Source organism: Elephas maximus, chromosome 7, assembly GCF_024166365.1.
Source record: "Elephas maximus indicus isolate mEleMax1 chromosome 7, mEleMax1 primary haplotype, whole genome shotgun sequence".
In the NCBI taxonomy this organism is placed as follows: Eukaryota; Metazoa; Chordata; class Mammalia; order Proboscidea; family Elephantidae; genus Elephas; species Elephas maximus.
This window is the reverse complement of record NC_064825.1, coordinates 77,568,554-77,640,642: the sequence shown is the minus strand read 5'-3', so window position 1 is coordinate 77,640,642 and position 72,089 is coordinate 77,568,554. Positions and strand designations below refer to the sequence as shown.

The window sequence follows — 72,089 nt, the reverse complement described above, 5'->3', positions numbered from 1 at the left end:
ACCATCTCAAGAATAGATTTGATGTGTTGAACACTGATGACCTAAGACCAGACGAGTTGTGGAATGACATCAAGGACATCATCCATGAAGAATGCAAGACGTCATTGAAAAGACAAGATAGAAAGAAAAGACCAAAATGGATGTCAGAAGAGACTGAAACTTGCTCTTGATTGTCAAGCAGCTAAAGCAAAATGAAGAAATGATGAAGTGAAAGAACTGAAGATATCAAAGGATGGCTTCAGAAGACAAAGTAAAGTATTATAATGACATGTGCAAACAGCTGGAGATAGAAAACCAAGAGGGAAGAACACATCTGGCATTTCTCAAGCTGAAAGAGCTGAAGAAAAAATTCAAGGCTCGAGTTGCACTAGTGAAGGATTCCATGGGGAAAATATTAAACAATGCAGGAAGCATCAAAAGAAGATGGAAGGAATACAGAGAGTCATTACACCAAAAAGAGTTGGTCAACGTTTAACCATTTCAAAAGGTAGCATATGATGATACAGAATGAAGAAGTCCAAGTTGCATTGAAGGCACTGGCTAAAAACAAGGCTCCAGGAATTGACAGAATACCCATTGAGATGTTTCAAGAAATGGGTGCAATGCTGGAAGCACTCACTCTTCTACGCCAAGAAATTTGGAAGACAGCTACCTGGCCACTTGACTGGAAGAGATCCATATTTATGCCAATTCCCAAGAAAGGTGATCCAACCAAATGTGGAAATTATCAAACAATATCATTAATATCACAGGCTAGTAAAATTTTGCTGAAGATCATCCAAACGTGGCTACAGCAGTACATCAACAGGGAACTGCCAGAAATTCAAGTCTCATTCAGAAGAGGATGTGGAACCAGGGACATCATTGCTGATGTCAGATGGATCCTGGCTGAAAACGGAGACTATCGGAAAGATGTTTACCTGTATTTCATTGACTATGCAAAGGCATTCGATTGTGTGGATCATAACAAATTATGAATAACATTGCAAAGGATGGGAATTCCAGAACACTTAATTGTGCCCATGAGGAACCTGTGTATAGATCAGGAGGCAGTTGTTTGAACAAAACAAGAGGATATTGCGTGGTTTAAAGTCAGGAGTGGTGTGTTTTAGGGTTATATCCTTTCATCCTACTTACTCAATTGGAGCAAATAATTCAAGAATCTGGACTATATGAAGAAGAAAAGGGCATCAGGATTGGAGGAAGACTCATTAACAACCTGCATTATGCAAATGAAACAACCTTGCTTGCTGCAAGTGAAGAGGACTTGAAGCACTTACTCCTGAAGATCAAAGACCACAGCCTTCAGGGTGGATTACACCTCAACATAAAGAAAAAAAAAAAAATACTCGCAACTGGACCAATGATAAGCAATATCATGACAAATGGAGAAAATATTGAAGTTGTAAAGGATTTCATTTTACTTGAATCCACGATCAACACCCATAGAAGCAGCATTCAGGAAATCAAAAGATGCATTTTGTTGGGCAAATCTGCTATGAAAGACCTCTTTAAAGTGTTGAAAAGAAAAGATGTCACCTTGAAGACTAAGGTGCACCTGACCCAAGCCATGGTATTTTCAGTTGAATCATATGCATGTGAAAGCTGGACAATGAATAAGGAAGAAGAAGAATCGACACCTTTGAATTGTGGTGCTGGCAAAGAATGTTGAATATACCATGGACTGCCAAAAGAACAAACAAATCTGTTTTGGAAGAAGTATAACCAGAATGCCTCTTAGAATCAAGGATGGCGAGGCTGTGTCTTACATACTTTGGACACGTTATCAGGAGGGATCGGTCCCTAGAGAAGGACATCATGGTTGGTAAAGTACAGGGTCAGCGAAGAAAAGGAAAACCCTCAACCAGATGGATTGGCACAGTAGCTTCAACAATTGGCTTAAGCACAACGATTGTGAACATGCACAGGTTAGGCAGTGTTTCGTTCTGTAGTACATAGGGTCACTATGAGTCAAAACCGACTGGATGGCACCTAACAATAACAAAAACTCATGGAAAAAAGAAAAAAAAACCTACAATGAGATATCATATCACCCCAATAATACTGGTACTAATCCAAAAAACACAAAATAACAAATGTTGAAGAGGTTGTGAGGAGATTGGAACTCTTATGCACTGCTGGTAGGAATGTAAAATGGTACAACCACTTTGGAAATTGATATGGTGCTTCCTTAAAAAGCTAGAAATAGAAATACCAAAAAATCCAGCAATCCCAGTCCTAGGAATATACTTTAGAAAAATAAGAGCTGTCACATGAATAGACATCTGTACACCCATGTCCATTGGAGCACTATTCACAATAGCAAAAAGATGGAAACAATCTAAATGGCCATCAACATGTTAATGGATAAACAAACTTTGGTCCATACACACAATAGAATAATACCCAACAATAAAGAACAATGATGAATCTGCAAAACATCTCACAACATGGATTAACCTGAAGGGCATTATGCTGAGTGAAATAAGTCAGTCACAAAAAGACAAATATTGTATGAGACCAGTATTATAAGAACTCAAGAAAATGTTTACACACAGTAAAAAAAAAAAGTTCTTTGACAGTTACAATGATGGGAAGGGAGAAGAAATCTCCAACTAGATAGTAGACAGTGTCAACTTTGGTAAAGGGAAAGACAACACACAATGTAGGGGAAGTTAGTACAACTAGTCGAAAGCAAAGGCATGGAAGTTTTCTAGATGCATCCAAACACCTTGACGGACTGAGTTGCTGGGGCTGGGGGCTAGAGACCATAGTCTCGGGGGACATCTTGATCAATTGGCATAACATAGTTCACAAAGAAAATGTCCTACATTCCACTAAGCTTGTGAGCAGCCACCTAAGATACATCTATTGGTCCCATCTTAGGAGCAAAGGAAAATGAAGAAAACCAAAGACACAAGGAAAATATTAGCCCCCCAAAACTAAACAACTATATGAACCATAGCCTCCACCAGCCTAAGCCCAGAAGAACTAGATGGTGACTAGCTACCACCACTGACCACTCTGACAGTGTTCACAACAGAGTCCCAGACAGAATGGCTGAAAAATATACAACAGAATTCGAATTTAGGAAAAAAGACCAGACTTATTGGTCTGACAGAGACTGGAGGAAATTCTCGAGACTACAGCCCCTAGACACTCTCCTAACTCAGAACTGCAGCCACTCTCAAAGCCCATTTTTTGACAAAAATTAGACAGGCGTATAAAAAAAAAAAAAAAATTTTTTTTTTTTTTTTATAAAACAAACAATAACACATGTGAGGAATGAGCTTTTTATTTCAATCAAATATATGAGACGAGAAGGCAGGAAGGGACAGGAACTGGACAAATGGACACAGGGAACCTGGGGTGGAAAGAGTGAGTGTGCTGTCACATTGTGGGGATTGCAACCAATGTCACAAAAAAATATGTGTACAAATTTTTGAACGAGAAATTAACTTGAGCTGTAATCTTTCACCTAAAGCAGACACAAAAAACTAATAAGCAAACACACAAACAAACAACAACAACAAAAACTAATCCGTTCTTTATTTACAACCAGGAAGAAAAGATAGCTTTTTTTCTTACTGTGGAGAAATAAAATCCTGAGCTTCATATTGAATAGCATTTTTTAGTCAAGGGAATGGCAGGTACTACTTGACTTAAGGCAATTACTGAGCAAGAGGAATGATATTATCTTGACTGGTTCATATAATCAGAGCCCTTTCTGGAAGTGGGGTGAGGTCAGCTCACCCTAACTCCACACATACTGCAGCATAAACAATGCATGAAATGGATGATGGCTAGTCAAACATAAGATTCATCAAAGCTTTTGTAAATCCCAAGTCTTGTTTTTCCACACATCTCCTTCTTAGTGTTCATTACTGGTTCCTCTCCTCTGCCCCAGCTGTAAATGTTGAATGCTCCTGGGCCTGACCCTAGGCTGTCTTCTGCTCTCTATACTCTGTCCCTGCTGATCTCACTTTCTTCTATGACGTTAAATATTATCTTTAGTAAATAACTCTCAATTTTATCCCTTACCTCACCTTTGATCTCTAGACTTATTCATTCAAATTTTTATTTAACAGCTGCACTTGAATGTCTGATAGACATCTCATATTTGGCATATACAAAATTGAAATTATTCATTTCCCCAGTTTAAACCTACTCTTCCTCTTACCTAGCCTATTTTAGTTAGTAGCAATATCATCTCCCCAAATACAAAAAATTCTGGAGGTCATCTCTGATTCTTTTTCCCTCACCACACAATCCAACCCATGGGGAAATTTTCTCAGCATTTTCTCTAAAGAGTTTACAACTCTGTCCAATTCCCACCTTTGCTAGGCTACTGTCCTAGTCCAAACCCCACCATTTGTCAACTGGACACTGCAGTAACCTAACTGGTCTCTCTGTCTGTTCTTGCTTCCCCTACAATCTACTCCCCACAAAGGAGCCTCAAATCTTTTTCTAAAATTTATATCATATTATATCACTGCCTGTATAAAACCTTATAATGGCTTCCCATCACACAAGAAAATCATACAGGTATTCCTTCCCCACCTACTTCACCTATATTTCATCCCATTCCCACAGATCCAGAAGCATGGGCCAAGCTCATTCCTGTTGTGGGAGGGAAACTTGCCATTCTTTCTGCCTGAAGCCTTATTCCTCCAGATACTGGTATGGCTGTCTCTTTCATATCTTCTGGATTCCAGACCAAATATCACTTTCTATAGTGGATATGGGGGACATTGGTGGTTCCAGTGATAAAATACTTGCCTCCCATGTGGGGAACTCATGAACAACCATCACCTATCTGTCAGTGGAGGGTTGCGTGTTGGTATGATGCTGAATAGATTTCAGCAGAGCTTCCAGACCAAGAGGTACTAGGAATAAAGGCCCAGTGATATTTTTTCTGAAAATCAGCCAGTGAAAACCCTATGGATATCAATGGTTAGATCTGCAAACAATCATGGAGTGGCCAGGAGTCTGGGCTGACTAGAGAGCAGCCAACAACAACTGCCATCTAGTTACCATTCATACCCCCTTTGCTAGGCTGGTGCACCCATCTCCCAACATAAGGGAAGACTGGGTGTTAGCAGCTCAGAGCTGCCCCCTTTTCCTAAGACTTGACCTCAGCCATCTTGCCTAGGACACTGTCCCTCCTCCCCTGCCCCCAGTCCAAAACCTGTAGCCAATGACTGACTGACAGGAGGACCCAAAAAGGTCTCCCTCTTGCTCCATGTTGAAACCGACTCTGTGGTGAATTCATGCTCTAGAGCTTTTGGTGGGACCAGGATGAAGCAAACCATAGCTGAGACCATACACCTGCTTAGCTTTCTTCCCCTGTTTCCCTAGTTCCCCCTCTCCTGAGAGCACACCTCCATAAATCACTCACAGGAATCCCCATCTCAGGATCTGCTCTTAAGAAATCTTATGATTCTTCCTCAGAGAGATTTTATTGACCATTTATTCTAAGACAGCGCCCTGCCTTTCTACTATCCTTAGTATCCCAGTACCCTTTTTTATGTTTGCCTCAATATATATGATTCAGAAATTATATTTTTCATTTCTTTACTTTTTAAAAGATCTTTTCTCTTAAACATGTAAAAAGCTCCATGACATAAATAAAAATATATATACTTGGAACAGTATCTGGCCATGCGTGGTCACATTGTCAATATCTGGTGAGTGAATAGAGGGCAGGCCTTAACTGGATAAGGGAGGAAATGTTTTCTCTATCTGGACTTCGTTCCCTTGTGCCAGGCCTCTGAGACGGATAGGTGTTTTTGAGCTCAGACGCTTGTTGTTAGTTACTGTCAAGTACAGGTGGAGGGAAAAAGCTTGTTTTTGCCACAGGGACATAAGCCAGGAGTGAGGCAGAAAGTTAGCCCTAGAGTTTGCCAGGAAATCAGACCTGTAATGAGTGTAGGGTCATCCTGAACAGACACCTGAGGAAGGGCCAAGTCATGCAGCCTCTAAAACTGCCAGCCCAGAGGCTTCCAAGTGTAAGCCTGTGCACCGAATTGGCCGAGAGATATTTTGCTCAGCTCACGTTGATTTTTAAGATGCCTTTAGGTTTCCAACATTCAAAATATTGTGGACTATTACATAAACACCTGTATTTTCGGACTCTCTCAAAGAAAGTAGTATCCTTCCCACCTGGCCACAATCTACTGCAACTGAGTATCTGCTGCCCTCTTTAGGCTGGGTGTGAGTTCTGTGTTACCACACCCCACTAAGATTCCTCATTCCTTTGCATAATATGCATCATCCCTGGAGGCCTTTAAGTGTGTAATCCCAGTATGATTAGTAGAAAATCTTTGCATTGAAATCTTCAATAATTCTGGGCCCTTTCTCCAATTAAAAAAAAAAAAAACTTGCTTTCAAATTGGTTCCAGCTCATGGTGGCCCCATGTGTTAAAAAACAGAACAGCTCCATAGTGTTTTCTTGGTTGTAATCTTCACAGAAGCAGTTCAACAGGTCTTTTTTTTCCGCAAAACTGCTGGGTGAGTTCAAACCACCAGCCTTTGGGTTAGCAACCTATGTGCCACCCAGGGACCTTAATAAGCCTTTGTTAAAATCTTTGGCTTGCCTTCAGTTGTGCTGTGAATAATCAAAGAAAGGACTCAAGTAGTGAAGGAAAGAGAACAAGACTGCCCCATAACTTTGCATAAGATGTGCCCTACACACAGGGGCCAGGCTGAGGGATCCATGGGGACTGAAACCCAGCCAGAATTCTGTGTGCCAAGCGTTGTGCCCTGGCATGAGGCAGCCTCAACCGGAAAGAAGGGATGTCCCTTTCAAAACTCATCTGCCTCTGCTGAGTGAAATGTCAGTCACAAAACGGCAATATTGTATAATCCTTATTAAACAAAATATTTAGAATAGGCAAGTGTATAAAGACCAAAGTGTATTGTGGGTGGGGAGTGGAAAGAAGACACAATGTTGAGCTTCTGTTAGGAGTGATGGAAAATTTCAGGAAGAGTTAATGGTGATGGTTAAACAACACGATGAATATAATTCATGTCACTGGACTGTACATGTGAAGATTATAAAAGTGGCAAATGTTCTGTGACCTTACCACAATAAAAAAAAAAAAAACTTCATCTATTTATGATTCATTGGCCAAGGGCAGTTCACATCTAGAAGCAGGCACTGTGAGAGAGCAATCTCCCCTCAGCCAGCATGGTGGTAGCCGGAATAGTCCCAGGGACTGGAAGCCCTCAGTAAGTAGCACAGTAGTAACACTTGGGGACTCATTTGCTTACCAGTGCCCAGTACGGCAGAGGCCCTGTCAGTGACTCAGGTGGATTTGGGAGCTTCCCAAAAGGGAAGCTGGACATTAAGCCAGGAGTAGACTTCAGTTTTACCTGTGAAGTGACTTCATCAGGACCCAGAAGCAGAGTTCCACAGAGGGATTCTAGTTTTATTTGATTTTCAGGCAATTTCTCAGAATTTCATATACTCTGCAGTTCGAATCCACCAACCTCTCCTTGGAAACCCTATAGGGGAGTTCTACTCTGTCCTATAGGGTCGCTATGAGTCGGAATGGACTCAACGGCAATGGGTTTGTTTGTTTTTCCTGAACATCTTATATTGAGGTATACAAAGTCGTTGATTCTTAAACAAATGTATTACACCAAGTAAGAGCTCTATCTCCTTCAGTGACTGATGTTGATATTATCCTGAATGGCTTCACTGAGTTTTCTGAGTGAGGTTAAGCATAGACTAAGACACAAACTGCCAAGTAGAAGACATCAGACTCTTGAGTGATTTGAGATACCAGTCACACAGCCAAGTACACTTGTTTTATGCCCTTGTCTCCAGTGCTCATTTTATTTCTTGCCCTTTGATATAGGGCTTCTGCCATCTGATCCTTGAGGGAATCAACAACGTGTCTTGTCAGACTGCCTCCTTGTCAGCAGAATGGCAGCACAGCGTCTCTCTGATGTCTTCCTCACCATTCGCAATGCATGTTCACTCTTACCATTGCTGCCCTTGTTAGTGGTGGGATCAGAGGAGCACATTTCTGCATGTCTTGGAGAAAATTCTGGGAACCAATGCCTACAGGTAGCCATGTCTAACAATAATTTTCAAGATTCTGATTCCTCACAAAAGAACTCAGAAAGGAAGGAGAAACCAATAAAAATAGCTGCTTTGTGGTCACTAGCCGAACATTATCTTAAAAACTTGATAGGCTCTTCTAATAGTTAGAAGGTGTTCTGAACAAGCAGATTCGGGGTTGGGCACTGTTCCCCTCAACTCAATTAACAGTTAGGTGAGAGGTACAATTTTGGGCACTATGGGAAAATACAGAGAGAAGTAAGATAGGATCCCCACATTCAGTGAGTTTACTGGAGAGCACAAATTTAAACACCATGAATAAGGCAATAATAAACAAAGGCTAACAACAACAAAAAAAAAACCAAACCCACTGCCGTCGAGTCAATTCTGACTCGTAGCCACACAGGCTACACAGAAATAAAAGTACCTAGTTGTCAGTAAGCAGAGAAAAGCATGATGTCCCAGATTTCCACACTCATTCCCTTCCTTTTCAGGGTTCTCTTTCTCCCCACCCTTACACAGGGCTGCTGTGCAGTCATGTGGGTGCTCCTTTGCCCCCACTAGAATGTACCCACCAGCCTACATTTCCTGGGGAGGAGCTCCATTCCAATTAACGCTCCTCTTGGATCTCATTTCACGTGGGTCTATCCTATCCAAGGAGTACTAGCCCTGAGTTCTGGCACAAACAGAGAAGATCAAAGAATCTTCCTGAGTCTTGTATTTTTCACTTAAAAAAATTAGAGTAATGGCCCTTCTCCATTCTCCTTACATAATGGTAGTAAGAATCAAATAAAGAAGAATGTCTCAAGATATTTTGAAAACCTGTGACACATCATAAAATATTCATAATACTAACGGTCTAATGTGTTTACATCCAGTTCAATATTTCCCTTTTACTAGTAACCTCTGAGAGACCTACTGCCTTCACCCCAATGGAGGAACCCTACGTGCCTACATTTGTTTGGTACTTCATAAAATTTACAAAGCTTGCAAATCAAATCATTTCATTTCATTTTTACCACAATTCAGTGAGTTATGCATCATGACTGTTGTGCAGATAAGGATATTGAGACTTGGAAAAATGAAGCAGTTTGCTTTTAATTGATTAGAGGTGTGATGTGAAGCCAAATCCAATGTTCTTCCCATTGGATTAGGCAACCTCTTATGAGGGTGTAGTATTTTTGGATCACCTACAACTTTGTGTGCTTTTAACATACTGTCAATCATCACTGATAAAAAGGTAAGATATTGACCTTGAAAACCCTCATATTACACATCGAGTTTTTATATGTTTCCAGAACATGCTCTGCTAAGAAAAAGGAAGAATCAAAAGAAAGAAAGGCAATGGAAAAAAGCACAGAATAAATGACGAGGATATGTTCAGAAGCTTAAATTGAATCTACATTTAAGATAAGTCTATTATTCCCTGAGTGGAGTGCATTGGCTTTCTGGAGGAAAGAGACTAACTTGGCAATACCTTTGGAATAAATATGCTCCTACCTATGAGAAAGAAAACAAAACCAAAATTGAGACACTTTCTCTTCTCCTTGTGTATAACCTTGATGTTTCAGACAGGATTTTGAAACAGAGGAAAGGAAAAGAGAGAAGAACATTATTTTCATCTGGTAGATATTGTGTGTGGTTCGTTCTGTACTGAGTTTTGGAAGTCAGGGGCAAGTGGGTCACTTGCCTCGAAATTGTTATACAAGGCGCAGAAAGCATGAATCATGTATTTGTCAATCTGTGTTGATTGTCTACATCCTGCTCTGGGCTTTGAGTTGGGAGTGGGTGGACTTGGAAGGAATGAATTTGCCAAGCTTTTATCTTGACATCTGCAAAGATACCATAGGCTCCAGGGCGCAGTCATCTCCTCCCCAGCACCCCACCCTGAGTCTTCCTTGGTACTCTTGTACAGAACCTATTTCCAGTCTCTCCCTACCCCTATGCATCAATCTACAAGACAGGTCTGATCATTTCTATCCCCCTCTGTTAAAGTCCCTTCAATTACAGGAGAAATTCTGCACACCTTAGTCTGGTATATTAGGCATTATACAGCTACCTCAATTGTCCTTTCCAGCCTCTTATCTGCTCTCAAGCACACTTGAGACTCAAACAATTCTATTCCACTCTCTCTCCCCCAAATACACCATCCTTGACACACCTGCATTATTTGTTAATGATATGCTCCTGACTCTGTACTTTTCCTCCGCTTATTTGGTGGATAAACGTCTATTCTTGTTTCCAAGTCTGGCTTGGTATCTTCTCTCTATCTTTCTATGACTCCCTTCTGTTCAGAAGAATTAATTTAATAGGAAGGATAATATTCTTTTGCCTATGCTGTGCATATGAAATGTAAGTATTAATTTTTCCATTCAGTTGATAAGTTTTTGTTGAGCTCCTAATTTATACCAGTCCGTAGTTACAGCATGGAAAGCAAAAGATATGGTTCCTGCCCCTCTTGGCACTGTGGTTTAGTGGAACAAACAGATATTTAGTATCTAAACATGCAATAAATACTTAATTTCAAACTGGGATAAATAACATTTAAAAGTGCTCTGAAAACTAGTAAGTGGTATACTTACACAAGGAATGATATGGGTATCTTTTGACATGCAGAATCTGATGCCCCAGTGGGATACTCTGTATACTTGAAGTTCTTTTTGCTTTGATGACTTGCTATTGCTATCTCTGTTTAGATGTCCTTCTTCACTAAAAGGTGAGCTCTTCAATTCTTAAGGGCAAAATCCATGCTTCATTCATTTTTGTATCACCAGAGTACAGTAACATACCATCACATGGCTCAATAGATGTTGAATGAAGTAATGAATGGACAAATAATGTTCCTTCTGAAAAAAAATTTTTAGCATGCTAGATTTATGCTTCAGAGATTAGTATTTCTATATATTAACTAAATTCTGCTTTATATATATATGTACTTAAACTAACATTTGTGAAATGCTAACACTGAAATACTGAAATAATTACTTACCAAGCTCTTTCCTACCTTGGGGTATTTTTACATGCTGTTTCCTCTTCTTGAAATTCCCTTTCTGTCATTCTACCAGAATAACCTATATTCACCTTTTAGTGCTCATATCCCTGAGGAAATCTTCCAGAGGAAATAATCCTCAATCCATACACTAGGTCAGGCCCCAATTGAACTTCCGAACGTATCTATTCTTCTCTTTCATAGAATCCATCACTATTATAATTAGTTTTTTTCTTTCATTTCTTTACTATTTGTCACCCCCAATGTATTGAGACCTCTACGAAGACAGGATCCATTTAGTCTTTTTTCCCCACTGTATTCCCAGTACCTGTCACGTACAGGTTCTTAATAAATATTTTTTGCTTGACGAACTAACCTACTGAAGGAAAGAGTGTTTTTTTATAATTATCTCAGAAGCACTGATTGCAAGTCCCAAGATGTGGGTTCTAGCCACCTATCTGTGACTGACCAGATGGGAAGCTTAGGCCAGTTACTTCACCATTCTGACCTCATCCTACCCATCTATATAATGAAGGGGTCTGAACATGTATTTCTATGGTCCTTTCCACTGCCAGGACTCTATAATATACTCTATTAAACTACTAAAAGTTGAGTATGACCTATGGTTAATTTCCACAAAAGTATTCCAACTCACTGCAGGGCCTTTAGTTGGTAAACAGCTTCACGAAACTCTCAAATCCTGAGTTCTTTAAGAATGTGTAAGGTGTTTCCCTGAAGAGTCAGGATACAAGCAGCATCATAGAAAGGAGCCCACCAAGATGGAGGGAGGGGGGGTCTCTCCAATAATGTCCACTCTATTAGCTATCAAAATGGGTGGTTAATATATAAATGTTAACAGGAATGTAGGCAGGAAGTAAAACATTTAGTCTGGGTTCTGGGAAAAATTATAATACTTGCTCAAGTTGACTTGAGGAACTCAACAACTTGTCAGAAAGAATAAAATCAGAAAATTTCAGAGCAGGGAAAATCTTTAGTAACCATTGAAGCCAACCACACTCTTTATTTTACAGAAAGGGAGCTGAAACCCAGAGACCTGGCATGACTTACCTGGGGTTCTATAGAGGGGTGATGGCAGATTTAAAACTTAAACAAGTCTGCTTTTTTAGCTTTTAACTTTTTTAACTCATTGCAACATTACTTATTACAACTAGAAATGACAAAGTTAGCATGTCTTTGGGCTAATGGTGACATACTGATTTCCTCCCTGCATTCAGGGAGATAGACACATACACCCTCACCCCTCTTCTTTTTTCAAATCTTTGAGAACCAGTCCAACAGACTCTGGTGTAATCTGTCAGAAAGATGGTTTTCATCGGTGACATTTATTCTTATGCACACTTTTGTTGGTTTCACACAGAACTTCATTTTGATTCATAAATGTGTAAAACTCTACCTTTACCATGACTTTATAAAATGAAAACGTTTTCCCCAAGCTGTTGTATTAAATTCTATGGCTTCAGAAAACTGTCAAATGTTCTTAAAGATCATGGCAATATCTTTATTGGCAAGCTTAGCCATTAAAAAGAAAAAGGAAAAAAAGAAAAAGAAGACTTGTGTTCTCTGGAGAAAAAAATATCTGATTAGCTTGTTTTTGTATTTTAAAATAGAAAAGTACCATGAAAAATATAAAAACTCATATGTGAATTTTCAGAATAAACAAACATTAGTATTTTCTTGAATTTGCTTCTGGTTTTCTTTAAAATTAAAAAAAAAATTGAAATCTCTTTTATACATTCGCCAAGTCCATTCTCTTCTCTCCCTCTCTGGATGAAGAGGCTATGAATAGTTTTATACTTCCAATCTACATCTTTATACTGTTCCTACACAGCACATGGAGCCCTGGTGGCACAGTGGTTAAAAGCTCAGGCTGCTAACGAAAAGGTCAACACTTCAAATTCACCAGCCGCTTCTTAGAAACACGGTAAAAACCTTTTGCTGTCAAGTCAATTCTGACTCATACCGATCCTACAGGACAGAGTAGAACTGCCCCATAGGGTTTCTAAGGAGCAGTTTGTGGATTTGAACTGCACACCTTTTGGTTAGCAGCTGTAGCTCTTAACCACTGCACCACAAGGGCTCCGTGGAAACTCTATGGGGCAATTCTCCTCTGTCCTATATGGTTGCTATGAGTCGAAATAGACTCTGTGGCAGGGGTTACACAGCATATAGTGTTTTATATATTTTTATACACATACATTTTTAGATTTTATATAAATAGTAGTCTATAATGCCTATTGTTTTGCACTTGCTTTATGTCACATAAAATTCAGGTAATATAAATAGAAAAATAATTCTGGTAGTTTACCTGAGTAATTTAGTAGCAGTAAAAATAAAAATCTCAGGATGCTTTCCAGAATGACCAAATGTGATAAATCTTACACTGAAGTTGCACTTAAAGAGCTAATACCTTATATTTACTTAGCACCATGGGAGAAGGGCAAAGGAAACTACATTTGTTAAACATCTACTAATATGCAGGATGCTGTGTTAAATATTCCATATATGTTATTTAATTTAATCATCAAATCAGCTACAAACTATTAGTGTGCCATGTTATAGATGAAAAAAATTGAGGCTCAGAGAAATGAAGTAACTTCCCAAAGTCACACACATATTTAGAGGCAGCGGAGTATAACATTGAAGAGTATAGAATCTGGAGCCTGACCACCTGGGCTTACATCCTGACTTCACTCCCTCTTAGCATTTTGGCCTTGTATAAGTTATTTAACTTTATAAAAGGAGATAACAATAATATCTACCTGACAGCATTATTGTGTAAATTAAATTAGTTGATATACGAAAAAACCCTGAGAACAGTGGCTGGCATTTCAGAAGCCCTATATAAATGTCTGTGTTTTTTTTACTGTTACTATCATTCCTGGACCCCTCATTCATAGCCCTCTATAATACAATCAAAGATCAATAATATCTAAACAAATAAATGGTGAAAGGGAGAAACCAAACATAAATGAGAAAGGGAGATAAAAAGGGCAATTGTGCCAAAAAAAAAAAAAAGTCTCCAAGCTTCTTAGAGAATGAGACAAAGAAGATAACATGATGGCTCCAGGTCTTTTCATTTCTAGTTGTTGTGTACTAATGCATCAGGAATGCATTCCTCAAACTCTTAGAGTTACAAGGAACTGTATTTAATGCATGTTGGGCAAACTAATAAAACATATCCTCAAAAGTGATTTAACAAAACTGCAAAACTGAAGAGGTCTTTTGATTGTATTTGTTCTTGGTAAAAGCCAAGGGTATTATTCAATAAAAGCTGCTCAATTCGGGAAGGGGACAGGATGATATGTCCAGATTATGCTGTTTTTAGGAAACCCTGGTGGCGTAGTGGTTAAAAGCTGCAGCAGCTAACCAAAAGGTCAACAGTTGGAATCCACCAGGTGCTCCATGGAAACCCTGTGGGGCAGTTCTATGCTGTGTTATAGGGTCACTATGAGTTGGGATCAACTTGACAGCAATGGGTTTTTGGTTTTTTGGGCACATTGGGGAAAGGCTTTGAGAAGCTTGAACATTTAAGGGACTGAACGAATTAGCATTAGGCCAACCTTCACAAAGAAAGTGTTTTTGACAGAAGCTGAGTAAAAATTCAGTCTTGAGGTCTTTCATGAGGATCCAGAGAAAGAAAAAAAGAAGAGACAAAAACCCTTCTAATTAGATGACTATGGTAAAGAATTCAATTCCAGTAGCCACTGTTTGTGGCTAAAACTGGGACACAGCATGTAGATGAAGGAAGCAAATGGGAAGAGATATATCCATCATGGGAAGCCCAGAGAAGGAACACAAGCAGGACAGAAACTTGAAGTAGAACTGGAAAATATGCTTAGAATTCCAGGCTATCTCCCCTTCTGCAGAGATCCAGGCACCGGATGTTTGATGTGGGTCTCCCCCAACTGCCCTACACTCACTGTGGCATAGAGATCTCTGAGGGCACTAAGAGCTTCCTCACGTGAAACTTAAAAAAAGAAAATCTTGACATGAGGATCATCTTGATAGCAGTTCACTTTGGGGAGTTTTTGAGTTAAGAAAAATTCTCAAATAGGTTAGAGAGGACCTTGTGCCCAGGTGTCCCTCTCAGTCACATCTGTACCACCTGACCACCACTGAGGGTGCCACAAACACCTTAGGGTTGGGGAGGGGAGGATACTGGACTTTAAGCTCCACAAAAGAAGGGACTGGGTCTGTCTTGTCACCACTGTATCCCCTGTACCTCACACAACATAGGTGCTTAATTAACATTTGTCAAGTGAATTAGTAAATGAACTCCAGAAAAGCCAATTGCTGGTAGTCCTCTCTGCAGGCAAACACAGAAATAATACATCATAGATGGTAACTTAATTATCCTTCACGGTTATAGAGATTAAAGGTGTGTATATGTGACTTTACAAACCTAAAATATCCACATAAGCAGAAAGATAAAAGGAGAAGGGTGTAAAGGTAATTGTTGAAGGGTACAAATATTGAAGATAATGAAACTGTTAATGCATAAAGTATTAGTTAAATAAATAGATTAAATATAGTTTATGCAACCCTATAGGACAGAGTAGAACTGCCCCATAGGGTTTCCTAGGGGCGCCTGGCCGATTGGAACTGCCGACTCTTTTGTTAGCAGCTGTAGTACTTCACCACTAGGCCATCAGGGTTTCCTGTAATAGAATATTAGGCTACAGAACTCTATCATTTAAACAGGAAAACACACATGAAATACTGGTAAATGGAAAAAGTAGGTTGCTGCAGTATATCAAGCAAGATTTCTCAAATTTGCAGATTACACAATACGTGTGAGTTTTCTGCGCATTTTTCACAGGAAAGATTCTGGAAATGTTAATAGTGCTTACCTCTGGGTAGCAGAGTGATTGGTTACCTTCATGTTCTTTTTTTTTTTTTTTAATGCTATTCTTCACCTAATGAAGATTCTCCCAGCCCCCCAATAAACAAGTACCACTTTTATAATCAGAAGAGCAAGAAAGTGATTTGAAAGAAAATGCTCTTACCACAGTGAGGGGATCTCTATTCTAACTCCATCTCTGCCTGGGAAATCTTTATGAAGTTATTATATCCTTAGTCCCAGTATCCTTCCTTCGAAAATAGAAATGTGAATAATACAAGACCTTTCTATTTTACAGGCAGCCGTGAGGGAATAATAGTGTAGTGCACGAGGAAGAATTTTGCAAATGGCAAAATTTGAGATAAATATAAAGATCGGGATGGGTATGGGCATTGTGACGAGAAGGAGGAAAAGGGAAGGATGAGGAGGAGAAGGGGGTCATGACTTTGTATGATGGAGACAAGAGAAAATGAACGTGGACAGTGGTGATATTTGGAGGCATCATTAGAACAACTTTCTTACAGGGAATGTGAGCTTTTGTGTTATGGAATTTTGGAAATTATGCAGTACTAGATTCAAGACGGAGCCCTGGTGGTATACTGATTAAGAGCTTGGCTGCTAACCAAAACGTCGGCAGATCAAATCCACCAGCTGCTCCTTGGAAACCCTATGGAGCCGTTCTACTCTGTCCTGTAGGGTCCCTATGAGTGGGAACCAACTCAACAGCACCTAACAGCAGCAACAACAGATTGAAGACATTTTCATTGCTGTCATCAAGTTATGTGGAGATGGCATGAGAGCCTCCTGAAGACTTAGGCCGGGTCTCTGGCTGAGTTTCCTTATGCAGAGGATTGTAGGGAGAGAAAATATGTTCCCTCACCTCCCCGCCACCACATACACTCTGAGGTATGAGTGGTGGGCATGGGGGTAGTGGTTGAATTGAGAAATAAATTATTCATTTATTTATTTGATAAAAACCTGGTGAAAAAAGAAAATAAACATAAAAACAACAACAGCACAGCTAATTGTAATAATTTCCTTCTAAATCCATAACATGTGTATGTCCTTTTTATCAGATCCGTTCCCTTTATTGATTTTTAAGCCGGAAATAAAGAGTACCTACTTTGGAGGGTCATTGTGGTGCTATATAAGATACCCAGTTGTGGTCAACTCATCAAGTCAGTTCTGACTCAGGTGACCCCACGTGTGTCAGTACATCTGTGCTCCACAGGGTTTTCAATAGCTGATTTTTTTAAAAAAAAAATTGATAGGACTTTCTTCCCAGATGCATCTGGGTGGACTTGAATTTCAAACCAGTTAGCAGTCAAAATGGTTAACTATTCGCACCACCCAGGGACTGTTATATAACGTATTATACGTAAAATGATGAGGGTAGTGTCCAGCAAAGGGTAAGCGTGTAATCAATGTTAGCAGTGTCATTGGTCTGACAAGTTTTGCATTTTTTCCCTAAACTGTTCTTTAAGCAGCAGTTGTGAGAAGACTATCACCGAAAGATGGAGCTTGACTCAGAAACCTACTTCTTGCCTTAAAACTCTAAGAATCCACATCCCAGAAAATCTAATGAATACCACATTCTTCCATGAAACTTCAAGTGGCTAAAAAGGCTGTTGTTCTCAAGCAGAGATTTGGCATGGTGGCACATCCATAAGCTAAATTCACATAAAAGCTAAACACTAAGTCAAACAAATCCAAATTAATGTATTTTTTATAAAAGGATAAATAGGATATTTTATTAACACTTTTTTTGCAGCAAGAAAATGACAGTCCATATCTTTTCATTCAACACAACAAAAGTTATGACCACATTACATCACTTTGAGACACAAAGCAAAAGGTATTTTTATTTTTCTTAAGGTCAAGAATGGTTTGCATTTTTTTAACAAACTTTATGTTTTATATTTGCAGTAGCAGGGTCTCCAGTCACTAGCACAATACAATGAACATATCAAATATCCAGAAGAGACAATTAAATACACCAATAATAGTTTGATTTGAATTGGGAAATGCATTATTACTATTTTAGAGCATTGAAGAGATCTGATGTGAACTTCTTAAAAACAAAAAAAATCATCCCAACCACCCAAACAGCTACCACAAGCAAAATGAAGATACCATACAGACAGGAAATTTTATGCATTGCACTTATTGCTTGGTACACAAATGTTGCAATTCCTGTTGAATTATATTAAGAAATGACAAGCAAAATGCCTCTTCCCCATCTAAAATTCTATGACTTTATGAAAGTAGAAATTTCAATCCCCTACCCCAACATTTAGGTGTATGCTATTTTTGGTTTTGTGTAAAGATTGTTTATTATGTTTCTGTGCATGGATATGTATAAGATATATAGCTATAATTTTAATATAATTTATTGTTCTATATATTTTAGACAAATATCTTTTAAATGGGACTTTAAATAATAAAATTGTCTACTTACAATAACTCTATTAAGTTTCTCTTTTCATATTATATATAGCACTGTGGCACAAGTTTCATACAGTATTGAATTATTAAGGAAAAAAGATATCTAAATGATTTTTCTAGTATCTTTGCTTTTAATATTGCATTTTAAGGGCTATGTCTTCTTTGTAAATTTCTTATTAGATTCTTAAAGGTGTATATATCTTTTTTTTTCCTAACGCAAGTTACAACCAGTACAAAGTTGTAATAAAAAATACACTGAAGTCTATTTCTTTTTTATATTTTTTTTTGCAAAAAAGTTATCTGATATGCTACACAAAAAGTTGAATTTTATTGAAATGTGAAGTGCTTTATACTGTTAGGTAAATGAATGGAAGAACATGAAGCATACCCCTCACTTCACAAGATCTCTCTCACAGAAATAAATATTTGTGCCCAAGCATTTCATATAAAACACTGCAAGATATTCCTTTTGAGGTTCACCAAAATATCCCACATTATATAATCTCGATAATTCTTCAACACACCTTGCTAGTTGCTAGCTCATGATATACTTCTCTGATTGAGAGATATCCCAGTTCCATGATTTAGACTCAACAAATGTCACCAATGCCTGATGCAGCAAACATGACAGTTCCATTTTTGGTTAAACATGACTTTTGTGTGATATCTTGCTCTACAGAGTAACAAATATATAAGCACATTTTTTCATGATCAGTTAGCTTTGGCTTCCTAACCTTTGTGATATGGAGTGTGCTACCTGCCTTAGTTGTGCTTTATTGAATGGTGATGCTTTCTTAAATGGTGATGGACCCAATGAGTAACTACTTGCTTGTACGATTTTGACCGGTCAACCTTTAAATCACAAATGCAAGAACAGATGACTCGAATGGAAATGATGGAATTTCACAACTTCTACAGATTGCACTTCATGGCAATTTTATGGGATTGTTTTGATTTCATTTTTACAGCAAGACTTTCCAGGTTGATATGTTAACATGTTTACACCACATTTTTTTTAATTTTTGTGCAATCACAATTTAATCACAAACACTAAAAATAAATCCAGCAATTAGCTTTGTTATGAATAATCATTTGGGTCCTTATAGGTGTATGAGTCTTGTACTTCTCCCTGTACAAATTCCTCTTTCTTTTCCCATCCATTGGGCCAACCTCCATTGGCCTGTGTTGTGGCACCATAGGACTTACTGGTACCATAATTTATATAATTTTGAGTAATGTCCCCTGTTTCTTCATCGAGTTCATCTTCATGGATAAATCCACACTTTTCTTCACTTGTTTCCTCAGGGTCCGCCCAGGGTTGCTTCTCTCCTGAGGCAAATATTGCATAAAATATAACTCCGCCATAGTGGACTAGAGCAGCGATCAGGAAGACATACTGCCACTCTTCACGTGACTGCAGTGACAAAAAGTGGCACTGTGAGAATAAATTTCCCATGATTGAAAGCTTAACATCTTCACTGAATGCTCCACTATCGAGTTTTTCATGAAACACTATCTTAAATGGAAACCTATGTTGTGATTATATACAGCAAACATGCTAATAGAAAGAAACCTTCTAAAATGCCATGATTTTCATTATTTAAAATATAAAATTTTTTTAAGGTTCTGAAATAAAATTCCAAATATATCTATTGTCTGCTAATTTTTTTAAATCACAATCTCTCTTTAATTTCCATTGATTTTAAATATCTTTCTCTCCCCCTCCTTTTATTTCCTTCTTGTAAACTCTGATTTTGAAACTCTATAAATAAGCCATAAAAACATTCTTCCATGGATAGCTTCAGAGGAGTCTGTATTGAGGTTTACAAATAAATCTCAGACGACTTCTGCTTGCCTTTTCTAATACTCTAGAAGCAAAAGGGTATTCATCACACCAGGGATATCAGAAATGTTAAAAGGTACGTAGAGGTTGGGGAAGTAAGCTCCTCAGAGTCCCTAGAGAGATGTTTTCTTCTGAGCCTCAATTACCTTCCCTACTCAGAAGTGGGGTAACTGCTTCAGAAAAAGACTCCTAATGAGGACATACTAACTCTTTTCCCAACCATGATAGGGAATCCTCTACAACTGATATCTGTTTTGCTCCCTCTTACCTTGTTCTTTGTCATTGCACCAACGATGATGGGGCAAACCATTCCTGACAATGTGCCAACACCATTCGAAATGCCCATTAAGATACTGGCGTATCTTGGAGCAATATCTAAGTGGTTAACATTGAAACCTGAAATATACACATAAGCTTTCACTCAGAGAATCCTCAACCTCTTAGAAGTAAATGCCTATAAATTATTCTCTGCCGTATTCACAACTCCTTCCAAGTTACTGGCTACATAGCATGTGCTTAGTAACTACTTTCTGATGATTTAGCTCAAGGATATGATAAGAATGGAATGATGTATGGTTCCTCATCCAGTATTTACCAGTAATATGGGTTAAATAATTCTCCACAGAGAGGAGAAAATGTTTTTGGTCTACTATAACCAAAAAAAAAAATTGGGGGTGGGGGGAGAGGTAAGAAGGGGAAAACAAGTAATATCAAATCTAAAAAATTTTTAATTCTTCTTTTCTGGTGGAACTATGCTGAGAAAACCTTTTTGATAGTCAAAATATTAATGAGGAAAGCAGAAAATATATGTTCATAATTACAAGCCAAAAACCAGGATGTTGCAAGCACAAAAAAAAAAAAGTATCTTACCGGATATAGCAAATCCACTGAATCCCACTGCAAGTACCAAGAAGGAGATAGCTACCCCTCTAGTGTGAGAGTAGCCAACGACCAGAAGCAGTGTTGCTTCCATGCCAAAACCTTCCGAAGGAAACATATGGAAACAATTGAGAAATTCATGTAAATTTTACAAATAAGCCCAAAGTGCTAAAAGCATTCGTACTTACTGACCTAACAATTCCATTTCAGGGGCTCTATGTTAAAAAATAATAATAGTAATAGTTTATGCACTGAGATGATTGCTAATTATGATGATTAGCCCTCCTTGTATTGTTAAAACATCAAAAGCAACCTAAAATTTCAATGATGGGAAGGGTCAAGTTAGTTACAATAAATACAAATGATACAGTATTAGGTGCCATTGAGTCAGTTTTGAACCAAACAGTGCCCTGGTCCATTGGACACTGTTCCTCTGCTATTTAAAAAGTTTTCACTTGCCAAGTTTTTTAAAAATAGATTGCCAGGTCCTTCTTCCTAGCTTCTCTTAGTCTGGAATCTCCGCTGAAACCTGTCCACCATGGGTAACCATGCTGGTATTTGAAATGCCAGTAGTATAGCTTCCATCATCACAGCAACACACAAGCCACCACAGTACAACAAACTGACAGACGCATGGTGGGATACATTATTGTGGAGTTATAGAGAGTTTGAAGCGAGATGGGAAAATCATTTTAAATGAACAATCAAGGAACAAATTTAACTACAACTAAGTAACGCAACATACAAAAAAGGTTATTCACTCAAGTAGATAAGAACTTAGTGAAGTGAAAAACATGCCCTTAACGCCATTTATGTACTTACCACCACAATTCATGATCTTTCTAACGGTAGTAGTTGAAAGAATTTGCTTGCTTCTAAGAAAATCTGCAATTTGTCCTCCAATAGGCACAATAATTGTCATTACTAAGTGGGGTACAGCAGATAGCATGCCAACCTGATGAAAACCAACAAGGGGAGAAATATACGTGACCATAAATAATGTGAGTGACTCCATGATCTTGGTTTTCTGAATCCAACATAAACTCTTTATGGACAAAAAAGGAAAAAAAAAAAAAAAAAACTTTCCAAATGACCACTTACACATTACTAGAATAAGTAATAACTTAAAACAGAATTAAAAAAAAAAAAAAGTTGAGTAAATTTACTTTGACCTCTTTATACCTTCTAGGTGAAGGGAATACTTATTTTTTGTTGTGTTTTGAGTCAGTAAATGTTGAGCTTCTGAATCAACCATCCTTAAACCCATCACAGAGTGAGTCACATATATGTGTCCACTTTATATTCTTATATATGTTTGTGCTAATTCACCAACAAAGAGAGTGAAGAAGAGAGAGAGAGTAAGGGGGGAAAACTGGAGAAAATGGGGAAGAGAGAGAGGAGAAATATTCTACAAACTCTGAAGAGACTATATTTGAAAAATTCATTTTTAAATTCACAATAAAGTTAAAAACTTTAATTTCATCTTATATATATTTTTTCTTGTGAGTTTTATAGCATGGTTTTAGTTTCTATAGACTATGAGCCCAGAAAAATCAGATCAATTCTTCAATTTACCCATTTTCTATGTCGAGTAACAATACTTGGTCACATTGCCATACGGTGGTGCACGGTTTCTACACTAACTTTAGACTAAATAGCCCAATCAAAAACCTAACAACCGGCATCAATTCAACAAGCATTTTTTACCACTACCTTTAGACTTTGTTCTAGGAACTATGAAGGCAGGAAGCATGAATAAAATGCATTTTCCGTGTATATTTCTATATACATGGACTTGGCAAATTTTGAATATAAACATGTATAGGAAGTTTCTTACTAAGTATACTTTGAAGAACAGTGACTGGAATGTTACATGGTAACTACTCGATATTATTTGTGTATGTTTTTTCAATTAGATTATTGAAGGTTTAAAACAAGGATTCTGTTTTATTTTACAGTGGTATACAGTGTAGTGATCATAAACTTGGTTGGGTTGGTGTAATGATTAATTGAAATAGTGAATGATCTAAAGTAATTTCAGGTAATTTAATTCTCTCTTCAACCCCAGATGGAAGCTACTACTATTATATTCCCATTGTATTGATGAAGAAACTATGACTTAGAGTAGTTACCTGATTGTCAGAGCCAAGTATTGAGTCAGTTCTGAGTCCAAAGACTGAGCTCTTCCCTAACCACTGTGTGCAGCACCACTGCTTTTTGAGAAAAATCAAATAAACCAGACAACAAGTATAAATGCGCTCAGTTTAGCTAGAAGCCTGGCAATTAGGAACTCAATAAATCTGAGATAAATAAAGGTATAAGCTGAACTAACATTAGGCCAAATATCATTGCTTTTGTGAATGACATCTTGAAAAAGTGGTTCTTTATCCTTAACTGAAGTAGAAACCTTCAAAGCAATTAGTGTGGGGAAAGACACCTTTGAAACATTCTGAAAGGTACCATGTTAGGATTTGCATATAATTGCATGTAGTATTTGTAATATTCATTAGAAGAATGACCTAGGTTTCCTAAGTCCACATAATTGGCCTGCAGTTTGACCCAGAATTTGAGATTTGTCAAAAGTTCTTGAATTGAACATCCTCTGCTATTTACTATCCACTCAAAGAAACATTTGATTACTTCACTGATTTGCTCTCTCAGCAAAATGTGTGTGGGACACTCTACGGGAAATGCAAACAACTAACAACCGAGGTTGAATAGACATAAATTTGGGGATATTTTAGCCCAGCTCTGGTGGCATAGTAATTAAGAACTCAGCTGCTAACCAGAAGGTGGGCAGTTCAAATCTACCAGCTCCTTCTTAGAAACCCTATGGGGGCAGCTCTACTCTGTCCTATAGTGTTGTTATGAGCCAGAATCAACTCGATGCCAATGGGTTTGGTTTTGGATTTTGACTTGCTTTTGAGGGTACTGAATCTCCCAGTTTCCTAGGCAATATGTAGACATATTCTGTATGTGACCTCAACAGGGTCACAGGAGTTTTGAACTTCATGAAAATTATTCAACTGTCTTCTCAGCTTTGAGTGACTTATGATGAGTAATCACTTGACACCTAGTCAGGATGATCAAAACCTTCTTACTGTATCATTATTCATGATAATGGCACAGCAGTTTGCTCGTTAAGATTTTTGCAAGAGTAGGCTAAATGTTTGGAGTCTATAACTGATTGATTTTTCATAGATAACCCAAATCAATAGACTTTGCCTCACCTTCCTCTTTGCTTCTCTGAGTCATAGTCTGGATTTCCTCTTTCCCCATCTGATCCATATCCTGCTCAGAAACTGGCTGGTATCCTAGAGCAAAGTACAACCACTCAACACTACTCTTCCCCTAAAAATGAGGCTGAAAATAAATGTCTCTTCTCATTTGGCTGGCTTCTGTAATCTGATGTCTCAAATCTGTTCCTGATTAATCCTAGCATTGGCCTCCCCTGAGATGCCATTCTCAAGGAGCTAAAAAATTTTACTTATGAGCATAGGTTAAGATATATGTGTAATTCTTCCTTAACTGAGCCAATGTGCCTGGATTGAATATTAAGCCATAGCACTTGTGGTTTTGTCCATAGGATACCCAATTTAACAAAGATAGGGAAGAACTAGCTCCCGTGTAAATATTTTGCCTCACTTAAATTTTGCTAAAATTCTGAAAGAAGGTTTTAATACTATTATTTTATAGATAAGAAAATTAGGAGTGCAAATTAATGTATTCTTAAGTCGCTGTCTAGCGTGGATTCAAAGCCACATCAGTAATGATCCAAAGCCCATGCTCTCTTTCCTCATCACTTCCTCTCACACCTTTAAGGTGAGAGCCTTTTTCTACCAGTCTATTCAAAATCTCCAAATAAATCTGTGTGTGTAGCATTTATCCAAGATTTTAGTTAAAAATATAACAGGTGAATCAAATCAACCCATCTGGTTATTACAATTAGTTTTTGCAAAATGTCACTGCTTTTACTCAAGCATTTTCAATTAATTGGAGCCACAGGGCCAGAATGACCACACAGTCTCATTAACATCAGGTGGCTCCTTCACTCCCTCCATGACAGCTGGCTTTATTAATAGCCTCTCAGTGTCATATTCGTCCTAGATTATGAAAATGGACTTGCACCTCCAGCAGCCTTTGTTGAGAAGTGTAACACCTCTCAGAGCTCCCAAAGGGTACCCTGCGATGTTTGATCAGCTCCAGGGAGAAGAGCCCTGCCTGAAGCAGCCATTCTTCTCAGGGAGGGAGGCAACAGTTTCCTTAGAAACAGGGATTACAAAAGAGCTCTTAGAATAGCTACTCCTATACTCGGATTTTCTTTAGTCCCAGGCCTTGGATAGTCTTTCAAGTAGAGACATAATACGAATAGTGAGCCCAGCTGGACTTACGTAATGACATGAAGAGAAATAGCAAAACCACTGCCATTACAGACAACTGTATTTAGGAGTTAGCAAAAAGCCTGGCACATGGTTGGCATTCAACAAATACATTCTAAATGCTTGAATAAATATATGGTTTACCTAAATTTTAAATGGTACAGTAAGAAGGAATACTAACAGCTATCAAAGGTTCTGAGTCTAAATTTGATTCTGTCATTTATTATCAGCATGGTCTTGGGCAATTTAAATACCTTCCTTTGTTTTTGTTTCACTGTTAGTTAAATGAAACTGATGCTAGCTACCCAACTGGTCAACCAAATAAGGTTGTTCATGGATACGAAAGTAACTTTAAATTTCAACCTCCCACGTAAATATAAAGTAGTATTCTTATTTCATTTTCATTTTACCTTTACCTAAAAATTTCAAAATTATTACATTTCCATAGCCGCATGCAAATGGCTATGGCACTTAACATTCAGTTCTGTAATTAGTAACTTTTTCATCTACTCCACCAAACTGTGAAGTCTTTGAGGACAGAAACCATATTTTATTTCCGAATGCAACGCAAAGCTTAGTATATCATGTTCAACAAAATGCTTGTTAAATGAATAAACTAGGTGAACAAAATGCAAGACTTTTTCTGGATTTTTTTTTTTTTTTTTGCTATTCTCCTATCTTTTATCTGGACAGATTTCTTAAAGCATTGAAGAGGAAGAGTTAGATTGGTAAGAATATAAATATAACTTCATTAGAATAGTATACTGTTTCCTTCACTGTTATGTTGTCACTGACCTGAGACTTAAAGGCAGCTATGTTTTATTCCAGGAAGAAGGCTATACTGCCGTCCACCCCAGTTGGGATGTAAGCTCCATAAGGGCAGGGACTGATTCTGTGTTGTCTGTATTCCCTGCACCAGTTGTTTCCCATCAGTTATTTGTTGAATGAATAAACAAAAGAATGAATGAATAACTTATAAAATTTAGAAGACAACAATCTTGGCAGAGGAACTTAATATTCACTTAACAAACACAAAAGTCTTCCAATATTTAAATAACGATATTTTACCTTGCTGATTTCAAATCCAAAGACTTCCTCAAAATACGCTGGCTGACTAATAAGCAGTAAATAAAAAGTCCAGCTTCTGCAGAAGTTTGCCACAATGATTGCATAGACAGGCATAGATGTAAAAAATTTCCTCCACGGAGTCTTGAATTTCTGAAATCCCAAAAAAAGAGTCATTCTGACCATTAAAATATTTTCTGACGTAAATGGGAATGATAGGGTACTTCGCATCTCCGGGATGAGTATGGCGTGGCATGAGGAGCATGTGGGCGGGAGGTAGGAGGCCATTCACTGCAACAATCCAGGTGGGTTTAGCTACATGGCTAATGAACAGAAGAGAAGAAAGTTATCAGCCTCTCCTTCCAGCTTTAGGAATACACAAGGTTACGTGTTTATAGAAAAGTAATTCAAAAGCACAAACTTTTAGTGCCTAAGTTTTGCTTCGTTTTCCTTTTTTTTGGAGGGGAAGGGAATGTTGTTTTTGTTTTTCATCTTTATGGCAGTGATCATGCTTCAGCTGAAACTCACTGTCAAATCAGTGACCCTGTTGGTATCCAAAACATTTCACCCAAAACTTTCTGAGAATTTAATAGAGCTGGGAGGATAAAGATAAGAAAAATTAGGAGTGCAACACTCCAGAACCTACCTAAAGTCAATGATTCCACTACCAATCTATAAATTGTCTTGAGAGCCAGTGGGTATCAATTGTGACACTGGAGTGCAAGGTTCTGTGAACTCTCAAGTCTACACAGCTGGGTTATAGAATTTAGCCACCCAGCACACCCTGAGCCCGCCATAACTAGTTATGATATTCACAAATATTTGATATTTACAAAATTCAGGCCAAGCTCAAAGTCAACAACTTAAATATGATTGCCTTTGCTTACGGCACCTATTTAAAAAATCAGACTTAGTTTACATAAAAATCCTGTATATTCCCAAATATAAACCAAGTATTTCCCCCCAAGGCTAATATGTCAAAAATGTCTCTCATCTTTTAGAACATTGTCTCAATTATGTTATTTTGAACAATATACCATTTAAGAAAGAAAAAATAGACTAAAATAACTTTTTTTTAATGTTAATTTGAGGCACTGAACCTATCCAAATTAGTAAGAGAGGAGGCAAAAAATTTTTGACACAGATTTAGTAATTATTCCTAGACATGAATCCTCAAAATTGCAAGTATTGATTGTGACCGTAATTAAGCCTTTTAAAGAGCATTTTGAAAGTAATATAAGGGATTACTCTGTCATCATCACAAATACATACAATTCAAAAGAGAAACAAATAAAACAAAAAATCTGTCCTAATGGTATGTAAATGAGTACTGTGGCTTAGAATAAAAATTTACAGTGACGACCTCATAGACGGATTCAAAAAGTGCTATTTCTCAAAAATTTCAATATACTCTGGGGAAAGGGTACCAGGTGGATACACTTACGTCAAGGTACTAAAAATGGCCAAGCACAGGGAAGTCTGCACTATAATATACTTTTATAGGCCATGACTTCATAATATTAGAAGTAAATAACTTTTTCTGCTAAGGTGTTACTTTTATTCATGCTAGGGACCATTTCCACTGAAAAACCTTTCCTCTTCAGGTGGTAAAGTACTTTATCAAATGTAAAAGTATCTAATTTTGTGCCTTAACCATTACTAGGAGCCAGAGAGGGGCATATGGTATTGTGATAACATTCTATTTATTGAACCAGGTGCTGGTTTTCACAGGTATGTACGGTTTATAAAATTTCAGCAAGCTGTTTGCTTATGCTTTGTGCATTCTTCTATGTATATGTTATATTTAAATTCAAACATTTTAAAGAAAAAAAGATATTTAAGAGACATTAGAGTTAACTGCAATGTGTGATTCTTAATTGAAACCAGACTCAAAACAAACAGCTATGAAAGACATATGAATAAAGCAGACCAGTTGTCCTGGAGTAGATTCCGACTCCTAGCAACTGCACACATGTCAGAGTAGAACTGTGCTCTACAGGTTTCAATGGTTGATCTTTTTTGGAAGTAGAACACCAGGCCTTTGCTCTGAACCACCACAAAACAAAACAAAACCTGTTGCCGTCAAGTCGATTCCAACTCACAGTGACCCTATAGAACAGAGTAGAACTGTACCATAGGATTTCCAGGGAGCGCCTGGTGGATTTGAACTGCTGACCTTTTGGTTAGCAGCCATAGCTCTTAATCACTATGCCACCGGGGTTTCTGAACCCATCATAAAAAAAAAGACAAGCCTATATTTAGCTTCTCCTCAAAGCAAGTGCTATGAGTCCCTGGGTGGTGCAAACGGCTAAGCCCTAGATTACTAGCTGAGAGTCTGGTGGCTCTAACCCACCCAGAGGCATCTGGGAAGATAGGCCTGGCAGTCTTCTTCCAAAAGGTTAACAGCTTTCAAAACCCTATGGATAAGTTCTAGTCTGCACACAAGGGGTTCACCTGAGTGAGAGCACACTCCCCAGCAGCTAACAACACAGCACCTGCAGCTGGGGAGCAGCAGGGCATGCTGCCAACCCTCGCACCCCTACGTCGCCACTTGTTTCTTGAATAGCCACTGTGAGAAAGAAATTACAAGTCCGTTTACCAAAAGAAACCAAAAAAAAAACTTGCTGCCATCGAATCAACTCCGATACACAGCGACCCTATAAGAAGGGGGAAATCCTAATGCCAATCTATTCAGCTCTCGAAACACCACAATGTAAGGATCTTTTTTTTAAACCACTGCTGTTTAACTTCTGAGTGATATCCAATACTTTTTTTTTCTTCATTAAAAGCCAAGCTATATGCAGCAACAATGGGTGACAGACCTTTTTTTTAACGTAGGATGAGATGTCAAAGATGGCCATTCTCTAAGGAATAGAGAATCAAGGCTAGAATCAAAAACACTTAGAATGAAGAGGGGGAAACCTACTAAAAGAAAGTGGAAATTGAGTTACTGCTTAGGTTGCTGGTTTATAGAATCTTTCTCATTATGGAAACCCTGGTCTCATTATGGAAACCCTCGTGGTGTAGTGGTTAAGTGCTAGGGCTGTTAACCAAAAGGTGGGCAGTTCAAATCCGCCAGGTGCTCCTTGGAAACTCTACAGGGCGGTTCTACTCTGCCCTATAGTGTTGCTAGGAGTCGGAATCGACTCGATGGCAGTGGGTTTTGGTTTGGGTCTCTTTATATGACTTTCATTAACTGTATTTTGTTTTTGTTTTTCTTGTATTTTGGTAATATCAGGTGACTTCATTTAATATTGAAGATATATTCATGTCACATGGACTAAAGCATTTGTATTATTGAAATAGTACTGTTTTTTTTTTTTTCTCTCTCAGTAGGCAGATCCTGTCCAAGAAACCAAACCATAATCAGAAAATGGCTTCACAAGATCATCTTTGCAACAGTTGACCTTCACAATAAAAATTCTGAGAAATGACAGTTTATCAAGAAAATGGTTAAATTATGTTAAGAACTTAAGAATTTTTTTGTGCCACCTATTATTAGGTAATTATCGATTAACTATTTCCTGAATCACATACAAATATGCATATATAAAACCCACATTTGAAATATTCAATAAACAAAACAGCTCTTTTCGTGACAGTGCAAGGTGATTCAGAATTTCCTATAATTTAGAATTAACAAATATTGGTTGAATTTGCTGAAATTACATTGAACTGTTTTTAAAAACTTGTTTCTATTTGCAGCCATAGCTATAATGTAGGGTAGATTTAGAAGATGCTTTTTTTTAAAAAAAGATACAGGGAAAAAAGAAATTACAGATGGAGGAAGTGGTAAACATTCCTAAAATAGCTCAGGGAATATGGATGGATTTAAAAAAATCATGATTGATATCAAATTAGCTTTGTTGAATATAGACTCATAGAGTTGGTTGGTTGAAGGAGGGTGGCATGGGGAATAAGAATAGGAATATACACCATAATAAAGTTCTTACTTCCATTGCACCTAAAAGATTTGCACTCTCTCCAATGCTTTCTTCTATGTACCTACGTTCTTCATCTGTAATAGTAGGGTGCTTTGCAGGACTCTCATAAGACACCAAAAGCCAAAACATGTACCAGATCATTCCAAAGCTTCCTGCAAGTAAGGATGCAAAAGGAGGAAGTCAAAGAAAGCTATCACAAATACTTCACTTTAACAGTCATTTTGCTGGAATAAAACTGCAATATTCTTATCATTAAACACATTCTATACGATAGAGAATGTGAGCTTCTCCCACAGGCTTTAGACATCTCTTCTTGTTTTTTACCACTAGACTTCAAGCTTCCTGAAGACTCGCCCTGTGGTTTTCTTTCTCTGTCTCTATTAAACAATGCCTGGTACACAAGAAACAATAAATAATTATTAAATGGATGTGGTGTTTTGAACACATTCATACATCTAGTAAGTATTTACTGAACAGTTACTGTTCCAGGCACTCTGCTAAGTGTGAGAAATATGATAAACAGGACATAATTCCTGGCTTCAAAGAGTTATGTTTGGGAATAGACCTTTTATTACTTGTCTGCTTAAATATATGAAAGTGATCTGCATTTCTGGAAAAAAGAAATGCTCACTTTCTTCTTCTGTTACGCTTCCAGATCCTGTAAATAGCTTACTGAATAAAATCCAGCAGATCCTTTAAGCCCAAGTGGCTATAAATATTACAAGAAAAATGTAATTAATATAATAACATTTTCTGTGACTATATACTATATTATTTTTAGTACATACTTTTGCCTATGGATCATTCTTCAGACAAATGAAAGTTATAAATTTTAACACAATAAGCTGTTCGCAAGTCCTTTTTCATCCTTTCTTTATTTAACATTTCACCATTAAAACACGTCTTTATTCTGTAACATCAATCCATAAGCATTAATAATAGAAAGAATTCCAAGTGATTTATTCTGATTTCCCAGCAGCTGACCATTTCATTGTTTCCTAATGCTATTCTCTTGCTCCCTTGGGTAACAGTCTGAATGTCCCTGATCTTTATAATACTTTTTTCTGCTTGTTCAATCTTTTCTGAGTGTTCCTTAATACCACAGCTTCTGATGTGCCGTTTTCCCATTAATTACTAACGATGACAGCAAACACTGTTTGAAGACAGAGTGTGAAAATCCCATAAAGTGTAGTGGTTATAAAATAAGACTTTCCCAGATTCAAATCATGGTTTTGTCATTCATTAGCTGTATGATCAAACCAGAAACTGAATTTTTTAAAACTTTCACTATAAATGGGATAATGATTCCTTTTTATAGAAGAAAGGTAGAGAAAAAGGAGGTAACATATAGAGCAACCAGCACAGTGCTTGGCACAAAATAAGCATTCAATAATGAGAGCTCCTGTAATTTAGTGACAATAATCATTGCCATTTACTGGATGCATTCTGTGCCAAGCATTGCTTTAAATACATCTTTTTTTTAAACTTAACCAACTATATAGGATTTCGTAATTTTTTAAATACAACTATTGAATCTTGAATATGTGGCTCAAAGACCCAATTTTTGTTATACATAGCATGTACTATGATGTGTTATTTTCAAATGATCTGAAGTTTACACTTTGACTTCGAACTATTCAATGATAAATATTACATGAGTTAGAACTTGAAATAATGAGACTGGTGTTCGTAAGTGCCTTGCAGAAATTGATACTCTTACTTTAAAGTCATATCGTATTTTCAATTAAGTAATGGGTTAAGTCACAAAATAGAGTATTTAATAAATGGCAGTATTAACTTGTATTATACACCCTAAAATTAAGTGCTTTTAAAATTCTTTGAAAGTCTTAGGAAAGTGAAGGATGAAAAACGTGATGAAAAGGTCTTGGGTCGGGGGACACACAGCATATGTACAAGTTCAAGTGTGACTTAGGGGATTCGTGGATCCAAAACTCATCTATGGCTTCTGAACCAGGTTAAGAACTCATACTAGAAATAACATTTAATAAGATTCTGTAACATTAGATTTTACTTTAGAACATTTTAAAATAGGAATGGATCAAGGCAAATTTGGAAGCAGCCAGACACTGTTGCACCACATGACTTCATTAATCTTTCAGACTTTCCTGCCCATTTCCAAAGACAGTATTAATCAGTGACAATATCAGCTGGAATCCAGATCTCTTATATTTCTCCTTTCCTCGTTATTATAAAAAATGCCTCTTAGAGAGAAAGACTATAGAGATTCTTTGAAGTGGGAAGCTTTCAGCTTGTGGGTAAAAAATGATTGGAAAGGGTGTTTGGATTTAGAGTTCCTTTTCACTTCCGATTTTAATTTGGGGCCTTAACTAACCTCCTTAAATTCGAGGGACACAAGAACTCAGATGCACTGCTACATCAGCTGACTGCTGATATAGTTTATCACAAAACTGAATTGTTGCATCAACCCTTCCACCAACTCCCACCTTTCTATCCCCATTCGATCTTAAGGAGGCAGGGTCAGGGAAATGACCAGGAAAGCAGAAGCAGAGACCCAGTTGTTACTAGCTCTTCCTTTCTACTCAGCTTATAATCAAGAATAATTTGATTATTTTTCTCCATAACCAAAGATAATTTATGCCATACATCACAAAGTTCCCATCAGCAATGTGGTTACTTTTATAAAAGCAAGAAATAGCAACGTAGGGAAAATAATAGAGGTAAAAGGTTTTTCTTGAATTCAGAATACAGGAAAAAGACTCTTAAGGGGAAAAAATGTGTGAATAAAGACAAAAGTATATTCAGTGATCTCTTTCATTGCCTGCAACTACTTTTCTTTTAGCTCGTGCACATTTCTTTTAACTCTATTGTATAGAAATGCCACATACCATAGACATAAAATACTGAAGACCAGCCAGTATACTGTACAAGAATGCCAGCTAAAGGCATGGCAATCACAGCTCCAGCGTAGGAACCTAAAGCCGAAAAAGGATTGGAGGAAGGTAAGTGAAACCCATGGAAATTCTTGACTCCATCTTATGTTCCTTGATTGGCTCATACAAACACACATTTGCCCACTCAGGTATATCCACACTCATACCCATGCACATACTCCCTCCTCCCCAGAAAACACACACGGCAATTCCAACTTGTACTATACGCCCTATAAATAAGTGCTTTTAAATTTCTTTGAAAATCTTTTGAAAGTCTTAGGAAAGCTATGGATGAAAAATAGTGAAAAGGTCTCTCCAGAAAAAAAAAAAAAAAGCCACATCATATGTACAAATACAAGTGCATGGATCCAAAACTCATGCATCACTTTCGAATCAGGTTATGAACCCATACTATAAATAATATTTAATATTATTATTTAACTATTTAACACTATTTAAAAATATGCATACACAGGATCACAGGACTACACAAGCAGATGTCACCCACCTATTCAAGACAAAACAGAGATTTAAACATGTTAAGAGTATTGTAAAAACCATCCATGAATACATTTGAAACCCTAGGCAAAATGAACATTCCTTGAAAAAATACAGTACCAAAATTAACACATGAAAAAATAGAGGACTTAAGAGCACCAATAAGAATGAAAGGAATTGAAAAGGTGGCCAAAAACTCTTCTTCACCAAAAAAAAAAAAAAAAAAAAAGATGACTTTACAGATGAGGCTTACCAAACATTCAATTCTTTCACAAGGTGCTCCTAAACTTCTACCCACCATATTACAACTGCACACAGCACTCACCACAAAAGGACGTGGTTGCCAATCTACTTCTCTCTAGAGGAGGGGCCCACTTGCTCCATATGCCATGGCATGCTGGGTAGGTGACACCCTGTGATGAGGGAAAGGCATATATCACCATTTAGATTTCAAGGTCAGTGGAAAATAAGCACATTTCCTTCTCTGATGTTGTTGCCTATACGATGGGCACAAGGTCTTAAGGAAAGCTGCTGTTCATGGCTCTCGCTGCCTCCTGGAAATGCCATTTAGAAAGCCTTCAGTCTAGGCCCACTAAAACACGGCGTCTTTTAAGTGACAAGTCCAAACTCTCCCCAACCTTCAGGTCTGCCTTCTGCCTCCATTCTCTGCCAGGTTAAGGTGAAAGACAAGACTCAGTATTTGTGTTTCTCAGTTTGTCTTTAATTCTGAACAGTTAGAGAAATTTGGGATACCTTTTAGTGAGGTGTTAAACTCAGTGATTCCCAAATAAAAGGACTCCATCCAGGGGAAGGTAACACTTAGATTCTTGGTGCTCACACTTAGTGCAAGTAGTGTCTAGACCTTAAAGCTTTTAAAACCGTCAACACTTTCCTGTTATTTTGATCCTATCACTTTTTCTTTCTTTTTTTTTTTCTTTTTCTTTTCCTTGGGGTGGGGACTGGGAGGGATGTTTTCAGTGCCTTAAAACTTTTCTCTGATTTACCTACCAACTCCATGGAAAAAGAAGGGGCTCTAGGTAGGCCAAACTCAAAGTTTTAAATGGTATTCTTTTAACATCTGTAGACTGAAGGAACAAATACCAATCATTACAATAAGACAAAGAGTATATTCAATGGAATGTATCTGTGAAAATTCAGATGGCTTGACTCAAAGTCAACAAGGGCTCAATATAAAACTCTAAAAAAGAATTAATTCAGGTTTATTACCAGCAAAGGATAAACTCAAAAATTCTTACCACAATACTTTAAAAAAAAGAACCATTTTTTGTTATTTGCTTGTTTTGTTTTGTTAATTCAAATAGTCACTGAAATATTCACTTAATCCCACTCAATTCTGGAGAAGGGGAGATAACCAGTCAAATCTATAGTCTAGCATAGTATATAGATAAAATATAGGATTACCTAACTTTTCCAATGTTTCCTTTTTTTTACTTTAATGGTACATATACACAGTCTAATAAAATTATTTATAGATCAAGAAAAGATAATCTTCTGGCTATCGTTAACATGCTCATTTTAAAATGATATCATACTGCAGTTCCATACCTCAACAAGTCCTTGTAAGATTCTAACAAAGATGACACACCCATAATGCACTCTGGCTGCCGATGGGATTAGCATATTCAGGGTAGAGGTAAGAAGTATGGCAGCTCCAAAGACCCTGAAACAGAAAGGAAGTTGGAGATGGCAACACTGCTCAAATGGTTTAGCATTTTACATGCACAGACTTAAATCTGTCAGTTCAAGTTAAACATTTAAGGCAATTGACCGTCACAAGCAATTTTAAGATAGTTTTTCTAAAAGAATAAAATATGTTCTGAACTTGATTGGCTAGCCATTGCAAATAGATAATTGTATTATCTTAAAATTCTGCATTATTGGATACATAAGAAATAAAATAAGGATCCAGTGTATGTAGTTTCTTCATATATCTTATTACAAATCATAAATATTGAATGATTCATTGTACATGTGTTTGGTCTATATCCATCTACGACATAAGCTGCAAAAAGGCAAGAGCCTGTTTTTCATTCCCACTGTTATATCCCATTATATCCATTGAGCACATGGCACAGTGCCAACATGCAGTAGACACTCACTGAAGAGTTTTTGAAAGAATAACAAATTCATGAATGAATACAGTTATGCCTCACATTATACTACTATTTTCAACTTCCTCAGGAGCTGCATATACATAAAAATTTATGAATGGAATCATATTTTAAATGCCTTATAAAATCTCACGATTAGATTCTATAGCACAAATTTATATAATACAAATTTTTGTTGTTAGCTGCCCTTGACTTGGCTTCGACTCGTGGTGATCTTACGTATAACAGAATGAAACATTGCCAGTTCCTGTGCCATCTTCATGATCTGCTATGTTTGAGTCCATTTTTGTAGCCATTGTGTCAATCGATCTCCTCTACTTTACCAAACATGATGTTCTTTTCTAGTGAATAATACAAATAGCTAAGACTTAATATATCTGTTTAGTTTTTTTGCTTTTTGAGAGGGGGTGTTTGAAGCACACCTCTAGTGGCATATATACACACGCCAATTCAAGAAGGAATTTCTGGAAATACAGTGCTAAAGACTTTATCCATCAGCAAGTAAAAATTCCATTGTATTATTTACAAAAAAAAAGTTTCAATGATGTTCATACAGAGGAAAAAATATCCCCTTAAAGGGTAATTTTAGAAAGATTCTCTCTCAGAGATGTTTTTGGACACACTATCTCTAACATGATTCCAACTCACAGTGACCCTATAGGACAGAGTAGAACTCCCCTGTAAGTTTTCCAAAAACTCAGTGCTCCTTAAGCAGTATTTCCCCATTTCCCCCTTTACCCACCCCTGCTAACCACGAATAATATTTGCTATGAATTTGCCCATTTTAGATATTTCATATAAATAGGATTATATTAGTCCTTTTGTGTCTGAGTTATTTCACTCAGCATGCTTTCAAGGTTCACTCACGTCATGTATCAGATCTATTTCTCTTTATGGTTGAATAATATTCCATTGCATGGATATACCACATTTATTTACCCATTCATCTGTTCATGGACACTTGCATAGTTTCCACCTTTGGCTATTGTGAAATATGCTGCAATGAGCATTGTTGTACAAGTATCTGCTTGAGTCCCTGCTTTCAAGTCTTTTGGGTACATATCTGGAGTGGAATTTCTGGGTCATACGGTAGCTTTTTGAGTAAACATATGATTTATATATTTAACTTTTTGAGAAACTGCCAAACTGTTTTCCATAGCGGCAGTATTGTTTTACAATCCCACCAGCAATGGATGAGGGTTCTAATTTCTCCACATTCTCATCAATACTAATTATTTTCCACTTTTCTGATATTAGCCAACTGCCCCATAGCGTTTCCAAGGCTGTAATCTTTACAGAAGCAGATTGCCACATCTTTCTCCTGCTAAATGGCTCGTGGTTCAAACCTCCCACCTTTTGGTTAGTAGCTGAGGACTTAACCCCTGTGCCACCAGGGCCCCTTTTTCTCACCCTAGACTTTCCAAATCAGGATGTTCTGGGGGTGCAGATTGGAAATCTATGTTTTAATAAGAAACCAGGTGATAAAGTTGCATGCTATGGCCGAAGAACAAATGCCTTAAAATTTTCATCCAGGTTTATCTAATGTGTTGTCTTCTTTTCTTACAATTAGTTGAAGGCATTTTTATGATGCATGAATTTTATTTTCTATGCATAGAACTTTCAGTAATAACTTCCTCTCTCTTTGGAGGCTTTTTAAATACTAACGTTTCTAGATAAGCTGGAGAGAGATTAATTTTACCAAATCTTTAGTTTAGGGCTTCTGAGCCTCCACATATTGACATTTTGGGCTGGATAATTCTTTGTTGTGGGGGTCAGTCCTGTGCACTGTAGGGTGTTCAGCAGTATCACTGGCCTCTACCCACTAGGTACCAGTAGGACACCCCTCCCCAATCGGACAACCAAAAACATCTCCAGACATTGGAAAATCACTCCTCAGTAGAGCTGAAACAATTACGAAGTATTCATTGGGTACCCACTGTGTTGTTTTAGCTTCTGGCCGGTCAGCCCCCAACTCATGGCAAGGCCATGAGCTGAGCGATGAGTTCATTGTAATCCACTGGGTTTTCATTGGCTGATTTTTTTGGCAGAGCTTCAAACTAGTTCAGTCAGGTTTGAACCTGTGCTGAGAATTTGCATTTCCACCCCAGATATACAGAATCAGAATTTACATTTTAACAAGATTCCTAGGTGATTCTCATGTATAATAAATTCTGAGAACCTCTGGTCTACTAGTAGTTCTCAGAATTGGTCCCTAACCAGCAGCATGAGCGTCACCTGGGAACTTGTTAGAAATGAAAATACTCAGCAGGAGTTTGAACCAGAATGATCCACTTCCAAGCCTTGTCTTAGTCCGGAAGCTCTGCTGAAAACTGTTCGGCATCATAGCAACACACAAGACTCCACTGGTAGGCAGGTGGTGGCTGGGCCTGAGGTGCACTGGTCAGGAATCAAACTCAGGTCTCCCACATGGAAGCCAAGAATTCCACTGCTGAACCACCAGTCACCCATGTCCCTACTATAAATAGATAAATTTAATGAGTGCTTATTCAATTTGCTAGGCACCATGCTAACACTACACGTGCTTTAAATTTCACAACCACTCAATAAACCAATGATGTGGTTATTATTAATATACCCATTTTACAGATGAAGAAACTAAGATTGAAAGAAGTAAAATAATTTACTCAAATTGTTAACCAGTTCTAAGTAGAGAAGTCCTGTTTCAAACCCAGTTCTGTCTTGTCTTTATGATTTACCATCTGATTATGCACATGCTATGTAGTCAGTTGGAAACCGTGATGGCATAGTCGGTAAGAGTTATGGCTGCTAACCAAAAGGTGGGCGGTTTGAACCCACCAGGCGCTCCTTGGAAACTCTATGGAGCAGTTCTACTCTGTCCTATAGGGTCGCTATGAGTCAGAATCAACTCAACGGCAGTGGGTTTGTTTGTTTGTTTTTTTGGATGTAGTTAGTGCTATATTTCAGGATTCTAAGTGTAAATGTAATAATAATCTTCACAAAGGTACTTGAAATCACATTGCTATCCATGAAATAAAATGGCAATAGATCAGTTTACACGTTTACTTTTAGCTCCTGCCCTGAAGAGTGATCTTAATTACACGATTTTTGACATTTCTAACTGCTTCCTAATTTTAAGTTCCTTAATTTCTTTCATCATCTTTTTTTAGTACTAGCAGTTACTGCATAATGAAATTGTATTGACTTTATTCTAACTACCAAATCCACTGCCGTCGAGTCGATTCTGACTTATAGCGACCCTACAGGACAGAGTAGAACTGCACCATAGAGCTTCCAAGGAGCACCTGGCAGATTCGAACTGCCGACCTCTTAGTTAGCAGCCATAACACTTAACCACTATGCAACCAGGGTTTCCTTATTCTAACTAGTTAAGAATAAAATCCCCCATACTTTTCCAAACCTCTTCTTTATTTTTATACAATTGCTACCCAAATTAATATCCAAGTAATTGAAATTCTAATTATCAAAATTCTTATCCTATTTGGGGAGCCTTTATACTTTTCTTGTACACACGGCAAAAATTGAAGCAGCCACTTCATGCAACATCCACTTATGCATTCACACACCAGACCTTTGTGAAACATTGGTTCAGAGCAGAGTACTACGCTGAGGAGAAGAGGGCTGAGATTTACAGGCCCTTACGACACTACCTCCACCTATCCCATTTAATCCTCACAACAGCTCTCTGAGGTAGACTTTACTCTCATTTTACAACTAAGGAAATTGATATGCAAAGACTGACCAAGAAAAGATAGATAGTAAATAGTACAGCTGAGGAGGCTATGTGACTGGTAAGTTACTTAACCTCTCTAGATTTCAGGTTTCTTGTCTATAAAGGATTCTTTACCTGTAAGACTACTGTGTTGTTATTGTTAGATGCTGTCGAGTTGGTTCCAACTCATAGCAACCCTATGTACGACAGAACGAAGCACTGCTCTGTCCCGCGCCATCCTCACAATTGTCGTTATGTTCGAGCCTGTTGTTGCAGCCACTTTTGAGTGCCTTCCAACCTGAAGGGCTCATCTTCCAGCACTATACCAGGCAATGTTGCGCTGCCATTCATAAGGTTTTCACCTGTCTTCCATGGGTGTTCCTGCTGGTATTTGAAAGTACTGGTGGCATAGCTTCCAGCATTATAGCAACAAGCAAGCACCCACAGTATGACAAAATGACAGACGCATGAGGGAGGCCACTGTGTAGTGGTTAAGGACACAGATTATGAAGCCAGACTGACTGAGTTCGAAGTCCATCTCTGTCATGTACTACTTGAGTGACCTTGGGCCAGTTAAATAACTTTCTGGGCTTCTTTACTCATCTACAAAATGGCAGTATTAAGTGGACCTACAAGTTAGCACAACTGAAGAGAGTCTGACATATTCTCATCATTTAAAGAAAGCTAGAACCTTTACAATGGTGATATTAATGTATTATATCTCACAGGATGACTGTGAGGTTAAATGAAGTAATACACCTAAGTGGCTTACTCTGGTGCCTGGCACATAAAAATAAATCCATAAATGTTAGCTAGTCAAGTAGAAATAATAATCACCAATGATTACCACACAGTTAGTATATGTGCCGCTCACTGTTCTAGGTTCTCATTTTACGGATGCTATTAGAAAATTTAAGTAACTTGTCAAGATCACATTGATAGTGAGAGAACTGTGGCTTATGTTTATTTAGTCTAGTTGTCGATCTTGACTACTTAAAAACTAAGCTCTACTATTTTCTAATAGCACCAGAGTAAGTACTAGCACAATGGTGCCAGTAGTAACAGATAAAATAACAAAAACGTGGAAAGAGGAAAATATATTGAAAGTGGATGGTAGCAACAGTGAGGGGTGAGCAGGATTCTTCCCCTCCTTTCCTTTGTTCTGAAGTAAGCAGTGAAATGTGGAGGCTCATTTAGGGAGGATTTTGTCAAGGTTTCGTGAAGAAAAATCTGGGTTTCAATAAGGTGGAAGAGGTAGTAGAACTGAGTATAGAAAAAAAGTTCAATAATACAGTTTAGCACAGTGGTTTCCAGGTTTTAGCATGTGCAAGAATCACCTGGGTGGAGAGGGGCTTCTTAAAACACTATTTAAAATTGCTAGGTGCCAGAGTTTCTGATTCAGTATGTATAGGTGGGGCCCAAAAATTTGCAATTCCAACAAGTTCCCAGGTGATGTTGATCTTGCTTTGTGGTTTATCAATTGTTGTTGGGTGCCACTGAGTCACTTCTGACTCACAGGGACCCCCTTTGACAAAGTAGAACTACCCCATAGGGTTTGACAGGCTGAAATCTTTATGAAAATAGATTGCCAGGTCTTCCTCCCACGGAGTTTCTGGTTAAGTTCAAAATGCCAACCGTTTGCTTTGCAGCCAAGTGCTTAACTGTTGTGCCACCAGGGCTCACTGGCTTAGTAATACCATGCTGATATTGCCGTAAACCAAAAAAACATACTCACTTCTGTCAAGTGGATTCTGACCCATAGTGGCCCCTTAGGGTTTCCAAGGCTGTAAATCTCTATGGAAGCAGACTGCCACATTTTTCTCCTGCAGAGCTGCTGGTGGTTTTGAACCACCAATCATTCAGTTAGCAGTTGATCACTGTAACCACTGCACCACCAGGGCCTCTGGTATTCCCCCAATTCCCCCAGGATACCAAAAATAGAAACAGTTTGGGAGGCAGGCCTAGAACGAACACAGCTGGACACAGTTGAAATAAGGGGCTTTCCTTTGACTATAGAGGACCCCTGGTGGTGCAGTGGTTAAGAGATCAGAGGATAAACAAAAGGTCCGCAGTTCAAATTCACTAGCTGCTCCTTGGAAACCCTACGGGGCAGTTCTGCTCCGTCCTATAGGGTCACTGTGAGTCAGAATCAATGTTGATGGATCTGGTTTTTGGTTTGGTTATATCTTTTGGGGCGACAAATAAACATCATGACATAATATGAGTTAAGAATACAAGCTCTGTAAGAATTCAGATTCCAAATCTAAATCTCACTAGCTATGACTTGGGCACGGTGTTATTACCTAAATCTCTAAGCCTCAGTTTCTCCATCTGTAAAATGGAGATAATAAGCTTCCATACTTCAAGGGATTATCATGAAGATTAAATAAATCAGTTAACAAAGGGCACAGTGTCTGGTTCATAGTAAATGGCTTATAAATACGAGTTATTATTATGTAGAAATTTCCTAACATTCAATAGAGTTTTAAAGAATTATTATTTCTCCTTATTTTCTTGCAGAACGTATTTGCCCCAATTAAATAATACAATTTCTGTGATCATGGAATCAGAATTGCCCCATGCCATTCTGAATTGCCAGTAGCTTAAAGTTCATGAGGACATGCAGTGGGAATTTTCTTTCTCCTTCTGAAGTGCAGCAGCCTCTTAATCTGTCCCCCAGTAGTCTATCCGATAGAGCTGACAGCAAAGACTGCAAATAATCAAGGGAAATTGACAGTCTTCTCTAAATCAAATACACCTGTCTTAGAATCCTCCATTCTTACCCCCAGTAGTGATGTACCCCCAAACATACATACACACACACAGACACCTGTTTTCTAACTAGTCAGTTCTCTCTCAGATATTCCTAAAACCTACTGCCATTGAGTGGATTCTGACTCAGAGCGACCCTATAGGACAGAGTAGAACTGCCCCGTAGAGTTTCCAAGGAGCTCCTGGCAGGTTCGAACTGCTGACCTTTTGGTTAGCAGCCGTAGCGCTTAACCACTACACCACCAGGGTTTCCCAGATATTCCTAAAGCACTCTAAATCCTTTTTATAAGACTTAACCCAAAAGGTCATGTATCCCCCTCACTTCATTGTGTCTCTTGGAGACAAGGGCTCAGGTTTTATTGCACTTCTGAAAATACCATGGCGCTAGCAGGGTGCTTTGTTTATGGCATCTCCATAAGAAATGAGAACCCAATTATTTTTATAAAAAGACTTTTAAAAGAGGGTAATAGTAACTTCCCTCCCTGAGGTATATGTAGGTGATTATAGACCTTTCTCCTCTGAATCTTCTTTCTCCCAATATCTTTTCAATCAGTTGATCATCTCTCTGTTCTTGAACTTTATAATGAGGAAAAACTGCTGCTGTAGGTATCATAAAAATCTCAGAAAACTGAGTGATTTTTTATATAATAACTGTAGGTTGGTAGCTATGAGCCAGAATTTAGAGTACGAACGTGGATAAATCGTCACTTGAGATAGTTGCTGAGTTCAAATACTTTGCCCAGGCTGGCTTTATCCTTAATTATTTCACACAACATTATGGCATCTCCTAAAACCAACTGCCATTGCACTGTTCCTCCAGACCATCGCAGGGTGCTCATCAGCCTCTGAAACTTGAAACTACTGTCTGTGAATCTCTGCTTTCAAGATGAAATTAGATGGTAATGCTTCGGAGGTGACATATTGTCCTTTCAACATTTATCAATATTTAATGTATTTGGGTATATTATATCATGCTTATTTGACAGTCATCTATTTTGTTTGCCCTGACATCACCAAAAATTTTTAACAAAAAACCATAAGCATTAAATATATCTTTGATATTTCAACAGAGGAAAAGCAATTATATACAAGGAAACAATATACATGTGAGTTTTATTACCCCTAGTATTGGTCTCAGCTTTGATACATATAATTAAATTTCACAACATTACTTCCCTGAAAATAATGTCCACCATTGCAGGTTTTTCAAATTTATACTCTGAACAGAAGACTTCTCTAGCAATCAAAACTACGCACATAAATCTTTAATAAATCTTTAAAATGATTCCACACCCCTGTATTTGCTCTTTCCTTTCCATAAAAAAAAAAAAAAAAAAAATTTTTTTTTAGGGACCCAACACTAAGTAATAAAATGATTTTTTAAAGAAGCTGAAAAATAGATTTTTGAAAGAAAACACACGGAAAAGGTACTTAATAGGAGAAATGCATTTAGTAAAGAAGCACATGGTTTGAAATCAGACATATTGGAGTTCACATACCACCTCTGCCTCTTATCAGCTAGCGGTCTTTTGGGAAAGAAATCTGCTCTACTGTGGTTCAGTTTCCTTATCCGAAAAACCGTTATGCGGATTCCTGCCTTACAGAGTTGCTGTGAGGAAGAAATAGAACTCACATAAAAAGTTCAGTGATATTTACATATATATATAATTTTATTTACCTCCTGAAATGGAGAACTAATACAATTATGAAGATGGTTTATGATCCCTATCCTCTCTCTCTTCCTACCCGCAATCCAAATAGCTACTATTTAGGGGAAGAAAGACATTTTTCTCACTAAATGATTTGCTCCACATTGACTGAAAAGCTTTTCTGATAATCACTCATTCATTTCCACTTTCCATGGTGAGAGTATTTTTCTGTCATTCAGCTCAGTTTAGCTGGCTTTCTATTTTTTCTACTTTTCCTACTTTAATCTGAAAGTCAAATGTCTAGACATTTTTTTTTCCCCCTTATGGGGAAGAAGGAAAAGGCTGTCCTTGACTTCACCATATAAACAGATCATGTTACTGTTTAACTTCGGTAGGCCTAAAGCAAACATTAGTGCTGTTTTGAGGTTTATTTTTACAATCCTTTTATCTTGTGATATCCCATTGTGGGTTTTTTTCATAACATATCAAATAATAATGTAGATCACCTGAATTGGTGATAATAGGAGAGACATTTAAGACTCCATCCAACCTGATTATCAATTATTCATTTGTAAAATTAAGCTTTGATTTCTGATTTATATTGTTTCTTTCTTCTTGTTTGTTTATAATCCATTTCAATAGAGAAACTCATTTAAGGTCTGATCGCTTCTTTAAAAGAAAAATGAATAAATAATGAGCAAAAAAAAAGAAGTAGACCTTTATATTAAAAAAAAAATTATAGAAATAAATGAATTTCTCTAAATAAAGACTTATTCCTTATTTGGATCTTTTGGTTTTTTTGAATTCTCAATCCAGGTTCTATATCAGGTAGCATACTTATACAGTATTGTATATTAAAATAAATCATCAAGAAAAAATTCTAGCAAACAACACACATTTCCTCAGCAATAAACTAAACAAATAGTACTTTCCCTGAACAAATCATCAAACCACATAGCTATTAATTAAATATACACTGTTGAAATTTCATTCTGTTTAAAGTTCTTTTCTTTGTAATTGGCAACTAAAGTGCTAGCTTAAAAACCCACATCTGAACTTCCTGGGGAACCAAATTACTGGGCTGAGGGCTGTGGGGACCATGGTCTCTGGGAACATCTAGCTCAACTGGCATAAGATAGTTCATGAAGAAAATGTTCTACATTCTACTTTGGTGAGTAGCATCTGGGGTCTTCAAAGCCTGTGAATGGCCATCTAAGATACTCCACTGGCCTCACCCCTTCGAGAGCAAGGGAGAATGAAGCAAACTAAAGACACGGGGGAAGGATTAGTTCAAAGGACTAATGGACCACAACTACCGTAGCCTCCACCAGACTGAGTCCAGTATAACTAGATGGTACCCGGCTACCACCACTGACTGCTCTGACAGGGATCACAATGGAAGTCCCCGTACAGAGCTGGAGAAAAATGTAGGGCACAATTCTAACTCACAAAAAAAGAACAGACTTACTGGCCTGACAAGGATTGGAGAAACCCCAAGAGTATGGCCCCTGGACACCCTTTTAGCTCAGTAATAAAGTCACTCCTGAAGTCCACTCTTCCTTCAAGGATTAGTCTGGCCCATAAAACAAAATGAGACTAAAGGGGCACACCAGCCCAGGGGCAAGGACTAGAAAGCAGAAGGGAACAGAAAAGCTGGTAACAGGGAACCCAAGGTCAAGAAGGGAGAGTTTTGACGTGTTGTGGGGTTGGTAACCAATGTCATAAAACAACATGTGTACTGACTGCTTAATGAGAAGCTAGTTTGTTCTGTAAACTTTCATCTAAAGTACAATAAAAAAAAGAATGGTGGAAAAAAAAGCCCACCCCCGGTGTGACTATAAGTCAGAGATAGACCAACAGAAATTCGGTTGAGGAACAAAAGGAAAGAAATGTGCCAAGTAGTGTGTAAAATCTTAACTTTTCTCTCCCTTAAGAACAAGATTAGAAACTGATGGGTGCTCTGAATTTTTCAAAGAGTGTCATTACAAGCTCTGTGAAATAAAATAAGGGCCATTTGCTTATTAAAGTAGCTTTTAAACATGATAAAACACTTGAAAGCTACTTAAAATTGCTGTTTTCCTAATGATTTCCTCAGTGGCAAATGACATACAAAGTGAATTCAATTAGATTATTTCCAAGTTAAGACCTAATTTCTATTTGTTTTTCTTCTGTCTGTCACACACACACACACACACAGAGAGAGAGAGAGAGAGAGAGACCAGTGTTCTTAAAGTAATTATATGAGACAGTATCATTTCAAGCTGTAGGAGAAAAAAGAGTGTGTGTGTCTATAACACCAAAGAGATTGCCAAAATTGAGAGGAAGAATAGCATTAGTGATACAGAAATATTTGAGAAAGCTAAGGCAGTTGCTAAAAGCCTGCATCTTACCCTGTCTGGAGATTAACATTGAATGTGGAATATAGTGAGTTAGCTGTGAATTCCCAGTCATATTCTTCCTCTAGGGCTCACAGCCACAAACACCCTCACATATCCAGCCCACCCCCCAAGGATTTATCCTGAAGAAATGCCAGAAACACCAGTGATTCATCGCTTCTACAGATGATATACATTTTTCCAGAATCAATCAATTTCCATTTGGGCAGTGGCTTGTCACTTAACAGGGGACTAGTGTTCTTCACTCCAGGTGCGGGACTAATCCTTTTCTGGAGGGTCTGCAGTAGACTGATTCAGGCTGTTTAATCTATGTAATGTAATCAAACCAGGGCCTCAGTGCCTTCCTTTGTCACATCTGATGCCCCCACTCACATATTAAAAAAGGAATACACAGGCACAAGTCAGCCCTTTGGTCTCTTGGTACATCATTAAGTTGTAAAAAATGATTTCATCACTCATGACAGAGAAATTAGAAGGCCCCAACAGTGGCATATGGCAGGGGGAGAATTGCTCCACCAGCTGCCCACCTGGTTCCCTCCTCTCTTAAATCACGTCCCTCCCTCCAGAGGCTGCCTCTGCACTGCGGTGGAGGATGCTACAGCTGCAGGAGAAGTCAGAGCTAGAGAAAGGTGAGGGGAGAGGAGAATGGAAGGAAGCATGTGCCAGTCCTTAGAGACTCCTCCTCCACCCCAATCCATCTATTCATCTGGTGGGGAAGGGTATTTTTTTTTTTTTTTTTGGTCAGGAAAAGAAGGCCTCTTCTGCATTGCCCCAGATACCTGACCTATAGGGCCCACAATGGGAAGGCGGCTAGTTGTTTGATAGACAGGTCGATGAGTGAGATAGAGAAAGTCACCTTTTGCCCAGAAGACAGGAGTGCCTATAAACCTTTTGCACTATAGCTAGATGGTGGGCTTTTGCAGCAGGTTTTGTTTTTATTCATAGTATGAATTATTTTCTCATGCAAATTTCCAAACGTTTCTCACTGGAAGGGTTAAGGAACCCCTCCTTGCAATGGATGCCTTAGTGCACATGGGAAAAATATATAAATAGATAGGTAAGATAGATAGATGGATAGATTAGATAGACAGATAGACAGACAGACAGATAGATGATAGATGATAGATAGACAGACAGACAGATAGATAGATAGATGGATAGACAGACAGATAGATGGATAGATGATAGATAGTGTTTTCAGTGATGAGGCATAAGAATTCCTTTCCAATGCTTATTCCAATAAAAAATAAAACGCTTCTCTGTTGTTTAATATATGCTAAGGAAAAAGACAGAAAAGCAACAGTAAAATTGCTCCTTGCTTGGCTTAAAATATATGAAGGTGTGTTTAAAAAGTCTTTGTTCCTCTTTCTAAAAAATCGTTCTCACGAGAGGATACTTCATAATTGGGCAAACCAAATATTTACCTAGATCGTATCAAATTTTCACTTTTATAAATGCAAATTCCCATTAGTAAATAGTTTTAAAATTCATACACTTGAATCTGTTCATTTTTAAAAATAAATTGACCTCTCATTAGATCAATCTGTAGTCTGAATCCAGTTGTGTCAGCCAAAATCCCAATGACTGATCCCTCCCTTTTTTTTTTTGCAGACAAAAGGTCTACACTCTCCACCAAACCAAAACCATTGCTGTCGAGTCGATTCTCACCCATGGAGACCCTAAAGGACAGAGCAGAACTGCTCCATAGAATTTCCAGGGAGTGCCTGGTGGATTTGAACTGCTGAATTTTTTATTAGCAGCCAAACTTTTAACTACTAAGCCACCAGGGTTTCCAGATACTCTCTGCAGTCATGCTCAAATGTCTGCTGCTTTATAGGAGTCCAACGTCCAAAGGGACAGGGTTGTGAGGAGAAGCTCTTAATTCCATGTTTTCTAGTACAGAAAATCACACTATTTTTCTAAGTCATTACAAGGTTTTTGATTTTGCCTTTTGCACAGAAAATAACAGAATTGCCCATGTTTTGGCCAAATACTTCCAGAGTCAGTACACAGACACAAACACTGTATGCTTCTTTAGCCAAAAAAAAAAAAAAACCTAATGATCCCTTGGGTCTGCTAAAGACAGCTCTCTCTAATTTGCGAATTTATTCCCTGGATTTGGGACATGATAGATTGTAGTTACTCATTCAGAGAGCAGATGGCTCAACTTGCTGCTTTAAAGTGAACTTCTCAATGAAGCACATAGTATCAGGCAGAGACGTTAAATTTCAGAGTAGAGGTAGCCTGTGGTGATAAATGGAAACCCTGGTGGAGCAGTGGTTAAGAGCTATGGATGCTAACCAAAAGGTCGGCAGTTTGAGTCCACTAGGCGCTCCTTGGAAGCCACATGGGGCAGTTCTACTCTGTTCTATAGGGTCGCTATGAGTCGGAATCGACTCGATGGCAACGGGTTTGTTTCTTTGTTTGCTTTTGGTGGTGGTAAATTACTGGACACCTGAGTTCTAGTCTCAATCCTGTCGTGACCTTGGGCACATCACCACCTCACTGACTATTTCCTCATCTGTAAAATGGGAGGGTTGGATTAGATGTGCCCTGTCCAGCTCTAATATGGATCCTTTGTGTTAAAGGGAGTTCACCAAAAGCTACAGCCTTGTGAAAACCTCATGCATTTTATTCAAATAAAGAAGTTGTTTTTCTTTAAAGTCATGTTAACAAAAATCAAAAACCAAACCCGATGTCGTTGAGTCAATTCCGACCTGTAGTGACCCTATAGGACAGAGTAGAACTGCTCCATATGGTTTCCAAGGAGCGCCTGGTGGATTCGAACTGTTGACATTTTGGTTAGCAGTCATAGCTCTTAAACGTTGCACCACCCTGGTTTCCAAAGTCATGTTAGAAACCCAGAAATACCTGATAAGACAAGATGCTATACTAGGAACTGAACCTCTTTCAATAAAAGATAGGGGCAGTGAGAAATGAACTGTAACATTCAACAAGGAAGTATAACATCAAGCTTAAATGGGTTTTTCTAAGGATGCTTACAATGCCTGGCTAGAATTTACAGACTTCATGCACTGAATTACTAGCAGTCTCTATGCTCTTGGCTAAAAATATATTTTTAAAAGGCAACCCTTTTAAAAGCCTTCAAATGAGCTTTGTAACATTTTCCATGAAAAAATCAATTGAATTGCAAATAATGCATATGGGAAATTAATTTTAAAAGAAATATGACATGGGAAGAAGCCTTTTTATCACAACTGAAATTATTTTCATTTTTTTTTAAGACAAATTTAAACAAAAGTAACACTAAATGGTCACAGGCATTTTTATTCTTCCATTTCTTTTTCAGAATTTAAGATTTCATCAATAATAAATGATAAAGGCCAGCAATAATCACATGCCAGGCACTACAAAGCACTTTACACATATGATCTTACTTAGTTGTCATGATAGCCGTATGAGGTAGATATTTTGATTAGTCCTCTTTTACAGAAAAATAACCTGAGGCTCAGAAAGGATAAGTCATGTTTTTTGTCATTCAGCTATTAAGTAGAACACTCAGAAGTCTGAACCTAGATGCTTGGCTTTAGAGCTATATCTTAACCACAACACCACATTGCCTTTTTAAAAGCCCAGAACACTTTGTCGTGATGCTCACTTTATTTATTCAACAAATATCTATCATGAACCAGGCACTTTTCAAGATATTAGGAATATAGCAATGAAAACAGCATGAGCAAACCTGCCAACCCTCACTGCGCTTACATTTTATTGGGGAAAAGCAGACAATAAACATAAATAAGTACAATGTTGCTAGAGCAGGTAGTGATAAGTTCTTTGCAAAATATCAAAGCAGGGTTGGAAATCAGAAAGATGAAGCAGGGTAGGAGAACATTTTTAAAAAGGTTGAAACAATATTGCCACATGGATAAAGGCAAGAATTCTCTTTGTGAATGCAGTAAAATGCATTAAAAACATAACTTTGACCAAATATTTAAATATATTGGACCTTCTTTATCCACGCCCTTTGCAAATATTCTGTTGTTTACTTTACTCCCATTAAACAGTCATCCATCCTCCTCCTCACAGTTCTTTAAATTAAGGGTAGAAATATTCCTTAGCAATTTCACTTTTTTTAAGTGTCTGCATTACTATCAGCCCTATACCCTGTATTGTTTAAAAACAAAATTAATTTGCCTCCACCACCTTTCTATCCCATCACTCATCTTTCGGTTTGTTGTAATACGGTAGCTTGTGCATTGCTGTGGTGCTGGAAGCTATGCCACTGGTATTACAAATACCAATAGGCTCACCCATGGTGGACAGGTTTCAATGGAACTTCCAGACCAAGGCAGATTGGAAAGAAGGGCCTAGCAATCTACTTCAGAAAAAAATTGGCCAGTGAAAACCTTATAGATACCATTGGAACATTGTCTAATATAGTGCCAGAAGATAAGCCGCTCAGGTTAGAAGGCACTTAAAATGTAACTGGGGAAAAGCTACCTTCTGAAAGTAGCGTTGACCTTAATGACATGGATGGAGTCAAGCTTTTGGGACGTTCATTTGCTAATGTAGCACAACATAAAATGAAAAGAAACAGGTGCAAACGTACATAATTGATTGGAATACAAAATGTACAAAGTACGAATTAAGGAAAATTGGAAGTTGTCAAAAATAAAATGGAACACTTGAAGATCAATAACCTAGGCATTAGTGAGCCAATATGGACTGGTACTGGCCATTTTGAACCAACAATCATGTGGTCTACTATGTTGAGAATGACAAATTGAAAGTGAACAATTTTTCATTCATCATCAAAAAGAACATTTCAATACCTATCCTCAAATACAATGCTGTCAGTGATAGGATACTATACATAGGCCTACAAGAAAGACAAGTTAATGTGACTATTATTCAAATTTATGCATCAACCACTAATGCCAAAGATGAAGAAATTGAAGATTTTTACCAAATTTTGCTAACTGAAATTGATGCTTTGATAATTTCTGATGATTGGAATGTGAAAGTTGGAAACAAAGAAGGAGGATCAGTAATTGGAAAATATGGCCTTGGTGATAGAAATGATGTGGGAGATAGCATGATAGAATTTTGCAAGACCAAGGACTTCTTCACTGCAAATACTTTATTCAACAACGCTAATGGCAACTATACACGTGGACCTCATCAGATGGAATACACAAGAATCAAATCAGCCCGGGCCCGACTATGCAATAGACTATCAATTGCTCATATGCAAGTTCAGGTGAAGCTGAAGAAAATTAAGTCCATGAGAGTCAAAGTATGACTGAGCATATCCCACCTGAATTTAAAGATCATCTCAAGAACAGATTTGACACATTAAATACTAATGACCAAGAACTAAAAGAGTTATGGGATGACATCAAGGACATCATACTTAAAGAAAGAAAAAGGTCATTAAAAAGACAGAAAAGAAAAAAGTGATCAAAATGGATGTCAGATGAGACTTTGAAACTTGCTTGTGAACATAAGAGTAGCTAAAGGAAAAAGAACGAACGATGAAGTTAAAGAGCTGAAAAGAAGACTTCAAATGGCAGTGTGAGAGGACAAAGTAAAGTATTATACTGAAATGTGCAAAGACCTGAAGCTAGAAACCCAAAAGGGAAGAACATGTTCAACATTTTTCAAACTTAAATAACTGAAGAAAAAATTCAAGCCTCAAGTTGCAATACTGAAGGATTCTATGGGCAAAAAATAGGAATTGCAGAACACTTAATTGTGTTCATGAGAAACCTGTACATAGACCAAGAGGCAGTCGTTAGAACAGAAAAAGGGGATACTGCGTGATTTAAAATCAGGAAAGGTATACGTCATGGTTGTATCCTTTCACCGTACTGATTCAATCTGTTTGCTGAGCAAATAATTCAAGAAGCTAGGCTATATGAAGAAGAGCAGGGCATCAGGATTGGAGGAAGACTCATCAACAACCTTCGATATGCAGATGACACAACCTTGCTTGCTTAAAGTTAAGAGGCCTTGAAGCACTTACTAATGAAGACCAAAGACCACAGCCTTCAGTATGAATTACACCTCAAGATAAAACAAAAATCCTCACAAGTGGACCGATAAGCAACATCATGATAAATGGAGAAAATATTGAAGTTGTTAAGAATTTCATTTTACTTGGATCCACAATTAACACCCATGGAAGCAGCAATTGAAAAATCAAAAGACACATTGCATTGGGCAAATCTGCTGCAAAAGACCTTGTTAAAGTGTTAAAAAGCAAAGACATCAACTTGAGAACTAAGGTGTTCCTGCCCCAAGCCATGGTATTTTCAATCACCTCATATGCATTCAAAAATAGGACAATGAATAAGGAAGACGGAAGAAGAATTGACACCTTTGAATTATGATGTTGGTGAAGAATATTGAATATACCATGGGCTGCCAGGAGAATGAACAAATCTGTGTAGGAAGACATACAGCCAGAATGCTCCTTAGAAACAAGATTGGCAAGGCTTCATTTCACATACTTTGGGCATGTTATCAGGAGGGACCAGTCCCTGGAGAAGCACATCATGCTTGGTAAAGAAAAGGGTCAGAGAAAAAAGAAGAAGACCTCAATGTGATGGATTCACACAGTTGCTGCAACAATGGGCTCAAACATAGCAAGGATTGTGAGGAGGTGCAAGATCCGGCACTGTTTCACTGTGTTGCACATAGGGGTCGCTGTGAGTCGGAACCAACTTGATAGCATCTAAGAAAAACCTTTGTATCACTATATGCATTATGTTCTCATCTTAAAACACTACAGAATAGCAAGCAGCCATCTAAGATGCATCAATTGGTCTCGACCCACCTGAAGCAAAGGAGAATGAAGAACACCAAGGACACAAGGTAATTATGAGGCCAAGAGACAGAAAGGGCCACATGAACCAGAGACATCATCCTGAGACCAGAAGAACTAGATGGTGCCCAGCTACAGCCGATGACTGCCCTGACAGGGAACACAACAGAGAACCCCTGAGGTAGCGGGAGAGCAGTGGGATGCAGACCCCAAATTCTTATAAAAAGACCAGACTTAATGGTCTGACTGAGACTAGAAGGGCCCCAGTGGTCATGGCTCCCAGACCTTCTGTTGGCCCAGGACCAGAACCATTCCCAAAGCCAACTCTTCAGACATGGATTAGACTGGACAATGGGTTGGAGAAGGATGCTGGTGAGGAGTGGGCTTCTTGGATCAGGTGGACACTTGAGACTACGTTGGCATCTCCTGCCTGGAGGGGAGATGAGAGGGTAGAGGGGGTTAGAAGCTGGCGAAATGGACACGAAAAGAGAGAGTGGAGGGAGACAGCAGGCTGTCTCATTAAGGGGAGAGTAACTGGGAGTATGTAGCAAAGTGTATATGAGTTTTTGGATGAGAGACTGACTTGATTTGTAAACTTTCACTTAAAGCACAATAAAATTTATTAAAAAAAAGAAAAAGGCATACCTGTAAGATTGCCAGGATATACCATTAGGTGAAAAAAGCAAGGTATGGAGAAATATACAGAGCAGGACCCCTGTGAGAGTGACTAATGGTTGGGGAAGAGGAAGGAACATTTAACTTTTTGTTTTATACTTATTTGTTGTTTGAATTTTAACCATAATTTTATTTTGAATTAAGTATTTAAGATATATTTTGATAATTATTTGCCAAGTATTCACCAAAAAAAGAAAAAAGCTACACAATTTGTGACGATTCTCCAGTTGAGTTCCTATCCTAAGGCTCTCCATGGAGATGACTAAATTCTCCTGCTCACAGTGTGCAATAGCTCTTTTAAAAAAGACAAAGGAAAAAATGATGTAATAGCTCTCCTTTGAGAAGGAGTTTACTTCCTCCATTGGTCCCCTGGCTCCTCCTGCCACAAGCAGGAAAGCAAGAATACTTAAATTGGTGCCAGAAAAAGGACCAAGAATCCAAATTGTGACCAAGAGTGAGGCTATTTTTGCTTCATCAGTAAAAAAGAGAAACTAAGTCATTGCTGTTTGTTTTCCATTCAGAAATTTGCCAGGAGGTGTAAGCAGGAGCCCTTCCTTCTCTCTTGAGGAGCTGTCTCCACACATCTCAGTTCCCCTACTCCAGTTCCACACACAACAGTGATTCCATGGCAAACACCTTCCAATGGGAGCTTCTTCTACACCTAAAGGGAAAGGAATCTGTCCCCAGTACTCCACTCAAGGGAAGTCTTCTTCTACTATTAGATGATCTATAGGGAGAAGCTTATTTGAATGGACCTACAATGCTTATAAGTTGGAAAACTGTTCTTGCTGTGTTGCCTTTGATGTTTTTTGAAAAACTATCATAATATATCTTTCAAGCCAATTCTAAAAAACCTTTCAAGTTTTGAGTTAAAGGCAAACCTTTTAAGATAAAATTTAAAAGATAAAAGTCCTAGATTTTCTAGGGCTACTGGGGAATTCACTAACAGTAATAATAGGTATTTCTGGATGATTAAATTATTCAAGATTTTTATTATCCTTTCTTTTATATATATTTTCTCATTTAGGACATAATATTTTTATAACCAGAAAAACAAATGTCACATGGATTTTAAAAATATGTTTTCAGTTGTATTTGTTTTGTTGTATAAAGAAAGCCAGTATGTCAAAATACTAAGATGTGATAAGAAAGTTATGCTCAACAATTTTCAATATGTTCAATTATGAACATATGAAATATTCATTTCACTTGGTTTTCTTAGCCTTGCAAAGCACAAGATATTGTACGTGAAGATATTAAGTTGCCGTCCTTTGATTACCAATTTAAAGTTAAGGGGAATTCAGATCCCAAAAAAACCTCTAAAAATGAAAAAAAAAATTTCTTTGAGGAAAATCTATCAAATAAATTAGAACCTGAGTCAGCATCAGTCTTTTCATTACTAAACACCACACAAATGATAGCAGTGAGCTTGTATTTTTTTTTTTTTTAAACCAGGAAAACCTGTTTATTGACCTCCTAGCCTTACACTGAAAAAAAAAAAGCCTTACACTGAGGGAAAGCTGGGGCATCCCTGGTGTTTTTTTCCTGGCAGGAAAATGTTAACATTCTAACTTTTGGCAAGCTGAAGATTTTGACTCTGAATAAAGAGTTAAAGGCACAGCACTATATTTTCATTTGACATCATATTGGGCTTCCTGTATCGTTATTACTATTTCTGGCACATCGCTGAATGTTTTTCCCCTGAAATAAAACTATTTTATGTATGTAAGATTGGAGTATTTTCTTGAGGGCAGTTTATTTTGTTTTAGAAAATAATTTTCCTCAGAAGGAAAAAATAAAAGATTCAAAATACTATGCATTAGGGATTTGAAAACCAAAAAAGAAACATATTCCTTATCAATAATACGAAAGAGAATATTTCTTAAAAAATTTCTACTATCAAATTTTTCTTTGATTTATCCCACCCATAAAATTGGTTTCTCACACAGCTAATAATCCTCATCTGATTAGGAAACCCTGGTGGCGTAGTGGTTAAGTGTTAACCAAGAGGTCGGCAGTTCAAATCCACCAGGTGTTCCCTGGAAACTCTATGGGGCAGTTCTACTCTGTCCTATAGGGTCGCTAGGAGTCGGAATCGACTTGACAGCAGTGGGTTGGATTCCTTTTTTAACATTATATCTTGTCACCTGCTGGGTCTAAGTGCTTGTCATCCCTGTTACTTAAAAATGATATTCACAATCAGAGTCCTTCGTAATCTATTGCACTCTCTTTTTGACTTTGGAAGGGCTCTCCAAAATTTCCCTCCCTAGGAATACTAAACTAAAATAAATTTCCCAGAATTCCTCCCCAGGCCCTGGAGATAACTGAGAAGACATCTTTCCATTTTTCTGGTGAACCAGATTGTAGGTGGCAAAAGCCACGGGATGGAGTCTGGGAGATTTCGGTGAGAAGTGGCAGAGGCCAGGTGACAAAGGCAGAGACGTGGCCATGACTGGGGAGGTGCCCGGTTCTAGTGTTCCCCCTAAATTGTGACTTTGGGGATGAAGGTCCAAGGTCTGAAGAAAGACGCGAAGCTGTGACAAGCTGTGACTTGGGAAGACGCGTGCTTGTGTTCTTAGGCTTAATGAACACCTAGTTTTGTTTATCAAAATATGCACACTGAATGAAACGAAGCTGACCTTCACATTATGGTGGCCAGACGTGCTTCCTGATTCCTACACCCCCACCCCTCAGTCCTTATGCTACGTGCTTCGGGGTCGCCTCTGTTTATTGCGCTGGGGGACACTAGCGGGGGCTGGCGCTAGGACCTTGGCTGCAGCCACCGCAGCCAGGCGAGAGGCCGAGGGCCGCAGCTGAGCTCCTCCGCCCACCCCTGCCCCTTCCCAGCGGAGCTCATTAACAGGTGGAATCGCACCCCAGGCGTCTGAAATCCCGCCGGCCTCCATAGAAACCAATCCTGCGAACCCAGAGCACCAGGTGGGCGGGCTCCGGGGCGGGCGGTCGAGGCGCCCTGCCAGGAGGTCAGCGCCACGGGGAGCCTGGGGACCCGCGAGACCCGCCGACGGGAGCGCAGCACGTGACGCCCCTCACCCCTTTGTCCACTAGGCCGCGTGGTGGTCTCCGCTCCCCTCCCGGAGCCCACGCTCTTCCCGGCCTCAGCTCCCACCCAGCCGCAGTCAGCACACTTTGACCATTTCGCGAAATATATGAGCAACTACCTCAGAGGGTTCGACAGCTTGCGTCCTTCCTGATGCACCCCAAATTCTTTCGGGCGCCTTCTTCTGGAGTAGTCCCCGCCCGCAGCCTCTGCTGCCCCCTCTGAAGGTCCGAGCCCCACACCCCGAGCCCAGAGCGGACGCATTACCTGTTGGCTGCCAGCCGAGAAGCAATGTAGCCGCCTGGAATCTGGGTGATGATGTAGCCCCAAAAGAAGGAACCATGGATCATCCCCACGGTTTCTGGGTCCCAGTTGAATTTGGCTTTCTATGAGGGTAGGAAACAAACCAGATGGAGGGAGAGAGAAGATAATCAGCGCTTGAGCTAGGAACTCCAGTTCATCCGCGGGCCAAAAAGCCCTCAACCCCAAGGGCACTCCCTCTATCCCGGGGTGGGGGTGGCTGAATTTTTGTTTCCTAACAAAACTTTTCTATACCCTGTTTTGGAGAAGAAATGCCTCTTTTAACTGAAAAAACCGTGGTCATTAACGAACTATATTGTTATGAATGGTGGGGACAACCCAAATAACCAACCCGGCTTCCGCTGGGCGCCCAGAGTTTTTACTCCCTGACGACTTTCAGGTAGATCGGCCCAGACTGATCTACCTGATCTCCAGCGTCCTCGGGCCAGAAATCTGCACCTGAGATTATAGGAATGTACAAACCCAGTCTTGGAAATTCAGATTCTATTTGCCGGCTGGGGAGACAGAAATGCGGGACTAGGGTCCATTTAATCGACGTTGGCTAGGGCGGGTGGGGACGTAACGACGCTTGGGGAACCAAGCCAAAGCTGGAGACCCAAATAGGGAAATGTGGGGGAAGGGAGGTGGGGACAGAGAGTGCGGAAAGGATGTGGTCGCAGAATGGGGGATGGGAGTGGGGTGGGAAAGATTTGGAGCAGACTGGGCATTTTAGGGAGTCGGGGGGGAGGAAGGGTGCTCCAGGTGGTAAGAAGTGTAGGCGACGGATGTGTATGCAGGTCGTGGCCTAAATCCGACCTGGCCTATCTGGGCCTTTCCTTCATCCACCGGGCCCCAAGTGGTGGGCCTCAAATTAAACTGGGGCCAAATATCCGTATCGGTGAAAGAGTGCTTATCTGCCCAGGGACCTGGGGACAGTTTTTCTCCTTTTGAATAAAATTTTGAAACTAAACGCAATTTGCAGAGGCTTCGGACTCCCCAGGACCAATGGAGCTTCCCATTCTGGAATGTCTCCACCAATCCCTCCTCCCTCGGCTTATGGCCACTCTGGCCCATAAACAGAAAGTGGGGACCCTCGGGTTTCTGTGACCTTGACGTTACTCTGCCCAGTCTAGGCCTCATCACCCCCCAACACACCGTAAGATTACAGCGGGGCTGGACTCCCTGCACCCCAGAGACTGCTCTGCTGTGGCTCTTCCTCCTCGAACCACTAAGTTTCCAAAAGGGCCTCTTGGATGAAACTGCCGAGATGCGCATAGTTCATTTGATTTCTTTTTTATTTTATACTGATTATGAAGAATGTTTTGGGGAAAGTTGGAGGAGGTAAGGAAAAGATTATAAAATACCGCCCTTTTTTTATTCCTTAAGGTAAAAGGAAAATATTTTTATTTAGATTTAGGGGACGTTATTTTTTTTTTTTTTATTAGTCACCAGCTCTGTGTCCGGCTAGCTACTACGCTAAGTGCATAAACCTTGTATTAAGCCACACTTCACAAAAACCTAGTGACCTAGACACTATGGTTCTACTTCGCAAATGAGGAAAGAAGGGCCCAGAGAGCAGAAGCGACTTGCTCCAGGAGCGGAAAGGGAAGTAGTGATAATACTGCGGATTTATCCTAGATTTGCAGATCTAGACGGGAACTTAGGGAGCATCCAGGCCTTCCTTCGTCTTGCAGTTGGGGAAAACAGGGTGGCACAGGTGATGTGGCTTTACGAGGCCATGTGGCGGGCCCAGGGCGATCCGGGAGCGGCCCACCTCCTTGATGACCTTGCCCCCGCGATGGATGGTGCTGTTGTTGACCATGTCCACGATGGCCACGCCCAGATTGCAGCGGATGCCGAAGGAAATGCAGAAGCCCAGGCCGCTCATGATGGCGATGATGTAGCGGCGCGGCAGGCCGAAGCAGGTGCAGTCGCACAGCGGCGCCTTCTTCTCGGGCACCTCCAGGGGCTTCCCATCCTCCGTCAGCTCGATGGCCTCCCCGGTGTCTTGCTTCTTTTCCAGCACCCTGCGTGGCAGAGCCGGGGGGAGGCAAGGACGCGGCGCGTTAGGCACCCGATGCCGGCATTCTCCCCCAAGCCCAGCCTTAAAGGCTCAGCCGGTGTGGGGAGGCGCTGACCTCATCTTTCCTCCCTCAGGGCTTAGGGTGGGGCGACACCTGGTTTCCAGACCCCCAAGGCCCTCTGGCAATCTGCCCGTCCCCCTCCCCTAGGCAGCGATTTTTCAATTTTAATACCTTCAAGCCTTAGGTCTGCCCATTCCCTCAGGATCTACCCCGCAGCGCCTTATTTAGATGGACCCGCCACTAGGGCCTAACTTTCTTGGCGGGTCCGCAGTTTGTGGAGCAAAGGGCTATGCGAGCGGCGCCTGACACTTCCCTCCGCAGTGCTTTACCTCGGCGACAGTGGATGTTATCCAGCTACCCAGCCTCCAGAGGGCTGCCCCGCTGCGGGCGGACCCAGCCACAGCCTCGCACCCACGCTACCCCTTTCTTCCCAGCCAAGTTGAAGCTTTCCAGGTTGAGGACGCCGGGATCCCGCCTCCCAGCTGAGCCCAGGGTCTCCGGGGACTAAGGGCTCCCCCTGGCCGGTGCCCACGCGAAGAAGGGTTGTGAAGGCTCTACTTCCCCCTCCTCCGGCCCCAGGTGCCAGTTCAATGCTTACTCGGCTTTACAAATCTCACCTTTTTTTTTTTTTTTTTTCTTTACCCGAGTTTGAAACAAAGGCCTCCGCAGCATATGGCGGACACCTAAGCTTCCCACTGCCAGAACATGAATAATTAATAATTCACGATCTTGCGTCATTACTATCTCGGTTACAAGCACGGAAAAATATCCTGCCCATTTCCAAAATCATAAAATGCGACTCCTGCATATACAAACGCACCCGAATTAACTGTTTAAAATGTTCCATATCAAGGTGGAAAATCTCACAGTAATTATTATTTTTAAAATTTGTGTAGTATTTCAGAAGATTTCACCCGTGTGAATGAATTCCTTTCACACTTTCGTCCTTGAGCGAAGGGAGAGGAGGAGTGGTGGAACGGTTTTACTCAAAGGCTGCAAGTGTTGTTCTGGTCCACAATATACTCGTGAAATTTCAGTTCAAAAAGCGAATAATGTGAAGGCTAACATCTCCGTGAATGCTTGGGATCGATACTTCCAATATTTAAACAAAGAACCTTTCCGGTTACAATCTGTAGACTTTTCCCAAACCAGGTAATTTATTTTTATATGTGCCCTTTTAAATGATGTAGTCACACACTATTGTTTTCATACACACACAAAAGCAAATGAAATATTTAGATCAATTGCAAAAATGTAGAGTTTGGGATACTGCAGTCAAGCAATTTGAGGCTACCAGAAAAGTATGTCCGACTTTCAAATTCTCCAAAATATCACCTGGGGAACAGGTCAGAAAGATATTTGAGGCTACCTGAATGCTTAGTCCTAAACCCCAATGTTAGAAAATGTAACTTATTCTGTGAGGAAAAGAAATTGGCTAATGTGATTCCCCCCCCCCATTGGCTTCGCACGCTCACACATGCAAAGCTGAACCCCCTAACTGATGGCAGTTGGGCTGGGAAAGAACAGCTCTTTGGGGGCTGCTGCAGGACTGCAGGGCCCTTGCGGTATCCACTGCCGCAGCGGTACATGATCGCGCCTGCTTGAAGCCCAACCGAACCGAAGAGATTTGATAACAGGGACCCGCTTTAGTCAATTTTGTTACATTACCCACACATTTCAAAAGGCTTCAATTTCCCAAATTTGAAAATAAGTGCCGTGTTAGAATCCTTTTGCCTGTTTGTGTCTGCTCTGTTCTTAATTTAGTCCAGATTTGGAAGAAAAAGTGTATTAATGTAACATACTTGAAAGATTTTAAAGTTGTTAAATTTACAGCATAATTAGTATAGTGGCTATAGGGAGGATAAACATTTTTAATCATCTCTAGGTTCAGACCTATTTTGATGGTTATTATTCTTACAACCACTATGGCATTTTCCATGCAAGAAAAAGAATTCTAGGAGAGGACACATAATTAAAACACACACACATTGTTTTCAGGTTCATAGAGGAGCTGCTTCAGCTATCAATTATTGATATTTTTTGATTTCCCTTCCTTTAGTACAGAAGGAAGATTCCACTGGGGGACTCTCTATTCCAATGGTTTTTAAGCTGGGATCTGAATTTCTTTTTGCCATTACTCTTTGGATTTTCTTGGTTAATTTTTAGAGGCTTTTATTTTTTTTCTTCATTTATTTACATCAAAATAATTTAATCTGGGTGGCTTTTAGCACAAAAGAAGGGCTCCTTGACCAGGTATTGGTCATTTCTCAATTGCAAAGAGGGTAAGTCCAGAGTTGAAATGGCTGAGAATCTGCAGGTACCAAACCAAAAATCACACACACACACATACACACAGCAGACAGGTTCTTTTAGTGCAACATTCCTGAATTAATAAACAGGTTTCCAGAGCAGCCCGGCTCAGCAATGAGCAACAAAAGACTTTCCGATCACATTACAATCTCTGTAAGCAACCAGGGTTTACAGAAATGGCCTGGCAGATTTTTTTCCTTTTTTTATGCTGAGCCCCAGGCAGGCATGGTTTTGCTTTCTCTTACCTGTAGATCTGGCCGAGGGATTTCCCAGCAAAATTCTTTAGCCCCTCTTTTCCTGGGGTCAAAATCCTTTGTTTTACCGACTCCATTCTTGCAAAGACTGGTGTCGGGTGCTGCCAGACTTAAATAGTTATCGCTATGAATGGCGGGGGTTGCGCATGTTGTCTTAATCGCTTAAGGTAGTTGTTGGCTTTTTCTTCTCAGCGAAACAGTATTAGTGTGCCTCCAGGAAGAGTGCGAGCGAGAGAGGGGAGGGAGAGTGAGAAGAGAACGAGAATACAACAGAATAGCTGCATGCAGCCCACGGTTTCCTAATAGGAGAGTTGGTAGACACAATCAGAAAGTCTCATTGGAAGGGGAGGATCCGGTGGCAAAGGGCGCACGCAGTGCCATGGTATTTGGGCGGGTGCAGAGGAGTCCTTGTCCTGGAAGTCAGTCCACTGAAAAACAATGTAATTTCCCGGTTTTGAAGGGCTTATTGCTGTCAGAATCTGCTGGCTTTTAAAAGGAGGGGGCGGAAATATTACAGAACCCTTGTGTAAGGGTAAAGTCACAAGAAGAGTACTTTTAAAATCGTGTCTTTGCGTAAAGGGCAGAGCACTTCCAAAACTCACGGGAGCGTGTCAGGTCTCAGGTGAGCAATGCTGCTATTAGTTTTTCCTCCCTGTCCATGATCTTCTTCACGCCGGCGCAACTCTGCTCTGCGGTAGAGTCGAATTAAGATGGAGAAGGCTTGCTATTCTTTGAAGACTTGAGTAAATAACAGACACACCTCCTGATTTTGGCAGCGGCCGCCAAGATTTTTTCAGCACCGCTGACAGCGCCCTTCTGAGCGGGTCTCGGCAGAATGGTTCAGCACCACGGACAAGAGTAAGTTTCAGTAAAAGGGGAAGCAGGCTTTGGCTGGCCAGGTTGCCAACTTTCTAGGGGTGATGGGCGGATCGCCCTGACCAAGGACAATTCTGGGGCTCTTCAAGAATGGATGCTATGGAAACCAAGTGGGAAGATGTCATCATATCCAGGGTTTGCCGGGAATGGCTCTACAAGGGATGAAGGCTTTATTAAAAATTGACAAGTGACTTTTAGTTTCCCACGTTTTGCTCTGCACGCTGACGCCAGCACTGAGTGTTGCAGGGAAGGAAGATCACAATGTATTTCACTTATGTTTGTGATATTCCAGGGCACTAGGGATTCCTTGAACTTACGTTTGAAAGAAAATGTATAATTCTATTGTTCGTGTGTTTTGTTTTAACCCCTGATAGAAAAAGAAGGGGAGAGAGAAGAAAAAGAGAGAAAGGAAGAGAGAGAGAGAGAGAGGGAAAATTTGTATTCCATTTCTTGCAAATGTTAAGCTTCTTAACTAATTTACAGCACACTGCTGAAGTATCAACATACTGATGCAATTTGTGTCTATGTCTTGTGCTTATCAATAAATTATCATCTTCTCAAACACTTCATTGACGATATTTCCAAGTTTTATTTTAATTTAAAGACATATTAATATCTGATTTTTTTTCTTTGCACTATCTTTTCTAAACATAGATAAATAGTCATGTAAGACTGGTTTCACATATATAGATAGAGCATCAATGGATTCATTTCATTAAGCAAAGCAAGAAAACTATGCTAGCTTGATATTAATTATTAATGCATTTCCCATGAATCACAAACATCTTAGATACAATTCAGCAAATGCTTACAAAACAGATTGGCCTTGAACTACATTTTCAAGGTCAAAAACCTTAGATTTCATTGAAACCAACAGGGGGCGTAGATTCTTCAGGAACCTGGAACCAAATTTCAGAAGCATGGATCTAAACACAGAATCATGGAAGAATGTTCCCTGAATCAGCTAAGTGACACACTAAATTAATATAAGCTGAATGGACAATTTAAAGAAATAATCAAAAGTAGCTAAAACCATCTACCATTTTTTTAATTCAATCATCATCAAATTATATTCCATGATGAATGATGATAAAGAAAAGGATACTGGAGGTGTCTTTCCCTTATTTTGATAAATACGTATTAAAACGTATATCACCAAAAAAAAAAAGAACCACTGAACCATATCTTTCTAAAACTCTAGAATGCCTCAACATAATATCTATCCACAAAAAGATCAAATATGAGAAACAAAGGAAAACAAACAAGAAAAACCTCAATGAACTACCTCCTTGCAGACGTAAGATTCAAGCTAGTTAGTATTGATTCTTCTAGGTGTTTTGTCAAATTCATAGTGGCCAATTCATTAAATTTGATACATTTAGGGATAGCCATGAAATTCTGCAAAGTTATGAAAAAAAAAGCAGTCATAATAAATATCTGTGAAGCTATGACAGTGATATAAAAATGATTTCCCAAAGTACCCCTGTTTAAAATTCACCCCAAATGACTAGAGAGATAAGCCAACAGGAAACCTGATTGCTGAATCTCTTCTATACTTACCTCAGGGAACACCAACCACTGTAAACCCAACACAAAAGCACTGTATCTAGAGTAAAATAATTACATTCACCTTTATTGAAATAAATGTCATTTGTCTCCCTCCTACATTCTGTTGATAGGTTAAGTGAGTGCCTGAATCAGGATAACTGTTAATATTGATTTATTCATTCTAAAAATATTCATTGAGTGCCATGAATTGCACTAGGTTCTATGAATGCCCTATCAAAAATCTTACAAGCCCCTTGGGAAACAGACACATAAAATAAAATTACAAATCCTTATGGGTGGAATTAGGCAAGTTAAGTAACTCAGTTTGGGAGGGAAAGGATTTCAGGAAATGATGTGTCCTTTTCTGTCTTAATAATTTAAAAGAAATTTAGTTTTGTGCAGGTGATGCCAGCCCAGTGGAACTGGGTGGGGAGGGTATTTATACTTGGAGAGCATCCCAACCAGAGGGAACATCTTGCACAAAGTCATGAACAAGAGGAAAAAGTTGTATGTGGAATATTACAAGAGTTGTTACAAGGCCACCTGATACTGAAGAATGCCATTTATGGCATCCTTAAATTAATAGCTACTCCCAGGTATAGGAGACATAACTTCAGATACTATTTATTACCCGACAGATTTTCTTTATGTAAAGTACCAAATTCCAAACATTAAGTAATTATTTTTTTACCCTAAGTTTACCAAGTTTATCTTTACACAAAGAAATATCAGTAGAAACAGATATGGTGTTATTTTAGGAATATCAAGAAAACCTTCCTTTTTCTGGACACTCTCCCTTACCTGCAATACCTTCCATGCAATTTTACCAGGGCCTAAAATTGTATCGTGTCAGGTTGTCACACTGTGTTAACTTGTTTGCTCCTATGATGTTGGAAACTATGCCACACTATTTCAAATACTAGGAGGGTCGCCAGGGTGTTCAGGTTTCAGCGGAGCTTCCAGACTGAGACAGATTAGGAAGAAATGCCTAGTGATTTATTTCTGAAAATTAGCCAGTGAAAACCCTGTGGATTGCAATAGAACATTGTCCAATATAGTGCTGGAAGATAAGCCTCCTAGGTTGAGTACCCATAGGTACTCAAAATACTCAGTGGTTGTAACAATGGACTGGAGCATACCAACAATAGGGAAGATGGCCCAGGACTGGGCAACAAGCAGCGTTTTGTTCCGTTGTACGTGGGGGTCGTCATGAGTTGGAGCCAACTCAAGGGCAACTAACATCAATAACAGCCAAATTGCATCATTAGGCAACTCTTCCTGTAGGAGGAGAATTATGCTCCCTTCCCAAATAATCTTAACAATAAAAGGAGAGTGTTTCATCGGATATAATGAATGTGCTCAACATATTACAATTCATGAATATCTTTCATTTATTCCTTGTAATTATTCTTTAAGCTAAAACAGTTTTATTCCTATTTTATTGAGGAGCAAAATGAGATTTAATGCATTGTCTGAAGTCATGCAACCAGCAATGAGGAAGCGCCATGGGTTAAAGCCTACATATCACAATTTACAATCTTGTTGAAACACAGATTCTGATTCAATAGGTCTAGAGTGGAGCTCAAGGTTGAACAATTCTAAGTCACAGGGCTGCTTGCCCTCGGACAGCACTTTGAGTATCAGTGACGTGGCGTATGGTATACGGAAAGCAGCTGACTTGAGTCTGGATTCTGATTTTTCCGGTGATCATCCCCAGAACTTTGAATTAGTCACTTAACTTTAATAAACTTCCGTTTCTTTATCTGCATAAAGGCTTGTAGCAAGTGAAAAAAAAAAAAAAAAAACAAACCCAGTAGCAAGTTACCTTTATTCCTTCCACTTATAAAATTCTATGAATTTTTTTTATTAATTACTCATTGATGGAAGAACACTCTTCGTTTCTCCTCATCCTAAGATTTTCACATTGTATCTGCTCTAAATGGCTAATAGTGCACTGGAAAAAAAAAAAAAAAAAACAGTGATGTATAGAAATGAGCTTCTTTTCTCAACTTCTTATATATTTTAAAAAGTCAATTTATTGCTTTTTTTTTTTTTTAGGGTAACTATGAGTTTTATGAGTTGGAATCCACTGGCAACAGGTTACAGGTTATGAGTAGATATTGAATTTTAAATACATTTGTTTAAGTAACTGTATTAACAGTCACTGTTTTCTATTCCTAGTATTCTTTGAAATCTACAAAAGATACTACTCAGCAGCACTGTGATTGGTATGAATTTATTTACATCCCTGTGTGAGGAAACAACTTTTCAATTTAAGGATCTTTTAAATGTCTTGCAATGTTGCCCTCTGGTGGAAGGTTATGTTAATTTTTTAGAAGCCATTGTGGTCCTTAAGGAATTAAAACTACCGGTTTTTTTTTTTCTTTTATATTTGTTATATTAAAACTTAAAAGCCCTGGTGGTGCAGTGGTTACGCATTCAGCTGCTAACCCAAACAAAGGCCAGCAGTTCAAATCCACCAATTACTCTGCAGAAAAAGATGCAGCGGTCTGCTTCCATAAAGATTTACGGCCTTGGAAATCCTGTGGGGCAGTTCTACTCTGTCTTATAGGATCACTATGAGTTGGAATTGACTCGATGGCAACAGGTAAATTAAAATTCACATCTAAAAATATGAAGTTTCTTTTGTGGGTAATACATTTACAATTGCCTAGTCAATTGTCTTTAGAAATAAGCAGATTGTCTGAGAATCCTTCAATTAACCGGTTATTATAAGGAAGCTTCACTGTTCAAGATTTAGAGGTGGTATGGCAATCATAAAGACAAAAAAAATCAGAGATTCTAGTCTCATTAGAATAAAGTGTAATAATTGTATAAATATTTTGAAATAGTAATATGTTTGGTGCGTTTCCTTCCTTACTGCTGGGGGAGGGGAAGAAAAAGGCATCATATTTAAGGTTATTCATAAATCTCTGCTAAAAAAAAAAAATCTCTGCTAGGGTGTTTTTAAGGAAAATGCATTCCAAGAAATATTTCAGGGTGTTCACTTTTAAAGCCATTTTGAATGCAACAGTTTCTATTTATTATTTTAATAAATATTCATTGAACAGGTATTTGCACCTGCTGTTGGTTAGGCCCTTTGTTAATATAAAACCCACTGTTTAATATTAAACCCATTGTTAAAATAAAAAAATATTAAGCCAATAATAGAAACTGATTTGAAGTTTATTTAATATATGATTTGCAAATCGGCAACACTTCTGACTAGAGAGTCAAGAAAGTCCCAAAGAAGAAAGATTTTTCACAGATTTTTATATTCCATCTTATCCCTAGTAATTATACATTGCCATAGAAAAAGGCCAGAATAGAACTGAGAAAACAATTTGTGGTTAAGCTGGATTCCATATAACATTGTCTTGAACAACAATAAAGTGATAAAACAGCTTGTGGTTGGTTATTCAGGATCCGTACAGCACTGTCTTGAAGAACCATTAATCACTGACTGGCCCTAAAACACTGCTTCTAGTCCTAACTTAGGAGTTTCTATTTGTCAAAACTGACTGCACATACATAATTCTAAAACAGAGCACAATGTCTAAAGTGAACATTCTTTAAAAATTAAGCTAGATTATTGTTTGACTTAAGGTGACTTTTAGGAGACCAGTTTCTGATTTTTAAGGTTCAAAGATTATCTCAGAGTGATCACTTGGGTGAGTCATTCAACCTCCAGGGAATTCAGAAATCTGGATTCTAAGAGAATTAAAACTCCCTTCCTCACCATTAACTTGACTTGGTTTTGTAGCTTTATGTAATAGACACAGAGAGTGAACATTCCTAAAGAGAAAGTTGTTTTCAAAAGCTTTTTGACAGTATGGCTTTATTTGACCTTGAATTCCTAAATCAACATTCACTCTAATAATTACATACTTCTTTCGGGTTTAGGCTATACAAATAAGCTCTAGGCTTCTTTTGTGACTTTTTTCTGATCAAGGGTTTTTAAGTGGGGAGTTTTTCGTTCAGCTTTATTTGACTTTACTTTGCAGTGTTAGCCTCAGAGACATTTCCAAGAAATAATACAATTTCTTGAGAGCCAGAGACAGAAGAAATAAGTTAGTTTGTCTTGAGAAGCAGGTCTGTGTACTTAACCCAATACTCTCTCTGCACTGCTGCCTTGTGTGGCCTAGTATGAACTATCTTGACTTCTCTGTGATCTGTCTGATTAAAAAACTAGAAGCAGGGAGTTTTAAAGAAATGAACATACACAGTTACCTTAAGTATTTTAACTACCAAAAATGTAGGTATGTAATCATGTATTCATCCACTCTGTATTTGAGATTTGCCATTACAAAGATTTCTATGTCTTATTCCAGTTCTTTCTGCACTCAAGAGGGAAAAAAAAAATCCTTATTCACTGCACACCATTATGCCATGGGGAAATCCAAGTTTTAAAATAAATAGAGACCAAATGCTGCTCTTTCACTACTATGAAATTATTTCTAATTTTGAATTCCATGCGATATACATAACGAGGTACATTACAAAACCAAAAACCCGTTGCTGTCCAGTTGATTCCGACTCATAGCGACTCTTACAGAAAGGACTTTGAAATTATCATCCTCTTTAAACTCAAAAAAAAAAAAATCTCATAGAGTAAAAGATGTAATTGTTTAAGGGAAGATTGGAAAACAAAATCAGGAAAGATATATAACTCGTCAAAGTAATAAAATAACATACTTTAATATGATGGAAACCAATGCAAATATCATCATTACTTAATGTCTTTTACAGGTGAATAAATGGAGTGAGAATACGTAATATTATCTGGGTATGGTGAAAACTTACCTAATTGAAATGCCTCCCTTTGAGTCCTATAAAGACTTGATTTTGCTTTCATCATCCGGGGTAACTGATTTCTTCCTCCAGAAATAATGACATGTTAGTCATTGAAGATTGTGGAATTCTCTCCTCTTTGAAAGAAGGCATCTAACATTATTGAAATCTCTCACTTAGCTGCAAACAGCTGAAGATTTTCTCTTTAGCTTTACTTTCTAAGCTACTTAAGCAATCAAGAGGCAGAGGGCGGGGGATTTCCACTTCAGAACATTTAGAGTGGCGTTTTCCAAAACAAAAATCTGAACACATAGTTTGTCAATCGGAGAGAATATTTAAAATCCAGAATGTTGAACTGCTGTAAGTATACTGTAATGATAATTTTAGGTAACAAAAACAATAACAACAGCAACAAAAAGAGGAGACAGACAGATATTAAAGAAAAACAGGACGATAACTATTTTCTAACTGCTGCCCTCTCGTGGTAAAAAGAGAAAAAGATTTCTTGGCTTTAAAAGCCAACCTAAAGCAGGTTGATTTAAACTGAAAGTCAGCTGGCAAACATGTTTCAAATGCTATTAATATTTCTGCAGTTTTTTTCCAGCACAAATAAGAAAAGAGCACTGATAGAGACTGAAAAAGTGGGCCACCTTTTATCAATTTTTACATTTGTGTGTGGGGTTATAATAATAACCCTTTAAGATTGTTATGAAAGAAAACTGGTGGCCAATGGTTAAGTGCTCCGCTGCTAACTGAAAGGTCAGAGGTTCAAATTCACTAGCCACACACTCCCAGGAAGAAAAGATCTGGCTATCTGCTGCCCTAAAGATTACAGCCTAGGAAACCCTATGGGGCAGTTCTACTCTGTCTTGTAGGGTCTCTGTGAGTCAGGATCCACTTGAGAGCAAACAACAACGACGACAATATTGTTATGAGAACCATGGCAGATATTATGTAGAAAAGCGAGGCTTGGATCCATTCATTTGAACTCTTTGGATATTGATTTTTCTATCCCTTCAGGCAATCATTGCAGAGAAACAGAGTTCGAAATCTGATCAAACCACACCTGAAACCTAACTAGACGAATTTTTCAAATTTTTTAACTAATTAAGCCCATTCTAATTGGCATTTAAGTGCATTTGAGCTGGAGTTTCCACTATTTGCAACTGATATCGTCTTGATATAACACCTTGAGATTACTGGGTAGGTAGTATTGTAAGTTGAATTGTGCCCCTAAAAAAGATATGTTGAAATCCTGACCTCCAGTGCCTGTGAATATGAACTTATTTAGAAATAGGGTCTTTGCAGTAGTAATTGGGTAAATAAGCATGGGGTCATACTGGAGTAAGGTGGGTCCTAATCCAATATGACTGATACTCTTATAAAAAGAGGAAAAGACACACAGACAGAGAGATACAGAAGGAGGATGGCCATGTGAAGATGGAGGCAAATATTGGAGTTATGCTGCCACAAACCAAGGAATGGTTGAGGCTTGTAAAAGCTGAGAGCGACAACGGAGGATTTTCCCTTAGAGCCTTCAGAGAGAGCATACCCCTACTGACACCCTGAGTTTACACTTCCAGCCTCTAGAACAGTGAGAGAATAAATTTCTCTTATTTAAAGCCACCCAGTTTGTGCTACTTTGTTATAGCAGCCCCAGGAAACTAATACACATGGGAAACGGACGATGGAAGAAGAGTGGATAGAAATATTCAAAGTGCAGAAGGTAAATTAAAAACACTGAAGAAAGGAAAGGGTCATATAAGAGTAATCATAGGACAGAATATTAGGCAGAAAAGGAAGGGCTTTAATTCCAAGTTAATTCAATTAAATTTTGTTCAACATTTCTAAATTGTGGCTACTTTCCAGGTCTTTTGCTAGATGCCAGGGAAACAGAGATAAATAAGACACAGATCTTGTTCTCAGAGAGCTCAGATTTTAACTAAGAAATTTATAAATTATTTTATGGATAATTAAAAAAATGAAAAATGTTTATGATCAGGAAAATGATTTGATCAAACACAGTAACATTCCAAGAAGTTTAATCAGGCAATAATGTTATAAATTGTGCGGTGAGAAGACAGAGAGAGGGATTCCAGTTCATAAGGTGATTATTATAAAAGTCTGTATGTGACTTGATAAAATGTTTTAAAAAATTAATCTTCTTTCCCATGTGATGATCACACTTTCAATTTATTCAAGGATAGTAAGAAAAATACTCACAGACACACAGACAGTACAAAAGAGCAGAATCTGAACATGGGTCTCTTGCTTAGCTCAATCTGAAAATGATTGAATCAAATGACCTTGGGAAATTGCTTCTGTGGGCTAACTTGATTTCCAGCAAGAAAATTTCATTTCCCTTGCCCATTCTTCTGTTTTAGCACTGTTATAATAGCAGATATTAGGGGGGAAAAGTAATTAATCTTTTTTTTTGATGAGTGGAAAGAAGAAAATATGCCAATGGCAATTGGTATCAACCAACAACCCTTACTCTTCCTACTCTTGGACTTAAGGTAGAAGACACTCAATATCTAAAAAGTCCTCAGGACAAAGAATCTGATAGGACTCACATCTCTTAGACTAGGACTGGGAAGCAAATGGACTCCTATTTTACTGACCATTTGAATTTTTCTACTAGGAAAAGCCTTCGGTGTTGAACTGGGTCTTGCAATATCAGAACAAGCAAAATGTGTACAATAGTCATCTCACCATTTGAGTGTTTAGCATTCTTATAGTTTTTCCTACCTCAGAGGCTATAACATTGGGAGAGAAGAGACAGGGAGGGGAGAGTAATTTTCAATATCTCATTATTTCATATCATAGGGAGGCAAAATTTGACAATGATAAAAATTAAAA

General features: G+C 38.6%; 1 protein-coding gene across 1 annotated transcript; it reads right to left on the bottom strand.

Moving 5' to 3' along the window:
• Positions 1-19,441: 19,441 nt before the first annotated feature.
• On the bottom strand, positions 19,442-62,092 carry SLC17A6 (solute carrier family 17 member 6). The gene is made up of 12 exons (XM_049890722.1): positions 62,007-62,092; positions 59,142-59,394; positions 57,335-57,453; positions 35,450-35,564; positions 34,209-34,296; positions 33,341-33,427; positions 30,483-30,625; positions 26,533-26,682; positions 21,908-22,040; positions 21,077-21,187; positions 20,475-20,602; positions 19,442-19,777 (listed from the first exon to the last, which is right to left on the bottom strand). The coding sequence occupies exons 1-12, from the start codon at positions 62,090-62,092 to the stop codon at positions 19,442-19,444; spliced, it is 1,749 nt and encodes a 582-aa protein (XP_049746679.1).
• Between the last annotated feature and the right edge of the window lie 9,997 nt (positions 62,093-72,089).

What these genes read in the sequence shown, in the direction of transcription:
- SLC17A6 (XM_049890722.1), bottom strand. Translation starts at nt 62,092, where the DNA reads ATGGAGTCGGTAAAACAAAGGATTTTGACCCCAGGAAAAGAGGGGCTA. An exon ending in TCTTACAAGGACTTGTTGAG is followed by an intron (nt 34,297 to 35,449) that starts GTATGGAACTGC and finishes CCCTCATCACAG; the next exon opens with GGTGTCACCTACCCAGCATG. An exon ending in CAGTGGATTTGCTATATCCG is followed by an intron (nt 20,603 to 21,076) that starts GTAAGATACTTT and finishes TGTATATTTCAG; the next exon opens with GTTTCAATGTTAACCACTTA.